Source organism: Scatophagus argus, chromosome 15 (assembly GCF_020382885.2).
Source record: "Scatophagus argus isolate fScaArg1 chromosome 15, fScaArg1.pri, whole genome shotgun sequence".
NCBI classification, from domain to species: Eukaryota; Metazoa; Chordata; class Actinopteri; family Scatophagidae; genus Scatophagus; species Scatophagus argus.
The window spans coordinates 19,151,158-19,209,958 of NC_058507.1; the positions used below are offsets into that span (position 1 = coordinate 19,151,158).

The following is a 58,801-nucleotide window of genomic DNA, read 5'->3' on the forward strand; positions in this document are numbered from 1 at the left end:
TTAAGGTCAGTGTTGATTCTTGTAAACCGCTGCTCCAAAATACATGAACATGCTCACCTGAAGACGCTTTGCAGGCAGTGATTGTTGTTTTCCAAATAGACTAGCCTGTGAAAAGTCTGTTCTTTGCGTCGCTTCCTGCACATCAAGAATCCAACATGAATTAAAAGATCAGCTTTTCAGCCAAACTACATTTGACATGACTGTCTTGGCATAGTTACTGCTTCCTTACACAATAAAATATTTGCTATTGTAGTCACCTTTCAAATTAAATCCTATCAATTTATTGATGGCTATTTTACAGCGGCAGAACATATTAACATATGTTATTAGGTAATTTGAAGGCAACTGAAAATGTTTTTGTTATGTGCTGACTCCACACACTGATGGTTTCAGTTCATGTACTTGACCTGTTAGAACTGCTGCTCCTGGATCAGTTCACATGTCACATCATGGGAATGGAAAATCTACCATCAGTTCAAGTCACGTCAAAGCATTTTGTGACAGAAACGTTCAATGAAAGACATTCAAGGAAGAGAAAATGATATTGAACTGTTGCTGAGCTTCCCATTTAAGTGATGAAACTGTTGGCTGTAGCCTTCACCAGCTTTGTCTTTGTCAGCATAATGTAAATGTCCCTTAAAAACGCAGCCTCAAACAAACTTTCCACTGAAGAGTCTGATGCTTTTCCTATACGAAGCTGGTGCTCTTTTCACAAGTTAATCAGTTTAATGTGCTGTGACGTGAACATCTGACCTGCTGTGTGAAAAACACACCAGCCCTCTCTGTCTCCTTCATATTCCTCAACTTTCTTCGTTGTTCATGCTGTCATGCTCTAAATGTGTATTTTAAATGCTTTAACAGTAACTGTGTCGTTCAAGAGGGGATCAGAGAAGCATGATGCAAGCTGCCACCGTGGACAGCTTTGTGTTGTCTAAGCTTCATCTTTACAGAAATAACCTCAGTCCTGCCTGATCAATAACACATTCCCAATCACTTCTTAGTAGCTCTTACTAGCTTTTATGTCCTGTAACTTGTCTTTCATGCAATTATCATGCATTATCCTAACCTCTGAGACACCACAGTGCAGCTGTGCCAGCAGCACAGTGACACTGTTTAATCATTTTAAAATGTCAGAAGAGAGTAATATGATTGTGTTTGTGGACCAGCGCCCTGCAGACATCAATAGCTGAAATCCGAGCATGGGCACTTTCTTCGAAATCAAACACTGCGTTGCTGGGATCTCTCAGCCTCCTCAGGCTGAGTCAGGTGGTTGGCACCAAGACATTGTGTAATTTAATCGGATCAAATGAATTTGCCTGGTTTGCAAAGACAGCTGAGAGCATTTCATAGACTGAACTATGCATTAGTCTGTAAGTTTATCTAATTACTAATCATTGCACTGAGGACATATCCTATGATACACACAAACTAACGGCAAAAGAACTGAAGCCAAACTATACACTACACACTCCTCTGAACCACATTGTGTGCATGTAAGCACATGGACTAACCTGGACGTTCAGATTTCCCAGGTCTCTCTGCCTTTTCCTGTCACTATCATGTGTGCTTGGATTAAATCGATTTCTACCCTGAGATCTGATTACAGCTCGGATGTGAAATAAAGACACACTTGTGCAGATTTGTCATTGGTCCTTTTCTTTTTTCAGGTGACCCTTCAGCCAGAGCGTAGTCGCTTTTTCCCCTCCACTCCAAGAACAGCATTTGGAGAACATGCCCTTCACCTGAACACAACGTACTTTACTCATCGTGAGTGAAAGGGGGCATGTGCTGAGTAAGCAGAACAGCTGATAACCCCACAAGGGTAATTAAAGGGAAATTGATTTCAGTCTTGTGAAGCCAGTGTGAAACTAGCAAAGCAGTAAAAGGCAGTGAGGCATATTGAAGATTAAACATGGGGATATTGAGACATGGCTGATGGCCAGTAAACTGCTGTGCAGGTGTTACTCTGGTGCTGGAGCAAGAAACTAAGGCTGCAAAGATTATTCTTAGATGCTATGCTCTCAGAAAACGAGACAGTCTGATGTGGTTTGAAGTTATGTGATGGATGAAGACATTCTTAATGCTTTCAGAAGGAAGGAAGGTCCAGGCTGTTTATCAGAAGATAACTGTGTGTTACCGAGAAGGAAAGCTGGTTAGACAGACACTGACTACTCACAACACTGACAAGTCATAGAAGAGTTTACCTAAACCTCTTTGGAGTCTGTACAAATGAAAAATGAAGGTTAACAATGGAATGTTTATGAGATCACTGATTAAACACTCACAATGTGGTGATAGTCTTTCAGTAAATTTCAGATTGCAATAGACAAAAATACACTTCTGCAAGCATATACGGTATTTTGAATTTAATTAAATTCACAGTGTATTTCCAGACATACATTTAATGTGACAGTGGGGCAGTATGCTCAAATAATGTGTGAGGTAGAAATGATAGGTTTGGAAAACTAGTGTTGTAGAGGAATTGTTTTAGCTCATTAGTTCATTCATACATATGACAAATCTGTGAGCAAACACGTGGCTCCACCGTGGCTTCTCAAACTAAGCTATTGTTAATATCCTCAGTAACAGGACGCAGACGTAGAGTGGCCCTCCTGAAGGCATAGCCAGTGGTGCATATGTGTGTGTGTGTGTGTGTGTGTGTGTGTGAATGGTTATCACTCCTGATGAGTGTACAAATGTGTGTGAATGCTGCCATTATGTAAAGCACTGTGCTAAGACTAGTATGCAGTCCATTTAGTATTATTTACCATTAACAACATTGATTTCCCTACTCTGACAAGTCAAAGTGTCTGCTTTGAAAAAGGCACATTAAGTCATGCCAGAAAGAAGCAAGTAGAATGTCTTAATGTGTGCTAAAAGTTTAATAGGAAAATAAGACTTTGTCCACCTGAAACCAAATGAAAACTGAAATAAGAAAACAGTGCAGCATCATTGTAGACTACTGGTATGTGGTGTTTCTCTGAATTACATTTTATTTACTTTGAGTATTTCTACTTTTCATGCTTCAAGTACATTTTGCTATTACTTATATACTTTCACTGAAGAAAGGAGTGCAGTACTACTTTTACTCACACAATGGATCTGAATATGTGGGGATGGTAAAGGACTGGTCAAGTTGACATTATGAGGCAGCAAGAATTGTGATGATATTTAGTTAAAGGCATAAACAAAGAATATTCCCACCACCCAGCTCAAAACATGGAAGGTTTTGGAACAACATAGCAAATGTTTCATTTCCAGCTGCAAGGCTCTTCAAGGTTTATATGAATATATATATAAACCACCTGGATGTCCTTCACATGACCACAAAGATTGCTGACTTGTATAAAGGCCTATTTTATCTTGCAATTCTGTGACATCTGACAGCTGCAAAATACCATGAATACTGTATGTATCAGCTGCTACTGAGAACAGTCTGACTAAAGATCACTGCCTCACCACAGACAATACTGTGGAGGCCATGATTTTAATTAAAGCCTGACGCTTTTAAAAGTTTCTGCTGTCCTCAGTATTGGCATTCTTTAAAGGGCAACTCGGATATTTGGTGGGTTTTTATTGATCGGCACATTCTTATCTGTGGAAGAGATAACTGATAAACACACACACAGATATTGCTGATGGAGATAACTGTGGCAAAAAGGAGAACATTAAAACACAGCACGATTAAGTGCTTGCTTGCACACAGATTCAATGCAAATGTTAAATATAACCTGTAAACAGCTGAATGGAAGATATACGGTGTATTCTCCTCCATTAAAAGTCTCGTCACTTATTGTGGGATGAATTGTGAACTCAGCACATTGTGGGGATTTTTATTGAGTTTGACTGTTGTTGACCAAGGCACATTGATTAAGAACTCATCACACTGATGACCAAACAAACAGTAAGATGCCTCTCATCGGATTAAGCATTTAAAGCTTTTTGACACAAAATGCAACAGAGACACAAGAACAAGACACGTGGACTGCATCAGCATGGGAGGAATGGAGGAAAGCTTAGATTAAGGATGTGGATAAATGATGGACAAAGCTGCACCATATCTTGTAGTTCTAAAAACTTGCTATAAATGCAAGAATGAATGTGACTTACTGGTACGTCCTTATTGTCAAACTTTCATAATGCATTCACTGGCTTGAAAATGGGGTATTACTTGTGCTGTTTTGGCCATACTATAACTGACGCCAATAAAGTTAGAGGAGCAGTTTGAGATTTTGGCAAATTATTCGCTTTATGCTAAAGTTAGATGAGAAGATTAATACCACTCTCACATCTATATGTTAACCACATGGCTGGGGGCAGCAGGTTAGCTTCATATAAAGACTAGGAACAAGGAACAAGGAAAACTGATTGTTGCCAGCTTGTCCAATAGCAGCTCTGCTTCGTCACGTCCCGCAGCATTTTATACAGATGCATGAGTTACCATTTAACACCCATGTGCAACGTGGAAAGACTTCCCGCCACAAAGCCTTTTTAACAAGTGGTTCACGTGAAAGAAAAGCACTTGGTTTAGTTTAGGTACAACATTACCTGGTTAGGAAAATAACAATGATGGTTACACACAGGACACAAACCTCAGCCTCCTGGGCGAAGGTTGTGTGTGTGTGTGAGAACCTTAACTTAATCCCAACCTCCATCCCTCTTTTTTGCTTTGCATACTATGTCGGGTTGAGCAGTTGCTCCGATAGTCTCATATTAACCTGGAAGGGTTTACACTTAAATTCTGATCCATCTCATCCAGATGCTAAAGAAAACCTTCTTTGTCTGGATGAGATACTGAGGGACATGACAAAACATTTGACTCCTGGGGAATGGGACTGGGATGGCTAGCCCACCCACATAACAACAGCAACAAAATCCACATTCCAGCATCTGAACAGATTCTACTCATCTGGACACCAATTTGCTATCTTACACAGGGTTATGAGCCAGACTAGCTATCTAGAGTTTCCCCTGGTTGCCTCGGTAACCAGTCCTGGCTAAGAATAGTCTGTGCTGATTGGCAGTTTTGTTACCTTTGGATAACCATGTGCTGCTGCCAGCTCCATAGTTAGCACACAGATGTGCGAGTGGTATCAGTCTTTTTATTTAGCTCTATGAGCGATAGCAAATAAGCAAATTTCCCAAAATGTTGAACTAATCCTCAAAACCATAAACATATTTGTAATATTTTATAGCTTCTCATCAGTTGTGATGTGTGTTTTGATATTACATCCTGCTTCTCTTAAGAAAACTCCTGTTCTTGCTGGAGTGAGTTCACTTATTGCTGTTTCTAAGATCTAGGCGTCTTTGCCTCTGATAGAACTTGGAGAATTTATTGAAGATGTTAGTAATGGGCAGAGCCACAATCAAAAGCCCACAGATAATACACAGTGTCCCTATTATCTTCCCAGTAAGCGTAACAGGAAAGGTGTCCCCGTAACCCACTGTAGTCATGCTAATGGTGGCCCACCACCAGCCTACAGGTATTGTCTGCAGCATTGACTCTTGAGATTCTCTTTCTACAAAGTAAATGAGAGCAGAAAACATAGAAATGCCTACAGACAAGAAAAGCACAAGCTGGCCTACTTCATGGGAGCTGTGTTGCAGAGTAGCACCAAGAGAGCGTAGACCTGCTGAGTGGCGAGCCAGTTTTAGGATGCGAAACACCCGCATCAACCTCAAGATCTGCACCACTTTGCCAATATTCTCCAGGTCTGTGTTCTCACCTTCATCCAATACATCACAGGCCATTGTGACATAGAAGGGCATAACTGACAAAAAATCAATAATATTGAGGGGGTTATACAAGAACTTCCTGGCTGATGGTGCTACAGCCAAACGAAGAATAAATTCTGTGGAGAAATACAAAACACAGAAGTTCTCAAAGAAAGTCAGCGCTGGGTTTTCAATCTCCTTCTCATTGAGGTCCACTTGGTGGAAGTCCGGCATGCTGTGGATGCACATGGCAACAATAGAGACAATGACCACACTTAGAGATGCTACAGCCATCATTTTGGCCAAAATGGAGTAACCTGGATTCTCAAGTCGAATCCAAATATTCCTGCGGACATCTGCACACCAGGAACCTTCAAACAATTCTATGTCATCCTCCAAAGCTGACAGGTCCTCAACAGATGAGTCTGTGCTGTTGAGTTGCAGGTCATCGCTCCTCTGATCCCAACAACTACCTTCAGCAAGCATGGTCAGCTCATGGAATTTGTTGCTACAGCAGAAGTCTAGGTAGCGCTCCTTAATGCCCCAGTACTCAATCTCTTGAACAAAAGAGACTACACACAACCCGTCCACCAGATGGATTTTGCCTGTGAGGTAAAAGTTGAGAACATAGCAGAAAAAAAGTGGACTGCGATCAAAATAGAACTCCATTTCAGAAGGACTGAAGTCATCGCAGAGCTCCAGTATCGCTTCTTTGGAGCTGCAACACAGAAGCCGACCCAGACGTGTCTGCGGGAATCGTTTCAGAACGTTGTGCTCCATTCGTTGTTTGAAACCACCAACATTGACATTGATAAAGTAATCATCTGGGCTCGGGTGATGAAAAATCTGTCCATACACCATGATGGAGAAACTGCTAGGGGCTGTTCAGTTGTCTTTGCTGAAAATCTCAGAGGCTTTGCTGCCTGCACACAAAGACGCTGAAATTAGTACACTTCACCTTTTCTTGTATGTCATTTGATCACACTGAAGTGCATTACATCAGAGCTGTCAAGTATTATGTTGCATCTGGGTTTCTGTGACACCCTTTAATGCAAAGGTTAAATGACAGCATCACTCGCTGTGAAGTTTTTTTTTTTAATTCACAATGAAGACATAAGATGTTTCCATCAGGTTTAGGGAGTGTATAGTTCATCTTAAATTTGTATTTGTGGCTTATGTTACGCTTTACACATCATAACAATAGGCTTACTCTACACTTTTCTTTTGCAGAAAAATTAAAATTGCAGCAGAAATGAATACTAACAATAACAACTGGCTCATTAAACTGGTGGTTCAGAGAATAAAACTACAGTTGATGCAGTGATGATAACGTATTTTTTGATCAACAGATCTCTGTAAAAGCAAGTGTGACCAACATTTTACAAACCCTGTTTTGAGCAGTCGATATTCATGGGTGTCTCTCCGGCATGTAACTGTGAAGCGAGCAGCACCGTCTTACTTGTATTGTGTTACACTCTAGCGTTTCAAATTGCAGAGAAATGGCAAACCCAAGGTCAGATTTGACACGTTCTTACAACAATAAAAGTTGTCAGTGTTTTTTTTTGTTTTTTTTTTTAAAAAAACAACAAAAAAACATTGCGAGACATTAATGTAGAAAACTTAAGTGAAATAAAACAGACTTTGTGCAACAATTACAAGGACATTGAGAATCTTGCGTCAGCAGCAGCAAAAACATAACATTCACGTATCTCTTCATAGAGTCTGCTCCTCAGAGAGTGGAGGAAATTAAAAGTAGCGTACCTGGCCATGTGTTCCGGCGGCGCAGACGTGCCGGCGCTGGGTTACTGTGCTCGGTCCGGAGTGGAAACTGCCGTGTACAGTGTATTGCAGTGGTGTGGTGTTTCTGAGAGCAACGCAGGGCGGAACGCGGCTTCGGGCCCCCACCCCACCCCCACTGACAGGCTGTTAGATACAACACATTTAAACTTTTATGTGTGTCAGGGTGTCCAGGGTACTCCAGTTCGTGTGCCACATTTATGACTGTAAATATTTAATGCTTCTTTAAGACGAGTACACACATTAAATAGGCTATAAGTTGCTTTGTGTTTTCATCTTTTGGGGAATATGGGACATTTGGATTTGATTTGTTGATAACTATAATAACAAAGTAAAATTAATTCAATATTCAGTGAACACAGCAGAGGGTGATATAAGGTATAATAAATATAAAATAACTTTAATAAATAAATAACTTAAAATACTAAAATAATGATGTGATTTTTGCTGGATTCTGTACGCAACAAGCATGTTCTTTAAACATCCAGAGGATACAATTTGTAGGCTAGAGCATCTCTGTAGACCAGAATGCTTCATTTATAATGGAATATTGTGATACATTCTACACCTGCAGCTCCTGCGTGTGGATTTTACACATGGTCATAGTGCAGTTTTGATAATATTTTGATTAACTGTCCAACCCTAGTTGCAAAGACAAAAAATAGCATAAAACAGCCTGTAGTACAGTGTATGAACCCTTGCAAGTGGATCATTCCCACAAAGTTTGAGATTATACACCTGTAGTTGCTTGATGCAGAATTTGATGATGATAGCAGCAGAGGGAAGTTTAAAAGTGTTCAAGGAAGCGTGACAAGTTTTAGTGCTATTGTATGGCCAAGGAAAGCGGTGTGAAACTGTGTGGTTTGTGATGCGCCACATTGCAACCTGGCCACCTTAAGACAGCACCAAAAGATTCAGCATTGTTCAAAAACTCAGGAGCTGTTGGAGAACCAGACATCCACATTAAATTATGCATTTATTTCATTCTGGACATGGAAATATAATTCAGATAATTCATATGAAAACCTAAAAACAGAATCAAGGCTGGTTATACAAAGTGTATAATATAACCAGATGATTCAAATGATTTATCAGCACAATTAAAGTGTCATGCTGCAATAGTACTGATCAAACAGTAATTCCTTATTTAAGAGTTAAAAAATCATAATGACCCAGCCAATACTAAAAAAAAAAAAAAAAAAAAAATTAGCCCATGTAAGACAATTAAGACAAATCAAGCTGAGCTGACGCATGAAAACACTACTAGTACTATAAACGTCATGAATATCACTTCTTACAGCAATGCATACTAAATCACAGAGAATATCCTTCACACATAAATTGAAAACGTTTATCCAATGTTTGTAATGCTGTAGTCTACCCACTTATGCCTTTTACTGACAGCAGATGGCAGGAGAAGATTTTTGCCAGAGACAAGAGCAACTCCAATACAGACTTCAGCGGTGGAGCCATGAGAACATGCTTTCATATTGAATTTCCTGGTGCTGTTTCCTGTAACCATGAGTGTTGTCTGAATTACTTACCATGCAGTCAATGTTGATGATCGAGATTATTTATATTATTTGAATTAAGGCAAACATTTTTGTCTTGATGCAGCAATGTAAAATTCCATCCTGTCGCATGTCAAGAGTTAAAGCACAATAGAAGCAGTGTGTCCGTGTGAACTGTGCCCTCAGTATATACCACACAGAGAGCACAGAGCGTACCCCACTTAAAGAGCTATTTCATCTGGTTGAACGCACCTAAGAGTTCCAGCATAGATTCTCATTTGTAAAGCCTGATTTCCAGACGATGTAAACATGGTGTGGGTACTGATTGTCAGTTTCCAACTGGAGTAGTTGCTGATAATGGTTTGAAAGACTGTCCTTTAGGGAACAGTGTTTTCACCGTCATGTACAGTGGGACGAAGAATGCAGCACAACATTAAAAAGGTCAGAAAATAAAATCCAATCGATACATTTTAAATTGTTGTATTTAATGTGATGGTTTATTCACGGCTTACTTCCATATATAAAAATAGTTTACAAAGTAGTTATATTTATTCATGTATTTTACAACGTCAAAGATAAAAGAAATCCATTTAACTAAATTATTAAAGACATATAAATTGAAGTTAACTGAACATGTATTTTGCTATGTTTTGCCTCTTGATAGCACATATGACAGTTTCAGTTGCGGTGCTTGTTCTGTTAGCGTCTTTATAGCTGCCTATTTAAGTACCAAACGCAAAAAGCAAAATTGGTTCAAGAAATGTTGAAACCAAGTGCACCCGTTTCCACAGGTAAATACTACATGTTCCAGATATATGTGGGCTAAAGTACATTACGCTGATTTGAAATGTGGCTTTTCCTCCAAAAATGAAGTTTTCTTAAGAAACTGAGCTTCATGCTACAGAACTGTGACACAGCGGGCAGAAGTTATATTTGCGGATCTCATTCTCAAGAGCACAGTGTTTACACGCACTGCACATCCAGAACTGGTACTCCTGGATCGGTAGACCTGTCACAATGCAGGTGGGTAATTTTCCTTCCGCTCTAAAAGGAAAGAGACAGAATTAGTAAGTCAGAGAATACTGTGATGTAATAGTTTGCATTTTAGGGATGAAAGCGTACCCCACATGTCCATAGTCCTTGTCTATATAGCTCTGTTTGGCACACCTGACACAAACTGTGGAGTTGCTGTATACAAATCGTCCAAATATCCATTTTAAGGTTAAAAGAAAAAAAAATACATTTCTACACTTCTGTTTTGACAGCAAGTAACAAGTACTGATCATTTTAAATTTTGCTGTAAAAATGAACTGCTTGAGTATTTTCTGTGTTTTGCTGGAAACTTTTAAAGAACTTTTTTTTTAATAAGTTAAAAAGAAAAAGAACAAAAACAGTTTACAGATCATATTTCACAACAGAAAAGCACAAAGAATACTGGTTTGTATTTCAACACTAGTTTTTGAAGTCAGTTTTACGCAAACTCACCCCTCTGATGATCCGTCCAGCTCCAGCGGGCGGCTGTCCTTTGGGGTGTGCTTGGTGAAGATCTCCAGGGCCAGATCCTCATAAAGCTGCCTCTGCTCTGGGCCCAGACTGTCTAAGGACTCCAGCTTGATGAAAGCCTGTGAGCATGTGCCGAAGGCCCGATTGGCTGTGGCACAAATGGCGAGCAGAGAGTAGATCTCCACCACTGGGATGACGTCCTCATACTCACGCAGGTGAAGGGCTTTAAAAAAACAGAAGGAAATAGTGAAGAGTTAGGCCTCCACTCTGTTTGGCTGTAATGATTATAGGAAACTAACAGCATATGAATGTTTTCTGAGGTAATTCCCTTCCATGGTTGAGCTGAACAGTTTGCATTCAGCTCAGATGTTATCAAGTGTGGTGTAAACCATGACAAAATGTGTGTCTGTTGGCCTCACACGCGAGATAAAGTCAGTTTTGCATAGGTTGTGTTTTTAATGGTTGAGTAGAAATAAACTATGCAAACACTGAGTCAAAACACTGCTTACAGTAAACTCTCTGAAGATCAACATGAGTTCATTGTCTCAGAAATGGAAGTGACGTTGGATTAAATTTAAGCAACGTCTAATATTCTCCTAAAAGGCTTGATAATGATACTGAGCTTTGCAATAGTGAACTGCAGAAGCTCAGTCCATTTTGATTGAAATTTATGGGACTGCTAGGAGACATGATGACCACAGTAATTAAAAAGGAAACACAGTTTTTAAAGTTAAGCATTGTATGTGCCATGTACAATATTGTGGGAGTGGAACAGAAGTCTGAGTAATGATGCTTTAACTGAAACATCCTCAGCTTTAAGCTCATCCACATTCTTTCTCTACTTTTACTAGTTTGTATATCTAGTAAGGAGATTGACATAATGATTCGGTATTGTCCTACCTGTTCACACACAAATTATACTAAGGTATCTAATATAATTTCATAAACAGAACATCAGAAAAAATTCTACTTAAAGAAAGTGTGCAGAGACAACCTGGGTAATTTCGACTTCAGTTTTCCAAATAAATATGGAAAACATGAAAATAACCTAATAAGTAGCAGTCCAAAAAGAGGAAAGGCACAATACTAAATAACAACAGTTCATAAACTGAATGCCTGCCTGCAGTGAAGTGTGTGTGTGATTTAGAACCTGTGCGCAAGGCGTTCTCCATGTAGCCTTCATATAGCTGCCTCTGAGCGAGCAGAAAGAAGTGATACGCCTCGGCTCCACGCCATGGGTTGTCCACAATACGATTATCTAGAGAGGTTGCGTCTTCCTCGAGCAGCCCGGCAAGTGCAAATGTTGCCTGATTACAGCAAATGTAGCATCAGCACAGCATAATGTTAAGTATCTGACCCTTTATGGTATAAATACTGTATGTAGAAAGCATAGTGTAACATATTACCTCAGACTTCTTCCCTTTGGCTTTGCTCTGCTGTGACGTCTTCACCTGCTCGTGGTAATTCTCAACAAGACGGGCTGCCAGCACATAGAGCTTCTTCACCCGCAGCGGTCGGGTTCTTTTCTCCGCCTCTTCATCTGCTATCTGTAACAGGACACAATAATATATATATTTATAAATTAGCTTCGTCATTTCCTAGTATCTTAGCTATTCCACAACATAAAAAATGGCCTGCAATGAGAAGGTCCCAGGTGTGATTCAACTTTATTCATATTATTATTCCTGATCTATTTATTTGAATGTAGAAGCCAAATATTTTTTTTTTAATGAAGTTACTCAAAAGAAATGAGCATGAAATGTAAACCTACCTTAAACATGAGTTTGGCTGCATCAAGAAAATGGTGCGCTTTCCGATAAAGTTCAACCGCCTCTAGAGTTTTGTTCTTCTCAAGCAGATGTGAAGCATATTTGGAAAGGAGAGATTTAATCTCCTTCATGTTGTGGGTCCTGGTGAGTTCCACGGCTTTGTTCCACTGTAAAAAAAAAAAAAAACAACAACTTTCTTTGAAAAGCAAAATTACAGCATTACTATGTCAGATTCATGTGACAGATACCATAACTACAAATGTAACCATCCATTTTCTATACCGCTTATCCGTCAGGGTCGCGGGGGAGCTGGAGCCTATCCCAGCTGACTACGGGCGAGAGGCGGGGTTCACCCTGGACTGGTCGCCAGTCAGTCGCAGGGCCAACACACAAAGACAAACAACCACACACTCTCACACTCACACCTAGGGGCAATTTAGAGTAGCCAATTAACCTAATGTGCATGTTTTTGGTATTGTGGGAGGAAGCCGGAGTACCCGGAGAAAACCCACGCAGGCACAGGGAGAACATGTAAACTCCACATAGAAGGGCCCAGACCGGGATTCGAACCTGGAACCCTCTTGCTATGAGGCGACAGTGCTAACCACTGCACCACCGTGCCGCCCAGAAATGTAACCTTTACTTAAATTAAGCCTTTCTGAAAAAACCCATAGCTGCATATTTTCCTTACAGTCAAAGCACAGCAGTTAGATAGCATGAAAAGCCACTGTATTTTTAAAATACTCCAGGGATGAGCCAACAGGGAGGTTAAGAGGAAACAGTCAAAGTGAGAGCCTGTTCATTTCATTGTCGAAAACACAGCATTAACGCAGCAGGATGAGCTGCTGAGAAGGGAGGAAGCTGGGACTGATAACAACTTGTCCTTTGGAATTAACACAGGGTCAATTACAGCACAAATTTAACATCAAACTAAAGTCAGCTGTGGCCTTTTGTGTATCAAGTACACCAGCTGCAGCTTATATTACTTGAAAAGTTTTTCTTTTTTTCAGTCCAAGCCTGAACAAAGAACTGTTAAAGCAACTCTTGAGCTAAATGTTAAAATCAGCACTGAAAGAGTGTAGTTTGAGAGCAGCATTCACACTCAAGAGCTAAATATCACTCAGGAAGAAGATGTGAGTGGGAGGACGGCGTGTGCCACAGTGTCTGCTGTGGTCCAAAGCAGTCAAACTTTGTATGTCTTCAAAGTGTCACTCAGAAACTGGCGGCACAGGCTCTCTGTCTGTCTCTCACCTGGTTCAGATGGACACAAGTGTCGACAGCAGCTTTGGGCTGGTTGCACTTCAAGTAGGCGTTCACAGCCTGTTCACACATACCCACAGTGGCAAACATCTGTCCAATCTCCTGCAATGTAGAGATGGGGAATGGGAATTCGCATAGAGGATAAACACTAGACTTGGTTTTATTTATAGGTACAGGATGACTGATGTCTGAAACGCCAACATTAAGGCCAAGGAGAATGTGTAAGAGTTCTTTTTGGTTAAACCAGAACACATGGCTCACCGGTAAAAGTTTATGATTCTCCGGCAACACAGTAGTCAGCCTTTCAAGGCCATCATAGTCCTCTAACATGTAGTAGCATTCTGCCAGCCTCTCCTGGTTACGACCTTGAAGATAGTACTGCACTGCATTAACCCTTGGGGGGAAAAAAGAACATTTAAGTTTAATACCTATTGTTTTCTTTGGTCTTAAAGGATGGGTTCACCTGTTTTCATACCTGTCTTGGAACAACTGTTACAGGCCCATAGATGCATTGACAAAGTTATTGGCAGTTGCGCTAATTCATGCTGTTCACACTGACTGTGATGAGGTCCTGTCCAAATGCTATATCATTTTAAGAGATGGGGAACAAAACCCACAGTTCTGTATAAAAATACATTCCAAAGCTGGAGCTGGAGCTAATATGAGATCTCAGCACGAGAAGTTAATCAAATCAGATGTATCACAATGCAGAACTGTTGCTTCTGAAATATTCACACTGTATTGCATATTATGAATAAACTTAATATAGTGTGGGTATACATTGCTTGTATACCGAAGACACACATACACTGAACAAGCAGAGAAAGAAAGGGTAAACAAGTTTCAGCAAGTTTCAATACCACTTCTGTCTGTCAGCAAAATAGTCTCCAACTGCATTGTATGCCTGTTCCAGCAGAGCATCATCACAGTCGCCAGAGCCAGTTTTGAGCAGCTGGAGCACCCTGAACCAGTCTCCCAGCTTGATCCTAAGGCTGATGGCAAGATCCCTAAAAGGAAATAAAACATCCCCTGGTAATCCCGCCTGACAAACAGGTGGCACGAGTTTACACACACATTAAAAAACACAGACTGAGCAAAAGCAAAGGCAAACAAGGCCCAAATCGAACAGTGGAGGTTTTTATGTCACCATTAAATATGTCCCAACAAATATGGATAAATATACCTGCGATCCATATCCAGGTACATCCGCTCAGCTTCCTCAAAGCTGCCGAAGTAAGCTGCCACCTCTGCCTGCTTCATGGGCTCGCTCTGCAGGTTGCCCAGGCGCTTGACAAACTCAATGCCCTGGTAGTCTTTGCAGCGGACGAAGGCCTTTTCAGCCATCTTCAGATCCAGTTTCTGGAGGGCTGCCTCAGCCAGCAGACGCCTGACAGGTTCATAACAAAGAGAGGGGTGAGATAGCTACTATCACCAGAGGGGTTGCATGCCATGATGTCCATGCATAAATCCCAGTGGAATCCTGGTGGAATCTTAGATCACATACATGTAATTTTCTATCATACATATTTTCTATCTTTGTAGGGCCTTACAAATCAGAATATGATGCTCTTTGAACTTGTGTTGACTAAAATGCAAGGTCATGGCAGATGGCCACCCACATTGAGTCGGGGTCTGCTCCGAGGTTTCTGATTTTTAAAAGAAAGTTTTTCCTCGCCACTGTCACCAAGTGCTTGCTCATGGGGATTTTGTTGGGTCTCTCTAAAAATCAAATTAAAGAGTTTCGTGTAAAACCTGCTCAAACTGGAAAATGTCATGAGACAACTTTTGTTGTGATTTGACACTAAATAAATAAATTGAATTGAACTGAAATGAATTAAAAGCTAGGAAAGTGTTTGTGCCATCAGTGATGTTAGAGTGAGCTGGAAACATAACTCCTTGGAGAGCTGTCTGATAAAGACATGACCATATCTCGTAAAGCACAGCTATAACCCTTCATACTGACGGATAACATCCTGCAGTTGTTTTCAATATAGATAATAAGTAGAGTAGAGGTTACTTGCCACATTTGAAATGATAACTACATCAAATGTGTGCAAATACTATCCTATGACTAAGACTGGAACTGGCTCCTATAGGAAGGGCCTTTATTTCATATTGCCAGATTTTGAGGGATGCTGCAAGAACTGACACATCAGCCAGAGAACACACATAAGCTAGAGCAATCACACTGCTACTTCAGAAGACTTTCCATAAATCTCTCATACTCTGTTATGCTCCTCCCACATCAGCACACAGTAGTATGTATAGTGGTGACAAAACCAGAGTCTTAAATTCTTGACTCACCGGTCAAGTTGACTGGTAGATAAAGAAATCCACCGGCCAAGCAACAGCAAAACTGTTGGGCCTGACTAGTATTTATTTATTAAGAAATGTTGCAATAAAGCAACTTCAAAATGATCACAGATGTACATGGGCATCTTTTGTATAAGAATACTGCTCACAACAATTTTATTCAATTATTATAGAATTTAAAAAATCTGCTTGTAGAAATTAATCCAGTATTGTTCGGATTTTAGGAAAGGAAGGAAGGAAAATAAAAAAGAAATCAAAATTTTCTTGTTTGAAGTTGCGGGAAACAAGGCACTTGACACCAAAAAGCAGTAAAAACTTCTTTTCATTTACTTCATTTACCAGTGTGTTGGATAGTCAAAGGAGAAATGCATCCACATTTGGCATTTGGCAGACATTCATTTCAGATTCTGCTCACAATAAAGTTCAAATGTCTTTTTTTCTTTTTGTAAAACACAAGGAATTTAGAAAAATTGCTTTAAAGAATCGAATGCTGAATTGTACTTGTATCATTGCATAGAAATAATGATTCAATAAGAAAAGCTGCCCGAGAAGAGATGTTTTTGTTTCATCCAACAAACAAACACTGGCAGAAAAAGAAATGGATAGCCTGAGTATGAGAAGAGATGGACAACGTGGCTACAGAAAAACAAATTCCACTAACATAACCTTAAAGGACACGACAGATCAGTGCCAAAAAATGAGAAAAAAACAACTCAACTCTTTTGATCAGATCTTCCAAACTTGTACTACAAATCAAAAAACCTAACTTAGACTTATTGCCTTATTTTTGTAGTGGAGCAACAACCAGTGTAAGCAGCATTTTGACTCTGACTTTGAGCATTTCCTGACTTTCCTGACCTGCACCTGCAGCACGTGTGCCTTTACACACCCGCACAACTGAAATACAGCACTTAAACTTAAACCCTGAATTCAATTATCTATACACGACTAGACCTATGTTACACATTGAACTGAGTTGTGTAGTTACAGTATCCCAAATGTTTCCAACAACATTTAAACCCAGATATAACTGGAGTTTTGTTCAAGCTAACAGTGTGTTTCATTTGGTTCCTTGATGCTGTAACTTTCAGGAGAGTCAAACAGTGAAGAAGGAAATTAGTGAACATGGCCTAAACCTAATGTGAATAAGACATTGAATATTACCTCCTCCACGAACATTTCTGACTGGGTCACATCAGACTGATTTTGATCTGCAGTGGTAGTTGTTAACAAAGACGACAACAACTCCCATAACCCCACACTACTTAAGTTTTTTGTTTTATTTTGACTGAGAGGCCCTGCATTGCAAAAATTACTGTAAATGACTGTAAAGGGGGCAGCCGTGGCCTAGAGATTGGAGAAGCGGCTTGGGTTGCTGGTTCGCTTCCCCCACCGGACGGGCTGGAAAAATTTGAGTGTGGTGGAGTGGTAATGTCCCCACCCTCCTTAGCCGGCCCTTGAGCAAGGCACTTAACCCCCAATATATGCTCCCTGGGCGCTTGGTGCAGCCCACTGCTCCTGTGTGTTTCACTGCATGTTGCATGTGTGTGTGTTTCAACCAGTGATGGGTTAAATGCAGAGAAGTAATTTCCCAGCTTTGGATTAATAAAGTAACTCAGAGCCATGTTTTATGCTGGATCAAAAGTAGAGATCAAAATTTTACATTTACCAGAGTCTTGGGTGAGGATTGTCTTCAATGAACAACGAGGCATCGTCAATCCCCACTTTTTCAATCAATGCACGACTGTCTCTCAGAGAGCGGATTTCAAAGTTGATGAGGTTGTCTTTGTTAGGCCTTTCGGGATCCTGTTGAGCAATATTCCATAATTGAGTGTTTAGTTAAATCAACAGATACAAACTACATTTTGAAGTACTTTCGAGGTATAATAAAGTTCTAGTTATGAGAAAAGCTTCTTCTTCCATCTGCTTTAGGATACTTTAGATACAAAATAAACCCAGCAGTTTGATCTATAAAGTAAGTATGATGAATAAGCATACGTGGTCATGATTGTGTCAGAATTTCTCAGCTTCTCAATGGCATTTTCTTTTACCTTCATGATTTCATCAAGCAGGACAGATTTGATTTCCAGGTCTTCAAAGTTGCAAATGTATCCAGACGTCTGGATTGGTTCCTGTTTTTTAACACACATTATTACTTGATGTTTATTTAGCAACAATAAGACAACGCAGCTTACCATCATACAAACACCTTAAAACTCACCTCTGGGTCTAGGTTCCTGAAGACGTACATCCTGGTCTTCTCCATCATGGCAAATAGATCGGGATTGTCATTTGCCCACTTCATGTCCCAAACATCCTTACGCTCAAACTTGGATGGATCTCCTGCAGACGACTGATTTCCTGTGAGGTCGTCTGTGGAGGCACGGACTTCCAGGTCCAACAAAGTCAGCACTCCAGCGATGTCGATTATGGCCAGACGACTAAGGAAAAGAATCATTACATTTCAGGTGGCAGCACTGCAAATGCAAACTTAAAAAAAATTAAACAGCTTTTAAATATGACAGACTGAGTTTGAGCTGGTTAACAACAGCAACGACTTTAATCATAACATCATTGATGCTTGCCTGGAATTGCAGTTCAGTGACAGATAGTAGGCTCTGTTGTTCAAAGTATATTTCTGGGTGAGAACAACATTTGGAAGGGTGTATCTATGGATAGTGCCAGACTCACGACCCTGTAAGCACACAGATACCCAAACGCTCAGTCTTTAATTTACACGGTGTATTTCATTTTATTGCATGGTTAAAATTTGTATAATAAAAACAGGCACAGATGTACATACCACTATTAGGGTCTTATCGGTTGCTGTAATACAGCAAATGGGATCTCGAGTTGCCTGAACAAGAGCAAAAATATAAAGATGAACTGTTACAATTCATTCTGTTTATCTGTGGAACAAAATGATTCTATATTCTCATTAATTTTATTCCTTTGAGAAATAATAGCGTATTAGAAATAAAATTATTATTAGCGCTAGTTTAATGCTTATTTATTCAATTTTATACAGGAAGTTTAACATTTCAGAGGTTTCAGTGAACTGAACCCTGTGAAAAAAGGCTGCACTTACAGGGGTGGAGAGATAAAATTCTAATTTAACATCTTACTTTTAAATTATGCAGTATTAAAGTGGCTCAGAAGTGTCTTTGTAGAAAGTTCATTTTTGATATTGCACTGTAAGGTGGATGTTACGAAGCTTGTGCAACTTGAGAGGTAAAACATCTCTTACCGTGAAGGCTTTTGCAAAATCTGGACCACTGTCATTGGCTCCAGACGGAGTGCTGTCAATGTGGTAGACCCTAGAAAGGTAGGAAGTGAGAACAAATGAGAACGAGCCAGAGACAGCCAGACTGACAAACAGCTGTTCTTTCCACTGACGTGAACTGTGATCCAGGTGCTATGGGAGCCCTGGCAGAACATTAGGTCATGCTCAGCCTGTCTGGAACCTCAGCGGCATTTGATTCAAATGAATGAATCCTTTTCACAACACTGGCAGTACCAACACCCTACACTGACAGTGAGCCAGTGATTCCAAGGTTTCTTCCACTGACTCACACAACCGCTTTGTGGTTATCTTGCCTCCCTGTAACTTTCCATGATCTGCTTGATGTGTACTGTAAGTTCTAACGTGGGTGTTCTATTCTGTCCCCACCCACTACCTGGCTTTGTTAACTACAGTCCTTATGATTTCCAGTCAAGATGTGGCTCCATTACACTGTAAATGATATGCCAGTGTCTGAAGCAAACACTCACCTCTCTCTTCCCTCCTTCTTAGTTCTTGTCACTTGGTTGATCTCCAAAGCAGTTAATTTTTTTGCCACTCTGTACTGCCACAAGTAGAAAGCCTCTTTGGATGCAGCAATCACATGAGTCTTGGTCATGGTGACAAACAGCGGATCTGACCAAGCGTAAAAGTAACAAACTTAATTACAAAGATGAACGTCAGTGTAGAGTGTATGTAATGTTTTGTCAGTTTGGAACAACTTAGTCAATTTACAACACAACACAACGTGTGTGTGTGTGTGTGTGTGCGCATTGACATTCTGGCATTACATTACAATGTGTGTATGTATGTATATGTATGTGTGTGTGTGTGTGTGTGTGTGTGTGCGTGTGTTGACATTCTGGCATTACATTATAAACACATACAACCGTGCGTTACCAGTGTCACCAACTCAAAGGATTTCTGAGTTTTTTGTTTGTTCTTGTTGATCTCAGATCATAGAATTTGAGCACGTACACGTTAATAGTACTCAGGTATTTAATTTTTATTTGGTTGGTGAAAAGTTACATAAATACCATAACTATAAAAAATTATATTGAAAACACTGGCAAATTAATGTTTTTAATGTCTGAAATTTTGAACAAAAAACAATTAGGTGCATTATTTTTTTCTGTGTGGATGAATACAATGAAATAACAGTGTGTTCGCAATCAGAATAGTCTGGCAAAAAAGGTCTCATAAGGCCATAAGAGAGCTCCAAAAGGCATTCACTGGAACTCACTCTCTAATTATTTACCAAGATGGGATTTCTGGATCGCATTCGAGGCACTGAGATTTTAAAGTGTCTAAGTTTGAACTTCTCAGCAAACATTCAGCCCTGTCAAACAGAGACAAAATGCTGAATTTATTTATTTATTTATTATAATTTATGAAATATGAAGACACCCAGCGCTCGCAGTCTATTTGCTATAGGATGCTGTGGGTCTATGAAACATGCAACTACTAAATGTTTAGTAGATGGTAGAATGTAAGAAAATTAGTTTTAAGGACGAGCTTACTAGTGGCCTTGCAAGATTAATATTTCTCACTTGACCGTATGAGCTTACCAATGTCAATGTATTTTGAGTCCAGAGGAGTCCCAATGGAGTTGCACAGAATCAGGACATACTGAAAAACACACAACAATATAACATTAGTCTACAGGTCAATTTATGATTCTTTAGCAGAACAGACAGACCTCATTTTGAGTTTGTGGTTTTAATTTGTATATTACCCTTGCATGAGTCCCAGACTCTAACTCAGCATCCTCCTGGGTGGCAATGAATTGGAAAAACAGCAGGCAAGACAGCAAATAAACATTTGTGATTCCTACTATTAAAGTTCACTGTATATCCTCCATTCTAAGAGTTAGAACAGATCATTCAAAAGAAATGATTAAGCTTGTCTGTGAGTCATACAGCATGTAACTATCAAGTCAACCTGCAGTGTTTTATAAATTATAACAAGTTTTGTTCTTTTTTGTACCCTTTCACTGTTGTCATGTTAGGACATATAATGTAGAGGTGTCTGTACCTGAGGCTGGGTGTCATCTGCCTTGCTGGCAAGGATGCAGAAGTCCCCTGAGGTAGTGACAGACATCAAGCTCTTGACATATTTGACAAACTTCTCGTTGTTTTTGGTGTCCCAGAACACCACGCAGTACTCCTGGCGCTCTGGCTTTGTGTAGGCATAGACCACTGTGCTGCAACAGTAGCCCCACTGTTAAGAGATTAAAAAAAAAACAGCTGGTGAGATTCACCATGGCTAGTGTTGCAAACATAATCATGCTAGATTAAATATGGTTTTTAGCTTGTGGACAAGTGTCTTCAAGAATTGTTTCTTCTGTAAAGACTTCAAGTAAAAGCAAACAACAAAGCCACAAGTGCTGGCATTTACCTTGTAGTCTGGTCTTATGTTGGCAAAGTAGATGTAAGAGTCCACAGCCAGGCCAATACGCAGCCCTCCTCCCTCCCAGGCAACTCCTGTCATCTGCTTCCCAGGAACCTTTAGAGTTCTCAAATGCTGTTTAAACACAGAGAAGATGTGTAAAAAATAAAATTCATCCTGTCTTGGAGTGCAAAGCACATAACATATTGTATTCTTCTCAGTCCTTTATATATAAGTTATTCTGCTGTTTGTTCCCATACATGATACGCACAGGAAAAATGCATGGTAGTGCACTGCTTATGCCTGATCTTCATACATGAAACTTTGTGTAAGTAAGAAGACAAAATTTTCACCCTAACCTCTCCGAATGGTGTGTAGAACTGCACAACATTGAATTCTTTCTCCAGATTTGAGGCTCTCAGAGAGCCCGCCACTGCCAGAACACTGCCACAATGATTCCACTGGATACTGACCACATTCATCAGGGTGTCAATACACACAGGATCTAATAAACAATGACGACAGCATAGCTAATCATTGCTGGTAAACATTTCATTCACATGTGAGCAGAATAATATACGGCATTTTTTTCCTTACTTTCATCATTCTCGTAACGCATGATCTGGCATCTTCCATTGTCAAAACAGATAGCAAGGCATGGACAGTCTGGTTCGATGTAACCCCCAGTTCCCGCGTACCAATGGATACCAGCTATACTGACAGCTCCAGTAGCATTGGTGAGACAGCTGATGGTCATTTTCATCTGAAACATAACAGAGACCATAAAAAAATCAACATGTGCTAAGAAACTGCAAGCCTATGATAGGATTTAATAAGCCTGAAAGAAAGGCAGAATCACTTTCAGGCATATGAAACCAGACATATGAAACCACGATCTCTGAGTCACCAAAGTCTTACAGTAAAGGGCATTAGAAAATCTAGTTATTTCTGGATGATTAACAAGACAATATCCCACCATAAAAAGCTTTAAAGAGGTTCCCTCACCTATGAAAATACCAAATGTATGTTAACACTTCTTCCACAGACTGAATTCAGTACTGAGATTAACCGACATTTCTATTTAATTTAAGCTTATAAACTCACTATGAAGTTTCCTTGATTGTCATAGATTTGTACTTCCCCGTTGGCCATGCCAAAGAGAAGGATCTTGCTGTCAGGAGACCATGCCACATGAGCAAGCTGATTTCCCTTTAGCTCCTTTCCCCAAATGCGATTTCCTAAACAAACAAATAAAGGGGGGCATTTATCCCACAGTACATATTTGTAATTATTTCCTTAGTATACGAACAAGCATGGAGGCTTAGTGATTTTATGTTTATCTGGCTGTGATTTATTGCTGTTTATTTGATTTTTAGCAGTTACAATATTTTACCATCTACAGATCCAACAATGACCGCTCCATCTTCATACACAATGCAGATTTTCTGACCGTCAGCATTCCAACTCATGCTCCTCACCACCGATTTGTTCCGGTTGTTGATCATCTCCTCATACCATGCACCTTTGGAAGAGGCGAAGCCAAACAGCTATAAAAGCCAAATCTATTACATATTTATACATACATATATATATATATATATTAGCTTTTACCTTTGTACAGCATCCATACAATGATGAGTCCATTCTGATCACTGGTCGTCAGCTTTTCATACTGTTCATTCCATGTGACTACTTGTACTGCGCCTGCAAGTGTTGTAAACATTAGATGTCAGGTAATGTTCCTATGACTCCACATCCTCACAGGACTGTGTCTTTCATTTTGTGGACACTGTTTCTAACACAGAATGATAAAAACATAGTTGGCAAATATCGAATATAACTTACCACTGTGTCCTTCTAGAGTCTGGTTCATCGACAAATTACTGGGTGCTGCAAGACCTTTAAGTTTGGCATCGTCTGTTGACAAAGCAGTAAAAGAGATCAGTTTCAGGACTGCAACAGTTTTTCTTATTTCTTTCACTTTACCAGTGGTGGGCTTATTTGTTTGTTTAACAATATAATGACATAAAAGTGACTCTGTCCAACAGATGAAGTGGACTGGGTGGTACCATTTGTACGGCCTTGTGTGACTGGACACTGAGGTACCAAAACACAGACAAAAACTCATGAAGTTTCAGAACATTTCTTACACAATGTGTAAGAGGCATCGTTTCAAAAATCCTGAAATCTCATTCACATGGGCATTACATAACAACTTTAACTGTTGCAGATAAACTTTAATACTCTGAAGCAAAGTAACAGCAGTAAATAAATACACAGCCAGCCAGCCAGCATCAGAGTATGGTTAAACAACAATGGACAACTTTTACAGATGTGTGTGATTTGATCTTGGGCTACACTGTATTTGTACATTAATATCAATATTATTAAAATTATCATTATTATTATTATTATAATAATTATTATTATTATCAGTATTATTATTAGTTGTAGTAGTAGTAGTATGCCATTTAAATGTTTAAAATCAAGTCATACCAGTCTTAGAAACTAAATTGCAGATTTAGGGGCAGCTAGAAATAGCCTGAACTTATGAGAGCTTACCAGGACTGGGCAGGCTGTTAGCTCCATCCCTTGAACTTACCTGTCTGAGTTTCAAGCTTTAGAACTCTAAGAAGACCATCGTCTCCTCCGCAGGCAATGAAGCCTTGATCTTTGTTCCAGGAGACACATTTTAAATGGATATTGTTGGGTATGGCAATCTATAAAACATGGAAAGCCACACTGTTAAAGCCCTATGTGGTGACTGACTTGTTGATTTGTGGTTATATAGATAAAGATGACAGAGCATAAGAGGGCCTTAGGCACTCACCTTCTTGCTGAGGTAGATAAACATGGTGGTGGTGACAACGTTACACACCTCTGTCAGTCCGAAATGAATTCCTTACAGTGCAGATAAACGAGTTTATGCGAGAAGACATTAACTAAAGCGAATTCGCAAACTAAACTAATAAAGTCAGCTAATTTTCCCAACCTAACTAGCTACATGCGGCCTCAAGCTCGTAAAGGTAACGTTAGCCTGTACCGTTAGCTTTGCTAGTTTCCTGCGTAAAACGACACTGTTGCCCAGTACCAAAGACGCTTAACATTAAAAGCAGACTGATAAATTAAAAGACCGAATTAGATTATACCGAATAACGTTAGCAAATGTTTTGAGAAAAGTGTCAAACTCTTAGTTGCTTTACAGTCTCCTGTACTTAGAGGATGTGGCTTCCTTTGGTCTCCCGTGGTAACCGTAAACCGGAAGAGTTGTGTTTGGGGTCTTTGTGGTAATTGTAGTTTTTCTCGTTCGCGCTTCGATAGCATCATTTCTTTGTAGATTCGACCTGTATGTTTTGGACCCCCAACAAAATGGGCCGTTAATTTGGTTTGTATTTGGGAGTTTCTGAGGAAAAGCTAACATTGCTTTATTTGGCTTTAGTTGTCTTGCATTTATTTTGAGCCTAGGCTAGCCTGTAACAATGTAGAAGGTCCATTAAATAAATAAACACTATGGGAAAAGCCTAGTAAAGCAGCAGTACAGCACATACAATGTACGGTATGTTAATGCAATTTTGAATTTAAGCTGGATGCAAAACAATAAAAAGCCAGATGGATTTGTTGGATTTGAGATACTAAAAGTCCACATCATACCTGTATAAATGTTAAAAGTGGTTTGCAAACTAATTGTAAAAACACACAATACAAGATATATATTAGATCCATTGTTTCAGAATATTTATTTTCCAAGTGCAAATTTACTCCCCATAGAAAACATACAGGCTAGTTATTTTCTGTCACAAAAGCACCATAGTATGTCATGCAGAACTGTCAGTTAATACAAAGACTCTATATAACACAAATTTCACTTTGTTCTATGTTTGCTCCATGGCAATAACAAGTAGAAAATACAGTACATGTTTGTATTGTATGATTAAAATACTGTACAGCAAAATATTTTAACTGAATGCAAACATTAGGGGGATCCTATCTTAAAATCTTGTTTTAAAAGTTAGTGCATTTAAAAGAGTCTTTAATGGCCAGGATTTGGTTCAAGATTTGCCAAGTGTACAAAGTACTGAAGCTGTCCAATCACCCTTGAACTCCAGACACACTTTTCCCTCTCCTGGAAGCAATTACACCTGTCTGTTACAACCAAAACAGTAATTACCAATCAATGTTATGCAATAAAGTCACTGAAATACCTCAGGTATTTCAAAGGAAAGGATTTTGGTAATTCACTGTGATGTAACAGTGCTGTGAGCCAATTGGACCAGGCTTTATTTTGGTCTTTTCTCTGTGCAACAGTGCTGCAAATGGGAGGGTAACAACAATGCTCCTGTTGTACAAGTGATTAGTTTTGTTATAGTTATGGATGGAGTCTTTGTGTTCTTCCAAGAACACAAGGACAGTGACCAGGGAATGCCCTGTGAGCAGAAAATATATGACAAAAACATTCATTACAAAAGCAAAACTTTAAACTACTTAATTTTTTTTCATTTATATATTTTTAGAAGCTGAAGTCTTAACTGACTGGCTTACACTCTCAGGAGGACACCTAACATTTTTAACAAATATACAGGTATGTAAACATTTATACCAATTATACCTGACTTTACTTTACGAAGTAATAAGAGACACTGATATGAATGCAAATTGCAGGTTTATAATACAAAACAGTACACTGTATGAGAACTCAATACCATGCACACCTTTACCAAATCAAATGCATTTCCAGTGAGACAAGAAAAGATTTTGAGGATTATGGATGACATTGGTTGGTCGGAAAATTGGATACACTGTTAGTCCTGATCATGTCCTTTGACATCTTCATCTTAATACTGCTTTTGGTCCTCAATCAGGTTCACTTTGTCAGAAAGTTCATCAAGTGAACAAACAGTCAAGGAATAAAAGTGTGGTTGTAATGTTTAACAGTTCTTCATGACACAGGGGGAAAAATGTACTAGTACAAATCAATAGATGATACATACATATTCAGCTTAGTTTTAGAAGACATTTTAGAGGCATAGAATTTAAAGTGGACATTTGTCTTATGTAATCACAACTTAAAATCTTATATCAAAATCAAACCTCTATGCCTTCCAAGCAAAAAGGATATGTTTTCTGCTCAGCTCCTGAATGATTGACTGTACTTTCTTCTGGAACACAATTTGAGCTTCACACATGCAGGCATCTTGAGTTATTTCACTTCTCATTTCCTCTGAAAGAATGAGAAAAAAACACAGAGAAAGTCAGAGCATGTAATGGTGTGAAATGGTGTTTCAACATGTTTAGTGCAGCATCTTTGTGGTACTTGTTTATAGTACACGTACAAATACATTTGGCTACTTGGTAGGCAAATAAACAACACAGCCAATTTTATGTTTCTCTTTGTGGATGGACAGCCAATATCTTTTGGAAACTCCCAAGAGCAGGTGTTGATGTTCAGTATAAGAACATTTTGGAGCTGACAAAATCAGACAAAAGTTAGGTGAGAGGAGAGAGATCAGGTACAATCACGAGTTATCTTTTGTGAGTGAGATTAGAAAATATGTTAAAAACATCACTTCAGCGAATTCATCACAATACCAATTCACTGAACAAGATGCAATCAGAATGGACAACAGTCAAATCAGTTACAAATGTTTTTGAGTCCTTTGAGACCAAACTACTCAGTGGCCCCACACCACACTTCCATTGCCTGAGCAGTCTCTCATTCCTTAAGCCAGCAGTGCAGCACATGTTTATGTCCTATAAATGGTGTTGTGAATGGATGGACCAGCAGAAGTATTGCTGGTCGCCGGACACAGTGTCTTTGGTTGCAGACTTCTCCACAACTAAAGGATGTAAAAAGACAGATGTGAAAGGTGCGATAACTATTAATATCAAAGTACATGCATTGCAACCCTAAATTTATAGACACAGACAAAGCTCTCTATCAGTGCCATGGGTTTGACCAAACTCTGACTTGCAGCAGTGAAATTTACATCTTTTAGAAGATAGAGAGCTTTTTCTTCTCTCTGAAGGCTGACTACTACTATTTAAAAGTTGTCAGCAACTTGTGTAGGTTCACAAGGTTACAGTCTTGTGGTCAAAGAATTTGGTCGACAAATCAAAAAAACATCATCATCTTCATTATTTATTCACTTCACAAAACATCATCCTTGTTCATACAAGCTACATCCTTAGGGTTCTTCACTGACATGTCACTATGCCTCAACATGGACACACATTTACGTTTCTTTTGATTCTTTTGATAAGTTCTTTTGAAATTTTTTGAAAGTGAAGACAACATGGAATACGTTGAAAAATGATCAATCTTGAACTTTTCAGTAACGTTAAAATAAAGTGTTTCAGATTTAGCACAAATTATTGAACCAAGGCTACAGCAATGAAGTGTTAAATGTGGACAGAACTATGAATTAATTCTTAGTCCTTTGTTCTTTGTTATTGGTGTGATGACAAAGAAACATACAATAGATCCTGTAGGGACGCAACCCTAACCTAACACAAGTATAGTTTGAAACAAAGGGGACCTACTTTCCAGTTAATGGAAACGCTAACTCTTACCTGTATAGGGTAGGTATAGAGTCAGGTGAAATGTGTAAATCATGGCACAATGTAGGGACCTGGCTATCAGAGCAAGGATGTCTAGGTGAAAAAGGCATTCTTTGCTGCTACAGTGTTGAAAGCCTTCAAAAGAAGGAGGACTTTAGAGTTTCTCTCATGGCGTGCTGTCATGTACCAAGCCTGGTACAGCCAGTGGTGAAGCCATACCACCACCTATGTCTCAGGCAAAGCAGTTTAGCCATTTGAACTAGTAAGATCCAAGATAAATTTCTTGTGTCTGGCATTGCCAGAATATGAAGCAAGCATATTCCACTGTTCAGACTGATATCTTCAGCATGGAAGCTTTAATATCCTGTACTCTAGGCTGTCTGGACTTTCCCTGCTGGAGGATTGTGAATGGAGGTGACATCCAGGTATTCTTAACTTCTAAGATTACTTTGTGAAAGAAAAGTGAATGCAGAGTGAAGTCACTGTTTATTGTCACACCAGCTTCCATAGTAAAGGTTAAGCTTATCCTGATTTGCAGACCACATAAATGCAAATTTCAGTACTGCTCTGCATAATAAAATGGCCAAACCTATAGACCCTTTATAGAGCAAAGCCTGAGTGAGGTATTACCTGACATAGAGGAAATACTGTATATGCTGGATTGTGGATTATTACTATGGGAAAACAGGTAGGATTTAGAAAACTGCTATCTCACCTTAAGTCATCTTGCATTATATAGAATGGTTTGCGAATGGCTCTTGTGAAGTCAAGCACATGATGCAATCCATCTCTGTGAAAGCTTCTTGAATTATCATAGAGAAAGGATATTCAAGGGGTCCATGGCCAGCTATTGACACTTGGTTGCTCAAAGTTCCTTTGAGGACTCATGAAAATCATATCCATGTCCTTTAAGTCATATCCTTTAAGTAAGTTAGTGTCAATCTGGCAAGCTCAACAATAGTTGTAAAAGACAGATCAGATGGCAATATTGTAATTCAAATTAAGAACAATGTCTTGATAATGTCAATATACAGACATCATTGTGTATGTTGAAAAAGGTGCAGATCCTTACGTGAGCAGGTTTTCTGGTCTGCATTCAACACATATCCCACTCGACACTTGCAGCTGTATGAGTCACCTTTGTTGACACAAATATGCTGACAGTCATGTCCCTGAGCACATGCATCTGAGCCTGGAGAGAGAGCGAGACAATGCAAGTCCCTAAGCAGAATTCTCTTTGGAGCTACTGCGGCATGAGACGAAAGATCTTGGGGTACTGCACCAATGCTAACTTGAAAGGAAAAACTTTCTTACCTGAGCATGTTTTCTGATCAATATTCAACATGTATCCTACTCGACACTTGCAGATGTAGGAATTCCCACTGTTGACACAGATGTGCTGGCAGTCGTGTCCCTGGGCGCATGCATCCAAACCAGAACCTGAAAAGAAATCTCCCACCTCAGTGACTTAGTATTATGTATTATAAACAATCACTTGGCTTTTTGCAGTCACAACTGCATGCTGAAATAAATCAGGTGCTTACGTGAGCATGTTTTCTGGTCTGCATTCAATACATATCCCACATGACATTTGCAGATATATGAGCCATCACTGTTGACACAAATGTGCTGGCAATCATGTCCCTGGACACATACATCCGATCCTGAAAAGAAACACTTCAACATCTAACTCATTTGAACACCATCAGTCAAGAAGTTCCTGACCTGCTGAGAATTTCCCAATTTTTCTCTCAACAGTTCATGAAATCTATGGTCATGTACTCCACTTCTCTTAGTGCATCAGTCTGAGCTTGTTCACAATGAGCTGAATGATTCTAAAACCATAATCTATCCCACAAGAGGACTGAATGTGAACAGAGTTACCCTTTACCCCTTTATAGTCTCTTTCACTGCAGAAAATAACATAGTGAGATTCTAGAGAGATCTAATACACCATACCAATAAAGACACATCATATCCTTTAGAAAAGTCCAGGTTCTTACGTGAGCATGTTTTCTGGTCTGCATTTAAGACATATCCAGTTTGACATTTGCAGACAAACGAATCGTCAGTGCTGACACAAATATGTTGGCAGTCATGTCCCTGGGCACATACATCTGTACCTGAGAAGAAACACTTCCACATCTGACAAGCTCAATGTACGTACATCAAAGAGCTCTTAGTAAGTAATAGAACTTGTGTTGGGTCATTATGGACAAGCACTTAAAAACTGAGGCTAACCTGAGACACTAAAAAAGTTCTTACGTGAGCATGTTTTCTCATCTGCATTCAAGATATATCCCACTCTACATCTGCAGATGTATGAGTCATCACTGTTTACACAAATGTGTTGGCAATCATGTCCAAGGGCACAGGGATCAGCACCTGAAAACAGACAAGTCCATTTGTGATATGACATCTAATGATACCTTTCAAGCAGGCTGTGGCTGGCCATTGTTCCCTTAGCAGTTGATGGTACTGTCTGTCGCCTACTGAATTATTCAGGCTGGGACACAGCACCATGCACATCTCATGTATAGATAAAATTCAAGTGCTTACGCGAGCATGTTTTCTGGTCTGCATTCAACACGTATCCCTCATGACACATGCAAAGGTGAGATTCGCCATTTTTGACACAAATGTGCTGGCAGTCATGTCCCTGGCCACATACATCCAAACCTGAAAAGAGACACTTCCATCGCCATCATCCACAACTCACACAGTCCAAGACCAACAGATAATTAGTCTTTGGGCTCTTGTGGAAGAACAGTAATTAAAAGATCTCTGGGCATTTATCTTGTGTCTTACTCTGCCTCATTGAAGCACCTACATGGTGAAGACAAGCGCCCAGGTGTCTGAACCCTTGTTTTGAACTGGGGCTCATCAAATAACCGGGGCATATAAAGGCAACTAATACAAGCCAATCACAGAACAGAAGGGTGGGACTAGGCAAACACTCTTAGGGACAAAAAAAGTTGATGTGCAATCATGCATGCAATGAATTTTTGTGAAGCCAGGGGTTGAGTGAGCTAGGTGTATATAGCAGTATGACTGTTCTCACATGGGTGCAAACAGACACTTGGTCTTTTCAACATCCTCTATAAAACTGCGTTTGTAGCACAAAAAAAATTTAAAATGTAGGTTCTTACGTGAGCATGTTTTCTGGTCAGCATTCAACACATATCCCTCATGACACATGCAAAGGTAAGAATTGCCATTTTTGATGCAAATATGGTGACAGCCATGTCCTTGGGCACATGCATTTGAACCTGAGAAGAGACACCTCCACAGCTAAAATCCACAATTAACTTCAGTGGCGAAGCTTATAATGGGCCAAAACTGATTGACGGTCTTACGTGAACACGTTTTCTGGTCTGCATTCAACACGTATCCCTCATGACACATGCAAAGGTGAGAATCCCCACTTTTGACACAAATATGCTGGCAGTCATGTCCTCGGTCACATGTATCCAAACCTGAAAAGAGAAACTTCAACAGCTAACACTTACACCATCAAGATAGACCAAAAAACTATTCTCTTGTCTGATGCTTTAGCCATTTTTCCTGCTTAGCACATATATTTAGATGTTTTCATTAATCAGTGACACTGCCCTAAGACATGTGTATCATAAGGTCCAAGTTCTTATGTGAACATGTTTTTAGGTCTGCATTTAATTTATATCCTATTCGACACTTGCAGATGTATGAGTCGTCATTGCGTTGATGATTGCATGAAAGTGCTGGCAATCATGTCCATGGGCACATAAATCGGAACCTGATAACAGACATTTCCACATGTAACTGCAAGCTTTTTACATCAGTCGAGGAGAGCCCAGACTGTTGGCATCTCTGAGTGGCCATCATTCCTCTTACTATCGATGCTGACACATGCTCCATTCCTCTTTCTGTATCATTCAGGTCTCTGACTCAGGCTGAGCTCAATTTGTGAAAGTGCTAAGAGCACAGTGTCACAGCAGGCATGAAGAAAATCTCTACAAAGCACCTCAACAATTCTAGGTCACTCACACTTCCAGTTTTTATGCATAAACACCCACAAGTTCACATTATAATGTGCCTATCCAACAGGAAAATCTGGTGGTTTTTGTATTTAACCAAGCACTAAAGTAATGAGACACTGCTCTAAGGTATGCATATCAAATCTCATAAGACATGTTTTGTTTTCACTCCAAACTGACTAAAAGGCTAAAGTGCTTTCTACATGAGCATGTTTTCTAGTCAGCATTCAACACATATCCTGAATGACACTTGCGGATGTAAGAATCATCAGTGTTAAAACAAATATGCTGGCAGTCATGTCCCTGGACATATATTTCTAAACTGAATAAAACAGTACTACATGTGACTGACTGCAGCTGAACACAACAACCATTTGTGGTACACTACTCAGGGCAACCTCATAACATCAGTGATTCACACTAAACTGAGCATTCACTTCCCACTTTTCAGAATAACCCGAATCCAAGTAACAACCCCTTTACTTAAAGCAGAATCCAGTTTAGAGATGCCTTAAAGCGTCATTGCTATGGTGGCTCCAAGAAATCTTTCCAATACCAAAAGATTGAGAAAATCTCAACTTTTCTGCTGTGACACAAAATGATGTCACTAACTAACAAGACAATGTGTTTTGACCAATTTTTTCCATCAAAAAACATACCTAGGTCATGTCTTTGGACACATGCATCCAAATCTGATAAAGCATCTAAGTCTAACTACATAAGTCAGGAGGCCGTGAGACACATCACTCTTCCAGGCCTCCAGGCCTCCTGGAATCTAACTCACCACCCCTGGCCAACTAGGGTTCGACCCAGTCTGTCCCAAGACCCAATAGCACATTCTGGTAGTTTGCGCTAATTTACTGGCATAACCTTTCACATAACACTAGTGATTTTCACTCTTCACACATGCAGTTAGTGTCTATGCCATGCTGGTATAGATTTACCTTAATATTGATCACTAGTCCCACGACCCCATGCAGGAAATGTTCCTGAACATTTTGGGAGGAGACTGCACATGTGAAAGTGGCTCCAGACTGTCCCAGTCTTTTCTACATCTGCTCATCTTTCAAGTCTTGCCCTGTCCTAATGATTTATGACAACCAGCAATTCATAAGCTCAAAAGCTAAAAATAAAATCTGTTGAGAAAATATATGATCTTATCTGAGCAGTTTTTCTGGTCCATTCAATAGTCGCCACTGTTGATACAAATGTGCTGGCAGAAGTGTTTTGTATTGTATCGTGTAGTGTAGTCTGTGTATTTGGATTTGAGTTATGACTTTAAAAAATGAGGCGAGTGTTTGATGTGAATAGCAGCAGTTCAAAGTGAACCTTCAGTTCATAAGCTTCGTTTCATCAGGAATTAGCACTACTGCACTGCCAACTCCTGACCATGTTCCTTTCCTCTTGTTTTTAGAAATCTAGAACTTGTCCCTTTCACCTAATGGAGAATCTTCATCTCCGTCTGTGACTGCACCACCAATCCTCCTGCTGCCCTATGAGGAGGCTCTCCTCAGGTTGAGGATTTTGAAGACCTACTGAGTGGAAGTCATTACTTTAAGAATTTGTGCTCCTCATCAGCGCAGGCCTTCATCAGGCCTTCGTCCTGCTCATTTAATTTGTGCTGAATAGTCACTGTCCTAATCTATTTATGGCAACCCAAAACATGAGTAACAAGAGATGGTATGCAGTGTCCCCAAAGCAAAAAGATTCTTCACATGGATGTCCAAGGTTTAATCAGTTATTACATTGAATATTTTAGCTCTCATTAGAGGCTTTTTCCCTTCCAGTCCCAAATCATCAGAATATAACTACAACCATTTGAAGCAGTGGTTTTCAGATAGTGAACCGTACAAACACAAATAAGATTTTGCAACACCGAGACACTGGACAAGGACATGAAAAAGATAAATATTCTTACGTGAGCATGTTTTCTTGTCCGGATTCAAGACGTAGCCCGTGCGACACTTGCAGTCATATGAGTTGCCATTGTTGACACAAATATGCTGGCAATTGTGTCCCTGAGCACATGCATCCAAACCTAAAAAAGAAACGCTTCAATGTCTGATTGGCTTAAACATAGTGAAATCAGTGATTGTGTGTTACACACATGTGTTAGTAAGTATGGATGTAAGTATGTATTAATTGTGCAGTTTTGTAATTCTACAGAGCCACACGCAGATTAGTTTGCTTTATCTCTGTGCTTCAACAAAAGCAATGTTATAGTGAATTCATTCAAATCAAGGACACAACAAATATTTTGCTGGCTCCTGAATTTGAGACACTTAACATGTAAGGGATTCAAATTAATATATAAGTGAATAACAATCCATCTTAATTTTCTAGCAGAATATTCCAGACCATGCAAACACAAAACCCGCACTTAGCAACAATCATTGCATGTCTTGACATTATTGTTATGGATGGACAGAAGTTGGTCTCAGTGAAACACAGAGGTTTGATGAACTCCTTAGTTTCAAGCTGTCATTCAAAAACAAGCTGTTAAATTTGCATTACTGTAAGGCACAGTGAGTGATAAGTTCATAACCAGGAAGAAAACTGCTAGAATAGCATAGCTCACTTTAGCAGTTACCTTGCCAGTTTAGGTGGCACCAAAATTTTAAAAATGCAGTCCAAAGGTAAAAATTTCAAATCCATTTTCACTTGTGGACAGTTACTCAAAAGTATTGAGCCAACAAGAGGTCATTGTCAGACATTTTTTTAAAGAAACACTTTTGCTTTACCTCACAATAAGTTTACATTGATGATGATGTACTGTTTATCCCCTTCAGTAATATCAACTATTCATTTTCCCATGTCACTTTATTATAATTAGCATACTTAAATAAAAGGTAACGTTTATGCAGAATATTCATTATATATGATGAAGTTTTCTCAAAAATTTGTTGCACTGACATTACAGCCAGATTTAGCACAAGTTAATGTACTTTTTGCCTTGCAAAATGAGTGGCAGTTAATGTTCTGTCAGAGATTGCAAAAGCCAAAACTGTGGACCTGGGCAGCTTAGCACGTCTTCAGGTAACTGAGCAGGACACAAGGCATGAGGCACAAGATGCGGCTCAGGGTGCAAAGAGCAGCGTGCTTCCTGTGAAAAGTAAGGGCAGCATCATATTAGGTTTCAGCCATTTTAAAGTGTTCAAGGTTGCAGAATTTGTTCAGAATTGGCAGATCAACCACCGAGGTTTGTCTTCTTCTTTTAGTTGGTTAGTACGTGACTTACTGTAAAGGTTTCATTTTAAGCACACTGAATTGTTATCACCATCTACATGATAACAGTTAGTGAACACCTTTTTACAGGTAATCCAAACACAAAAAATGCAGTAAATTAGCGGTTACTTTCCCTTGTTTTCGGAACCAAAGAAGAGGACCAGTGACTTTAGAATGGAGATTCCCTCTATGGTGCTGCCCATATGATCACAGGTGAAATTTAAAGGAAAAATCTGACATACCGTGGGTTCCTTTACCATCTTTTTCATTACTAATTCCATTACCGTCTTTTCTGCCATCTAGTCCTAGTCCATAATCATCAATTCCGCCATCTAATGGACTATCCGCACTCCCATCATTATCATCCTTACCACACAAGGTTTCCCTAAATTTGGAAGTGAGCTTCTCTATGACACCATAGGTCTCCACATAGAAGACATGGTCATCATGTGGAGGGCTGGCCATGAGACGGAGGGACATCATATCAGCTCTGTCTACTCCCACTGCGTAGATCTCGATCCCAGATGCCCGAGCTGCTGCTGATACTTCCTCTACCTTATCCTGGGGTCTCCCATCTGTCACTATGATGGCTACTTTGACAATGTTCCTGGAGCTAGCACGGGCTCCTGCCTCTGCGGTGAAAGCTTTCTCCATGGCAGTCTTGATGGCCATGCCCGTCATGGTGCCTGAAGCGAGGGGCTCAACACGGGCCAGTGCCTGCTTCAGTGCAGATTTGTCAAAATGGGTGTTCAACAGAAACTCAATCTGCACTGTGCTGGCATAATTGACGAGGCCAACCCGTGTGGCGTCTGAGCCGATCTCCAAGCTGTCCACCATGTCTTGCAGGAACTCCTTGGCCTTCTCAAATTCAGCAGGGCGTACGCTGCGAGAGCTGTCTATGATGAAGACAAGGTCTATAGGACGATTTCTGCAGTTGGACCTTCTTGCTGTAAAATAAAAGATGTTTTGAATGAATTAAAAGTGTATTTTTCATTGTTTTGGGATTGAGGATCCAGCACTACAACTCTCAGAACTTGTGAGAATGAAAATCTCCTAGTCTTCTCACATAGCATGCATTCTCATCCCTACAAACATACACACACACATTCACTAAAGCACACAAACCTTAAACCATAGTCTGATCAGTTGGTTGATTTATTATTGGATATTTGTAAATAAATTGAGAGGCAACAAAGCTGTACCAGATGCAGTGATGAGTGCTAAAACTTTAAACAAATATGTTAGAGGACTATAGTGGCTTTTAATTTTAAATATGTTGGACAGTTTCAAATTTGACAGAAAATTCTGTTGGGAGTTTAATGAGAACGGGTTAGTTATGGTTAAGTACCTGCAACAGCACTGATGGATGCAGGAGAGCCTCTCGAGACTCGAGCAGGCTGCCAAGATGCAAATGGTGCAGCTTTGTGCTGCAGCTGTGAGAGCGGCTGGCTTGTCTTTGGCAGCTGGTGATGGGAGGGCTGATAGCGATAAAACCCAGAATTAGTGCCACCAGCTTTTCCAAAGGCAGAGGGGAAAGCATTAGAGTAAGGGCTACTTTGGTTTAACTCAGGCTAAATTAGATGAAACTTGACAGGCATGCATAGGTGATTATTAGTCAACATTTTTCAGTGTGAGTGTTACAAAAGGGAGAAGTGTATGCACTGCATGCTGTTATGGCTGTTTTATATCTATCTATATCTACATCTATCTATCTGCCTATCCCAGAAAGTTGTATAACAACACTTGCACCATCTGTATAAAATCTTCTTAATCAAAGCAAAAAATTGCAGCCAGAAATCAACATGTCCTTGCATGTCGTTTACGATTACAAAAATGAAAGATTTGTATGAACAAATGTAATGTTTCATTATTGCTTACATTGGGGTATAGACGTTTCTTTCCATTTTTTTATTGTCTTACATAATGACATCAAAGCATTCATATTTTTCTTGAGTGTCAGAGTGCATTAGAGAGTTAGTGCGCTCAGCCACAGCACGCACAGCACGCACAGCACGCACAACAGGTGGATGGATATTGTCAGCATACGGGACACATAACATCTAGACCTATGAACCAACCTCCACTGTCACTGCCCCGTCTCTCCTGCGTCAGGTAGTTGTTGGCACCCTGCTGCTGCTGGAAGCCTCGGGGTGCGTAAACACCCAGCTGGACCGCTTCAACAGTTTCAGCCCTTGGTTCTTCATCAGAGGTTTGTTCAATAGTTGCGATGTCTCCAAAGCGCTGATAGACCCGCGGAGGGACTTGAGAGGACACTCTTGGGATTAAAGGACTAATTGAATGAATCTTCCGGCTGTGTGACCCTAACTGCGGGAAAGTTCCCAGAGTTCCCGATGCCAAGATGCAGATGAGACAGAGCAGTCCCCACGCCGATGGAGTCATGATGCCTGCGCGCAGTTGTTGTCCGTCTGCCCTTCGGGCCAATACCACGGCGGACTATTTATATGATCTCGGCCACGGGTCACAAGGCGTGGGGAACAAGAGGCCCAATCCAGAGACATTTGGAGGAAGTGAAGGAAGGAGGGCACAAGCGAACAAGAACTGCAGCAGGATTTACTTTTCATTATGTTTGAAGTGTTTGACATTCTGAAGTTAAATTCTCCATCATTTTTATCATTACATTGTATAATAAACTTTATTTAACTTGAGTGTTTCCATTTTATGTTACTTTATACTTCTACTCTACAACATTTGTTTGATTGTCTCTTTAAAAATCAAGATTTTCATTTCAAATAGTTTTAGCTTATTAAATATGTGTGGAGTTATAAATTAAACCAAAAATAGTGTAGTAATAGTGCATAAAGGAGCAAAAATAAGCTCCATCTCAACCAGATAAAACATTAAAATGCCATTTACTCCTTAATGGATTGATGATAATAATCCAGTAATATTCTGACAGTACGTTTGCTGCTGAAACATTTGTCCCTCTACTGTTTTAACATTATGACTGCAGGACTTTTACTCATAGTGAAGTATTTTTATAGTGTGGGGTTACTATTACTTAGGTAAAGGAGTGTTTTTTCCTGAGAATATATTCATGTGGCATACATGTAGTGTCTTTTCAGGACTTTCAGGACAGCTTTATTTGCGTTGAGTGTAACTCCAAATGTCCATCTACAGCACCCCACACACTTATTTGTGTTTTGTGATACATTTAACAATTCTGACCCCTGCTGACATAATAAGCAATAACCACACAAAAGTCTGACAGTTGATTCTCGAGAATCCAAACTTAATGTCCTATTTGTTCTGGAGCTTTTCACTTTATTGTACTGTCTTCATCACCAGATGGACTTTGCTCATTTGTCATTGAATTGTAGATGTTTTGATTTTCTCAGTTTCTCACTTAAAGCACTTTTCGGTCTTCTTGTACGATAATGACTTGAAGCCCTGAATTGATTTGCAAAATGTAGTAGATCTATGCTATTATCTGCATATTCTCTAACAACTGTAACTTAACAAATGGTGTGTGAATTAAAATTTTCTCTTTCAAGTTTCAAGATATTTTTTTCAGTATACAGTAGTCTACAATGTAGCATGCTGCCCTCTCATGGACTGCATTGCTCAATGCCACAGTATTTAATATTTCTTTCATTTCAGTCACTGTCACAGACCCAAACAATTACACAGATCAAAAATTCCTGCCTCATCTTAAGACAGGAGATCACACTAATAATGAATTATTACTTTGAATGAATCACCTTGTATGAGCAATTTGAAACACCTTGTAATTTTCAATATTTTGAAAATAGCAAATGCTTTGCATCAGCTTACAGGATTCATCAGACAATGCAAATGATCGCGTGTGACTTCCCACAAAGTAACATTATATGAGAGCCGTTGTCCAGGAACCAGTTCACATTTTAGAGAGAGGAACGAATGCATACACACATGTGTTAACTACTGCTTAACCACGATGTTCTTGTTATTATTTGTCAGTATTGTGAGTTTATTTAGTCCTTGTTCAGGAGAGGATCGTCCTCTTCATGCATATGCTCCTGGGGACATCATCATCGGAGGACTTTTCCCTGTTCACAGGCAAACCAATAGAAGCCCAACACATGGACCACTCTCCTGTAGTGCGTAAGTATAGCCTAATAGAAATAAATCAGGTAACACAACCCAAATGTACTTGAATCATTTTGGAAATGTCATCTGTTCTCCATCAATTTATGAAGGTATGATATCCGAGCATTCCTACACACTCAAGTGATGATATACGCCATCAGAGAAGTAAACCAACGCACACCAAGGGTTCTACCCAACTTCACCATAGGATATGACATCTATGACACTTGTGGAGATGTCAGCTTTGCCATCAGAGCAACACTCCAGTTGCTGTTGGACCAGTCAGACAACCAGGGATGTTTAGGACCTTCAGAATTTCCATCTGCTTTGCCTGAACCCAAAACAAAGGTGGTGATTGGTGAAAGGTACTCTGAGGTATCAATAGCTGTGGCACGAGTTGTTGCTCTGTCATCAGTTGCCCAGGTTTGTCTTCCCTGTACTTGATGCCTTATCATTAACTACAGTTCAAAATGCAAAGATGATTAATGCTTTGCATATTTTGGTGCCAATGGTGAGATTATGACATATTGTGGAAAATATAATGCAATAGTGGTAATAATGAATGTAATTTTTTGTCTTGATTTTAATGCATCATTGTTACAGACTTCAGAATAATTTCAACATGATTTGATATCTGTTTGTTACAGATTAGCTATGCTTCAACTAGTCAGCAGCTCAGCAGGAAGTTGAAGTTCCCCACTTTTCTGAGAACAATATCTAGTGATGAACATCAGACAAAGGCCATTGCTGAGCTGGTGAAGAAGTTTAATTGGAAAATAGTGGCCATTGTAGGAAGTGATGATGAGTACGGGAAGTATGGCAGTGATCAACTTGTGAGCATCTTCAGCAAAATGAAGGACCTCTGCATTGAATTCATTGACATCCTTCCTGGTTACTTTTCTCAGAACAATACCGAAACCCATATGAGGCTGACTGAGCTGGTGAGCAATATCAACAAATCCTCTGCTGAGGCCATCATCATGTTCACCAAGGACACCAATGTTGATGTCATCATGGAAGCAGCTATTAAGCACAACCTAAACCGAACTTGGATTGCAAGTGATTCATGGTCCACCTCTTCAAAGGTCTCTGCACTGCCAGGCATTGAGAAGGCCGGGAAGGTTTTCGGATTCATTTCTAAGAGAAATGAGGTGCCTAATTTTAAGGACTATGTCACCTCAATGTTCAATGGAACCACTAATGCTTTACTTGAACATTACCTGGAACATTATCCACCTTGTCTTAATCAGTCTGATCAGATCAGAGAAAGAACCTGCTCACTTGGAAACAGCCAGCTGGAGTCCCAGCATTGCCTAGATATAAGGTGCTTGGCCGATTTTATTGACCAAGATGAATCATACAATATCTACTTAGCAGTTCAAGTGATTGTTGAGGGTCTCAGAAATTTGCTACAGTGTGACAACCACCAGTGTAACCATAATGGCAAATTTTCATCCTCAGAGGTACGGTAAAGTTATTTTGCTGACATGTTTATCATTGTTAATATGTCTTTAAAGCAATAGTTTGGAAATTCTGGAGAAATGCTTAGTCACTTGCTAGGTACCTCATATGTGTCTGTTAGCTTAGCTTAGCTTAGCATAAAGGCTGGAAACAGGGAATGACTGACACTCTCTGAAGTTGAAAAAATGCCTTCCTGCACCTCTAAAGCTGACTAATTAACACATCATAACACATCTGTTAAATCCATACAAAGGCCATAGTCTTTCTGTCAGTGACTTCCTGTTAATGTTCTGTCTTGGCCAAAAATAGCACATAACTCCACTACCGACCCCTGACTGCTAGTGATAGCTTTGTAGGTATTGGACAATTAAAAAAATGTATCAATTTTGCATCAATAGAGTTTTGTTTATGTTTGACTTCACAGCTTCTTGTGGAAATCAAGAAGGTCAACCTCACTGTGAACACCACACATATATTCTTTAACCCCTTTGGAGACCCCACTTTAGGATATGATATTGTCTATTGGAACATGACTGAATCCATACAGCACACACTAATAACAACCATCGGAGAATACTGGCCAGATGGAGAAATCCGCATTCCACTTGACCTTGTTACAAATGAGGACAATGCGTCAGTAAGTTCAAATTTTAATCACTTATTTATTACCTCAAATAAGTAGCAAATACCAAGTGATACTGACTCTATTTTATCTTTCAAAGGTAACTGTTTACAATTGTTCTAAAACATGTAAACCAGGGCAGGAGTTGAAAAAGCAAAGGAAACAGTGCTGCAGTGATTGTGTTCCATGTGCAGATGGAGAGTTTTCTGCTGGAAATGGTAAGTCTTTAATTATTAATATCATGCAAGAAGATGCGGTCTGCAGACAACCCAACACAGTCCTTCCCATGATGCAGAAAGCTTTTAGGATGCCTGTATTGTTTTAATTTGTTTCTACTTTTTTTCTCCTGCATTTTCTGTAATGCACGTTTTATTTTTTATATTATCAATTCTAAATAATTATTTCAAAAATTTTGCCTGTCTTGTTTTCGCAAATGTTCATTAAATGTCCAGTGTATAGGATTTAGTGCCATCTAGTGGTGAAGTTGCGGATTGCAACCAAATGAAAAGCACTTACCTTAGCCTTACCTTACCCAAGCCGTACCCTCTGCTTGGATGCAGGAATGTGAAAGGCCCTCTCTAGAACCAGTGTTTAATTTGTTTATTCTGTGTTGGTGTAGAAACATGGTAGAAGATGACCCACTCTCCCTATGTAGATATAAAAGGCTCATTCTAAGGTAACGACTGAACAACAATTTCTAGTTTGAGATGATTATATACAAACAAAAACATGATTCTGAACATTATACTTCTTTCCTGCTTGTCCCCTGAATCCTACACACTGGACCTTTAATTTGCAAATATAATACTTAAAGTGTCATACTGCTGGACTGTGAGGGTGATCAGATGCTGTGGCTTTGTACTTCTCCTTTTTTTGTGACAAAAGGTTCTCCATGCAAGTATTTCTCACTGAATCATGATCATGATGAATTTGCAAAATATATTTTTAGGTTTTTTTGCAGTTAAATTTGATTTGCATTTCTTTGTTTACTCCTACAGGTGAGGAGTGTAAACGCTGCATTTTCGAGATGTATTCATCTCCGCGGAGGGATCAGTGTTTGAACAAAACTATCGAATTCCTACACTGGTCAGATCCCTTCATTATCATTTTGAGTTGCCTGAACATCTTTGGGATAATTATTACCATTGTGTTTGCTATTTTGTTCACAGTTTATCGTACCACTCCCATTGTGAAGGCTGTTGGTGGTTACCTTTGTCTCTTGGAGCTTTTTTCCTTGCTGATCTGCTTCTGCCTTACCTTTACTTTCACAGGATTGCCCAACAAAGCTTCATGCATGGCGGGCCTGCCTATCTTCGGCATAGCCTTTTCCCTCTGCATCTCTTGCATTCTGGCCAATCTGATCCAAATCTTAGTGGGCTTCAACTTTGAAACTAAAATAGGGTCCTCAATAAAGAAGCTTAATAAACCAGTGGCTGTGGTGACCATCATCTCTGGGATCCAGCTGGGCCTGTGTGTGTCATGGATGAGTTTGTACCCCCCAGCTGTCAATACAACAATATTAAGTAGAACCATCATGTGGGAGTGTGACAAGGGCTCCACTTGGTTTTTTATAGCCATGCTATGCTACAATGCTTTCTTGGCGCTCAGTTGTTTCCTGTTTGCATTCAAAGGTAAACAGCTCCCAGATTTGTATAAAAATGCAAGGTTAATCACCACCAGTATGTTTCTCTTTTTGATCATTTGGATACTCTTCATCCCAATTTATATCAATTTGACTGGGAAGTACAAACGAGCCATTGAAAGTGCAGCCATTCTCATATCTAGCTACAGCATCCTCGGCTGTCACTTGGCCCCAAAGTTTTACATTATGGTGTTCAAGAAAGAAATTAATAATGAGAACACCATTACTGAGTATATTAGGAAGCATTATGAGCAAAAGAACATGGCTGTGGTGAAATCATAACCACTGCGCCTTTCTCTTGCTACTTTAACATGTGTGCTTGTGCCCACAACAAGCCTAAAGCCAACCTTGTTAAACATTTTAAAGCAGAAGTTTGAGGTTTTGGGAAATGCGTGTACTATACTATGCAACTTGTCTCTGTTGTGCAAGACTTTTTTTTAAAAAAAATTATTTGTATACAATCCTGAAACTCTAAAGATGGTCTTATTAAATGTGTTATCTTTACTGCTGTTACTGTCACTGCTGATAAATCAAAAGAGCTTAAGATAATTTAGGATCTTTACTGTGTTTTCTATTATGCACCATTGTTATCTTGGCTTTATTTGCATGCAACACATTTCTCCTTTCAACTGTCAGTTTAAATACGTTGTAAAAAAGAGGAAACAACATGCCAAACTGCGAAAAACACATTCTAGTGTGTATTCAAGTGTTTAGCTGTATATGGGTTTCTTTGACATAATTGTAAATAGCTTATATTGACTTTTTTTGTATCATTTATATATTTTTGATTTTATTTTCTTTCAGAGAGGAGTCAGGCACACGGATCACAGACATTACTGATTATTTTGCTGATTATTTCTTGCTGCTGTAAACTTTATTACTTCATTTTGTTTGATTACATTTATTTATTTTATTATTTAGAGATGATTCCCTGTGAAGTGCTGTATACTGCAAATAAATAAACTTCTTTCTTTGTAAATATTGCAATATTGCTGCAACATTTGCCCAGGTACATACAATGAATTTGCTCCAAAACATAAACAAAAAGAGCAATTTAAAGGGTTTGAAGATAAATCTGTGCAGCCTTAACCTTTCAACTAAAAACATTACCAGAAAGCTATAGCATCTACATAATAACTCTGCACTGCAAAGAAGCAGTTACTGTTACAGATGTTGCTATTCCTAAAATGTAGCTTAGAAGCAGAAGTAGGTGTAGAGAATATAGAAGTACATATGAATATATGCATAGATCAACATTTGACTGTTGCTACAGGGTAGAGGGTCAGATATCCTAACTTAGTCTTAGAGTTAACTATGGTCTCTCTTTGGGATGAAGCATGTTATATAATCTAATTCTCGCATTGTGTAAAATCAGGACTTACTTGAGCAATGATGTATATTCCAGGAACAGATGTGTGTTTTTTTTTTATTTTTGAAATGGGTGCTTAATTCATGGTTGACTCTTCCCTGACATGCAAAATCACTTATATTGCTGTCTGAAGCATAGCTGAATCAGTGGAATGTCAGCAATGAATGTCACACTGTGGCAAAATCTGTGACACCGATTTGAACCAGTTCCATCTGCAAAGACCACATGGGACTCTTGAATCATTCTGTGAACAACTTTCTAAGGTGTAGTATCTGCCCTTTGTAAAAATGTGACAACATTAAAAACACACAGTATACATAATTTGGCTCTGCACCTAATGTTTTATTTATTAAAAAAATACAAAACTTCAAAAATTTTCCATAGGAAAGCATTATGAATTTGCAATCCCGTCTCTTTCATATCCATTTCAAATGTGGTTATACACAGTTTCATATTAATATCATGAATGGTCTTCTTGCCTTCTCTATAGGTTACAAAAAAAATAATGTGTGTGTATTATATCTATCTATATATAGAGAGAAAGAGATATATAGATAGATATATCTAGATAGATAGATGTGTAGGAGAAGAGGAGAGGTGCAGTCTGCTTCTTGAGTCCCTGTGTTTTAAGTGTTAATCTTGAAGATCTGTTTTTGGTGGCACCTGTAGGATCTGGTGACCAAGACAAATGCATGGGTAGCTCTCCGGTGCATGTATCTATAATGCTGTTGGACAAGTGGTTTCAAATGCTGCAGCCATAATCAGCACAGAGACACACTATAGTGTTTTGGCACGCAGAATGTGCTGCATGTGTGGATTTCCTCTGAGTTTCTGTGTAACTGTATATTCAAAGAAACATACAGAACACAAAAACGCTGTATTGCTATATTATGAACACTGGTTAGAAAAAGAAAAATCTTGAGGACTAACACTTAACAGGTTCTGTACAGAAGTGGAGATCATGGAAAATATAAATATTAACATAGCAGCCATTTTTTGAGGATTTAAATCACCCTCCAACCACCTCTTTGCGAGTTACTAGCTAGGAAGCGACTTCAGCTGTTAACAGGGCTTTGAAGGGTCAACAATTCAATAATAAACTATGTCTAACTTGGAAACAATCCGTCATACTCTTAATGACATTAGTAAAAGCACTGGTTAACCTCCATCTCTTTGATTACTGCTACAGTTTCAAATTCCCCTACAAGTTCCCCTTCCCCCATTCCTTCCAGTTCAGTAGATCGGTTCTTTGCGAATTACAGTACTTCTTACGGTCTTTTCCCCAAATTAGGGCAATAAAACTGTAGCAACAAGTTCAGAGTTGCCCTGCCACACTACCTGGAACACACAGAGACACTCAGAGTGTGATTCAGCCTCATATCAGTAAGGGTTGATCCCCAGCTTCCATACAGAACGCAGATTTGTGCAAACATGTCCCTCTCATTCTCCTGTCAAGTAACTGGCCTTGAATTTTCATATACATTTGGGAGAAATGATGTGGGGGAATGAAATGAAATAAAATAAAATAAAAAAAACAGTCCCCCCTTAAATAATTAAACAGAGGAAGCTAAAACATTGCTGTAATGTATGTGATGTACAGTTTGCTTAAACCACATGGGCCTGGCAGGGCTTAGTGGGCATCTCCAAGCTGCTCTCTCGGCCACAGCAGGCTGGCACTTCAAACAAACAAGACTCCTCCGCAGGAGCTGGCAGGCCCTGGGAACAGATCTGCTGCACACATTGCCTGTAGAAGACAATGCAGATAAGAGTTAAAAACGACAAACTTTCCAAGAAGTGAGCCGATACAGACTACCACTTTAAGGTTTTGCAACATCTACTCACCAGGCAGGGCGGGATATGACATAGTGTATGTCAGGTCTTTGGAAACCATTAAAGGTGGAGGAGGCGGCCACGGTGTAGGCACCCATGTTCTCAAAGACCAGCCAGTCACCCACTTGAAGGTCAGGCAGGTCACACTGCTCAACAATGCGATCAAGGCCATCACATGTTGGACCCCAGATACTGCAAGGGTACATGACCTCATCTGGCTTTGGCTTCTATTAGTATAAAGAGGAGAGGACATACATACAGGGATAGGTTTCATTTCTAGGACCAATTTATATAAAATTTGTTGCCATTGAAATAGTTGAGTTTCACTTACCTTGTGTAGCGTTGGCAGACAGTGAGCATGGTCATAAAGTATACAGTTGAAGGATCCGTACACTCCATCGTTGACATAGTACATCAGTGTCCTATCATTGGTCCCTTCGTCTTCCTCTGTGAAGTCAGCAAAATCATTTACTACCGAGAAAGATTACAAGTCTATTTTCAGAATATTAGTTTTCAATTTATTTTATATAAACACAATACTGTTACCATCAGAGGCTGAGCCTGACTCCTCATCCATGATGACCTTCTTGGCAATGATGTTGACAACCAGTGTGTAAGCAGAGGCCACATAAAAGCGTCCTGGCTCAGCAATGATCTTAATACCAGTGTCAGCAGGAAAATACTTGTCCAGTGCTGGGTTGATTACTGCTGTGATCTAGTAAGGAAAAGGAAGAAAAGGAAGTGCCCCAAGGTTAAAAAAGAAAAAAAAAAAAAGTGTCCTGTGCTAGTACTACTAATGTTGCAGCTAAAAGTACAAAAACTGTTGTGTTATGCTATGAAGCACCACATAAAAAAAAAAATAAATAAAAATGCAAGAGACCTCTTCAAACTGAAGTTCAGCATCATCTGAACCAGGGAAACCACCTCCAATGTCCAACAGGTCCATGTTGAAGCCCAGCTCATCCTACAGGTCACAAAATTAAGAATAATTTTAATGTTGCACGAAAACCCACATAATCCCACATGCAATTTTCACATGCAATTCTATCACAACTTACCCCCATATCAAAGACACAGCGGGCATCAGCAATAGCCTGAGTGTAGGTCTCAGGATCAGTGCAGCCACTGCCAACATGGAAGCTGACGCCAATCACATCCAACCCCAAATCTTTAGCCCGCTCCAGAAGACCCCGACAAGCTTTGAGTGGGGCCCCAAATTTCACACTAAGACGGCACACTGCTTTGGAGTCATCTGTGGCAATACGTAGCACCAGCCTAAGCACAAATCAGAAATGGGGTTAGTGAAAAGGACGACAAAAAAAAGTACAGAAGGCTGATAAATAAAACACCACTAAAGCCTTTATTCTGGGGAAAGTAAAATATCTCACTTGGCATTGTCATGACAGCGGGCCACCTTCATGAGTTCCACCTCGCTATCAAAGGTCATCATTTGGACCCCATGGGCAGAAGCATACTTGATCTGAGAAACTTGCTTGCAGGGATTGGCATAGATGATTCTGCTTGGATCCACTCCCAGAGACTGAACCAGCTGAATCTCAGTCTAGAGGGACACAATTCCAACAGTCAGCAAATAAAGTGCTAATTTAACAACCCCCAACACAGAAACTGCCAGCTAATCATCAACAGAGCTTTGCATTGTGTTATTCTAAGAACATCTTGTGCTATGGAAGTTTTCCCCAACACACACCTTGCTTGCACAGTCGAAGCCGGTTCCCAGAGACGCCAGTGTCATAACTACAGCGCGGCTGTCATTACATTTGACGGCATAGAAAGGAGTGACACGAGGCAGGCCCCTCACCCAGCGCATGTGCTTCTTTAGCACATCTCCCAGGTCACAGACATAGAAGGCATCCCTGTCATCCTGTTATAGAGCAGACGGATAAAGGAATATATGCATATAACAAAAGCAGTCTTTTACAAAAACAAATTTTTACATGATATGATGCTAAAAACAAGGACACTTACAGTCATGGATGACTCATTTATCTTCTGCTCAACAATATCTCGGGCAGAGAAACCCTCCTCCAGGAAGGAGAATTCAAACTCTGTGGGAGTGGCAGTGTTCATGGTCACAAGAAGTCCTTTTGATTGGTCACTAGCAAACTGGAAGAGGGAGAGGAAGGCATATTATGAGGACAATGTCCTTTTAGTTCTTGATTAGTAAAGACAGTTTTATTCCCCGGAAATGGGAAAGTCTTGAACAGTGCATGTGTGAGTAATTCTCAAAAGCAGAAGTAAAAAGCAATCGTTACAGATTTATCTGCATGGTAATGCGGTGTTGAATCAAGTTGCAAACAACAGTCCATGAGACACTTACTTGAATATGATAGAGATGGAATTTAGTGCTTCTGTTGCTCAGGTGCAGAGAAGCCAAGGTGGTTCACCAGTGAGGTTAAATCCCTTCAAATAAGACTCGAGGCCGGGGCCTGCTGAGGAGCCAGTGTGCGTTTTCCTAGAGTGAGGATTCTGTGAAGAAGAGCAGTTAAGAGTATTTTAACATAAAGATTCATTTTCAGAGGGAGAAGGATAAGCCAGGAAAGAAGTTTGAGATCTGTCTATGGACTGAACTCTAGTTGGTTTAAAACTCAAGATTAAATCAAGTAGCCAACATTTACAATATAAATCTCTTAAGATAAATGAATTTTATACTTAGAAATGTAACACAAAGTTTGGGATTATTCTCTTAAAATCACTATGATACACTACAAACGTATAAGACTTGAAGCATGCGTAAAACACTCCTTCAGTCCATAGTCTTCATAGCGCCCCATTTTATAACTACGGCATGACGACTTGACACCATCTGCACAGAATATGGCATTGAACAGAAATTTGAGCCCCGCCTAGTCCAGACTTTATCCAATCACAAAGGAAATCCGCTTTTTTTTTGTACAAGAATGACATGTAAATGAACCAATGAGTGACTAACAAATGACGCACACATCCATATGCCGGTTCCGTTTAGAGCTCTTCATGCCATGAGGCAACTTAACATTCAAGTAGACGTGGATCACCGCAGATTATACAGCTAATTCAAAAACTTGTTCCGCGTCACATCAAATAACCGAAGTCTATGGCCCTGGAAAGTTACTGTTGCACCCAGACGTTAAGCGGAGAAGTTTTAATATAAATACGACTATCTGTATTTATAGCGATTTATAGCTAACCAACACGCCGACACGCCGGCCACGTAGTAACATTAGGTAACACTCCTGAGCGATTCAGTTTATAATGAAACCGACGTTACGGATACGGTTAAACAGCATGAATATCTTACTCTAGTAAGTCGCTATTAATTGTCCTTTAAAGGCGCCATAACCGAATCAGACAGCTAACGCTGATTAACAAGCCCTTAATTTAAAGTGTGATGTTCTTCACAAAACGACATCAAAAAGTCCTCACTTACCTTAAAAAGCATTTACAAAGAGTTTGTCCATTAGACCCGGATGCGGGGATTAAAAAAAAAAGCAGTTCGCTTCGCGCTGAAGTCTGCTGCTGTGGCTGACGCCTCTCGACGACTAGACTGAAGTGGAAGCCGGTAAGGGACACGAGAGTATTTATAGAGAGCTCGTTACTATGACAACGTATCCAGCTGAAACCGGCCTCCCATCCACGTATGAACCGGTTCAGTCTTGTCACCTCATCCACATGGTAGGAAAAACGGTCAGGGACTGGTAGACAACTACCACACACAAGATTACGAAAAGTAACGCTACCAGTCCAAACCGGCTTCCTATGTACGCGAGAAAAGAAACAAACAAAAAACAAAAACAGTTATTCATTTATTTAAACTAGTTACTAGTTGTCTCGCGTGAATTTATCCCCCCATCATGAAAAAACGTGAAAAATCTATTTCAATATGTATTTTCTCTTCCAGATATTCAAAATCCGACGAAAAACTACATGTAGATTTGAACCTCTGAAGTATTTTGATGTGAATTTTAACTTTTCTCTGTTTTTATTTTTGTTGACTTCCAAGCATTCAAACAAAATGCTGAAAAAGCCTATCTTTGTTGTGTTCCTAACCAGATTTCTACCATGAAAAGAATTTGTCCACAGGCATGCTCACTGAAACAGACTAATCAGTCTGCCTTGTCCAGACTGTGTAGGGATTTAAAGAAACCTGTTACAATAAACATTAGAAGTTCAAATGAACTATTCTTAGAATTGATCAAATGTTTCAATCTACTTTCAAGCAAAAAATGACACACAGTCTCTGGTCACAGTTTCACAAATGTGATGATTTGGTCTTTTTCTTTGTCATATAGGAAATTCAGTATCTTTGGAGTTTGGACTTGTTCTGATAAAATAAGCACTAATGGCGAATTTTGATTCGATTGACAGAATGATGAATTGAGAAAATGGTTCTTAGATTAATCAAGTATGAAAATAATCATCAGTTGCAGCTCACACAAGCATAAATCTACCTGAAATCACGATGATGCTGTTCGGATACAGGTAATCATGGGGACAGGTTCCCCACGGTCAGCTGTGACGGAAGAAACCTGTACCGGGTTTGTGTTAAACCCCAGAGATGCTCACTCACGCCAGCAGACTTCAAAAGTCTGCTGGCTCTGACTGACAGCACGGTCTCAGTAATGTGAACTGGCTTGACGGCAGTCTGCTCAGTCTCACCCTGAGGTCCTGACCTGGCTGATGAGATTAAAGGAGATCATGAGATGACTCAGAGGTGGCAAGGTGTTAGCGCAGCCAAGACTGTTGCAACAGCTCTGTAAAGAGATAAGTGTTATATTTTATCCCACCTGTGACTTTGTTCTCAATTTGTGTAACAAACTCTGCCAAAAAATTGCAAAATAAATAATTGTGTGTTGGATTTATAGAAAGTCTCTCATCATTTTTCTACTTCAGAAAAATGCATTTCCACCCAGACCCTTTTAATTCCCATTTAACCAGACATTTCCCCTTTACTGTACAGTCTAATCAGTCCAAAGGTTGCTTTCATAGACGTTTGGTTCACAAGCAGACATTACCAAATGGAGGAAATGAAAAATTTGGTTAGTGTGACCCAACAGCGCATGTGGAAATGTTTCTCAGGCAACAGTTCCAGAACAATTACAGGAAAGTTTGGGGTTCTTGAGGACCACATATCCGTGGGCTTAACTTAATATCTTTTCCAGGTCTTGAGGCCACAATTAAGATGGCATTTTACTCTTTGCACAACAGGGTTTCCATTCACATTTTATGCAGGGTTTCTGACTGAAGTATTTTTTCCAAGTCATTTAATTACCAGAAAGTTAAAAGCTTAGCTTTTTCTGAAATGGTCCAAAAGTTAAAAGTGAGGTTAAACTTGCATAATGACATAATCTGCAATTTCATACATTGCCATTTTAGGCATCACATCCTATGCAAAACCATGTCTGTCAGGCAGGAAGTAGGCCAACACTTGAGGGCTGATTCATTTTCAACAGATGTTTATCTGCTTGTTGAAAAATCACAAGATCACAAAACACAGTGTGTAACACAACACATCCAAGTTAGATTGATTGACTCTTCGCTCCGGTCATTTCCTTTCTTCCCTGTTTTTGTGTCTCTTCCACCAAATGTCTGCATTTCTATCCTCTTTTTCACCCCTCTCCTTCCCCACCTCTTGTAATGTCTATCGCTCGCTCTGTGTCGAGTTTCTGTTATCACTACTGTGGACCATTGTGGCCTAACCCCCACATTTCCAAGGCCTCACAAAAGACAAGGAGAAATGATTGTTATGGCCAGGACACAATATACAGTGCAGTCTTTTGGCCTTGGTGACTGTGCGTCATGTGTACCATTGCATCTGGCGTTCTAAGTTTCTTTACTTCCTACACAAAGAGGTGTCCCTATCAGTTTTACTTTTTCATCATTGTGTGGTCCTGTACTGTCTAGCTCGGTGTGAAAAATACTTCTTGTGACAGTACGCAAATAAAACATACCACAACTTTCCTTGGCATTTCTCAAGATAATTAACTGCGCTTGAACTCATTTGTACCAAGATGAATAAAGCTGACGTTTAAAACAAATAACACCAATTAAGTGAGATCTTCTACATAATGTGTCCCAACAGCAAAGATCAGCTTGTGATATTATGGGTATAAATTTAGAGCCCTTTTTGCATAACATTAGTTATCTGCTCTAGTGTCTGGTCTGAGTTGGAAAAAAGTTAGAAATTTAGTCAGACCTGATTATTTCCTAAATTTGACTGACTTGCCAGGTCATGCAATATATGCTGGTAGGTGTGTTCAGAATGCATTTGTATATTCTTAAGATAATTAACTTTGTATGAAGTGCTACTCCAGTACATTGTGCACTGTCTTGTTATTTGTTCTGCTGATGTAACAACTTCATTTCAATAAAGTCTTATCTTATCTTATCTTATAAGCATGTGCACTATATACAGAAGTATTGGGACACTTAACTATTATTAATGATTATACCAACAGGGACTTTAATGATATCAAATTCTAAATACATATACAGTTTTGCAGCAATAACAGCTTTCAGTCTTCTGGGAAGACTTTCCACAAGATTTTTCAGTATTGCTGTGGGAATTTTGCCCATTCATGCAGTAGAGCATTTGTGAGTTCAGGCACCGATGTTAAAGTGCACTGATACTGGCTCACAATCTCCATTCCAGTTCATCCCAAAGGTGTTGGATGGGGTTGCGATCAGGGCTCTGTCTTTATGGAGCTTTGCTTTGTGCACTGGGGCACAGTCATGCTGGAATAGAAAAGGACCTTCCCCAAACTGTTGCCACAAAGTTGGAAGCAAAGTATTGACCAAAAATCTTGGTACGCCGAAGCATTAAGATTTTCCTTCATAGGACATTAACCCTAGAACACTAACGTTAAAATTAGTAACACCATCACTAACGTTGGGTATATTTTACCCGATATAATAGCTCGGATAAAATACAGTTTATCACACCAGCGTTCATCATGCCATATAGGACACACAGTGGCCACCTCTTGGTTTTTCTTTCACAGCTGTACTGAGCACACATTTGGTCGAAAGTATCAACACATCCCTTCATTTGGTTGCAAAATTCGATCACTTCAAAATTGTGTGGGTGAAAATCACCCGACATTAGTGTTCTAGGGTTAATGGCCTAGCCCAACCTCTGTCCCAGTACTTGTGTCTATATAGTGTATGAGTAATATTTGGTCTGTATTGTATTTGCTCACTCAAATTACTTGTACACTTCTTGTACCTGTATTTGTATGAATACACTAAAAACAAATAGACAGGCAGACAGACAGGCACACACACACAGACACACACCGATATCCTGGGTGTTCACCAAAACTTAATGGAACACCTTGAAACTACTTTAAATTGCTTTGTTATATAGGTTATAACTTGTGTTTCTTTCCTACAAAATGAAGTAGAAGAAGAGTGAAAGGAGACAAAATGATCAATGTATTGTTTCATTTTAGTATGTAACACCTATGATAACTACACATGTCACAATTGCATAATTGCCTATGCACAATCCCAATAGGACACTGTGGTCTAGCAGGTTTTTTTTATGCTTCACACCCTGTAATTCCTTGGCACAGGGTGCATATCTTTGAATTGTGAGAGGCTGACTGTCCCCCCTTCCATCTGAACATCTTTTGAGGAGGATAAGAAGCTATGCAGTAGTTCACATGAAAAATGACAGGGTTAAATGTTGAAGAATACATAATTGTAGAAGAATTTAGTTTCCTTATTTCCCACCTGATGACTCATTGGTTTAGATGGCTAAAGGTGGAATTTTGAAGATATTTTATTTGTGTATTTAGTCACACATTGGTTCTCTTTCACACAATATTTTGGTTAAACACATTTTAAATGTTAGAGAACTATGATTTTAATACTTAATATCTGTTAATTATCATTTGAAAGTGAGTGCTTCCTATTAAAAGGTGCCTCTATAGTTTCACAGTAATACCTGACCTTTGCGGTTTCACATAGTCACTCTGCTTAGTCATGTTAACAACAAAGGCAGCTGATTTGTTAAGTTAAACTGACTCATTCATTCAAGTAGCTACAAAGCTGTGAGGTCACAAGTCAAGGATTGGAGGTGTTTAGACTTCATAAGAGGTTAAAACCCACAAAGACTTGACCTCAATATACCTGAGCATTTTTGACTGGCCCAGACAGCTACGAGACCGGAAATCTTATCATTTCTCTGAGCAGATGGCACTCATGGTGTGCCTTTACTTCTTTGACTCTGATCCATTTGTCATTTTAGATTAGTCACAGTCATTCGGATTGAGCTAACCCACAAAAGCATATGATACACAGACATCTTAATCAACTTTTAAAGCTCTGATGACAGATTCTACATATTCAGCTGGGTACTTAGAACCATTGGGCCACAGAGTCACTGAAACATGACTAGCCAGTCAAAGAAATGGTACATTGCTGCAAATTGCATTGCAATCCCTGAATTTAGATACAAACCTGATATTAGTTTTGCTACGTCAAAGCAGCTTGGCACAAAAGGAACGGGGGATGCAACACGCCAAAGACATCCCACAGAGAGAGAGAGGAGGTAAATGTCAAGAGTACAAAAATACACAGACAATGGGTAGCTTGTAATTTAGATTATACTGTAGTGTCTGACATGTTACCGCAATAACTTAAAAAAAGTAAATTGAAGGTTTGTTCTTCAAGCCTCTGCTGACCAAACTCATTCATAGTCAGTTCATTCACAAGGCTGATGTCATATAATTCCTGTCTTCTTGACATCTTGTCCAGGTAATCTGTTACTAGATGCACATCCTCATTCTCTATATTACACAAACATACATAAACTGCAGAGTGAAATCTCAATAATATTTTAAAAGGTACTGGTTAAAGAATACCATCTTTATTGCACTGTTCTAAAGCCTAGTCCTGATCAAAACGCCACAACGTTTCATGGCTCCTACGCGTGTTGCCACAGGGTCAATGGCTTCCACCCAGAACCACCAAAGATTGTTCCACTTGCTACAAAAACATTAAAAGCCACGTATATGACACATGAATCTGGACACACTAGGTGTGGCTCTATGCATGCATTGTAAGTCTGTCAGTTATTCAGTCCACCAATTTGGTCCAGACTGAAATATCTCACCAACTTTTAAATGGATAGTTAAGAATCATGATCATGAGGTTGATTATAAATACTTCCTTGATAGTGAAATGTTTTAACACCTGCTAGATGCAATAACATGAAATCTTCTATCGCCATTATGGATCCAGTGGCTTTTTCTCTAGCGCTGTCTTGAGGTTGATATCTTTGTTTTTTGGTGAAAGGTACCAGCAATGGCTTATCACAGTTTGAACAAACAAAAATGTGCCCCTTTGTCCAATACTCACAAAACTGCTGATATTATCAGCCTCTGCTGTGTGGTACTAACATGCTAGCATGCTGCCAATGCTTCTACTTAAGGACCCTGGTACCATGCATGTTGGCTCACAGTCCCAGCCTCACTGCTAACTGGAACATTTGAGCAGAGACAAATGTTATAGCAACATGGATGATCCGTCTCCACCATTTACAAATAAAAATAGTTTGGTTGCAATAGAAGAAGATCAAACTTCATTGCATTCTTGTCCGTGCAGAGTGAACTGATTTTGGGACTCCTTGCTGCATAAATATTTTTGAAGTTACTGTAACTTGATTGGGTGGTTTTAGTATCGCTATATCGAGACAAATATGTAACAAACTTACTGTTAAAATGTCATGGTGATAACAGTGAGATATCATACAGCTCCAGGGTGTTTTGTATCATTGTGTGCCTTAAATCCTAAGGTCAGAAATTTCCAACATCCTTATGATGTTGAATGTACAGGCCCTTGTAATTCTCAAACTATTTTTTACACAGTCAAAGAGCAGAGATAATACAATATTAACCCTAAAACCTATTTTCACTGCCTATTTACAATGCCTTTCAACCTGTCTCAGATTTCACATTTATTTTGTGTTGTATTTTCTGGTGCAGTGCTGCAGCTAACACATCTTGGTCATATCTTCAACAAGAATTTTTTATTTGTTTTGTGCCTTTGTAGATACACCTGTCTGCAAGGCCGGAACAAACACTTGTGGGAACCAAATCTTGAAAACTTATTTCCTGTGATATAGCCTGCGTAACCTCATGTGACATGATGGTTTTCCCCTTTAAAAAAAATTCAAAGCGATCAAATAAAGAGACAGGAGTCTGCAGTGTTTGACATTGTGTGTACCTACCCACAGCAGACGAGCAGAAACTTCTGCTGGGGTAGGAATACACCTCTTGGACAAACCACATGCAGAACTGCAATACACTGTAATCCTATACTGCAGTAATAATAATGATAATTTGTTAAGTTTTGTAATGACTGTGGTTACCTTTGCAAATGATTACTTCAGAAGGCAGTGTGTGGTTGCTTGTTGTAGCATTAGGCTTATATATACTTTTTTTTTACCAATATATTGGAGGAGACATTTTTAGCATATTTGAATACCAATATATATTATAGTTACTGCCTTGCCTGTCTGTCAGACATATGCAGGAGGACAGTGAAGAACAAGTGAGATGTGAAGAGTCAGTGTGAAATCACTCTACTCTAAGTTTTCAGAGTAACATCAAGAGGAATATTTAAATAGTAAACTTAATGAATTACATTCCTGAATATAACAAAAATGTTTAAGCATAATTCATTTGCATATTTAATTATGAGAATACTGTATAAGATTTAAAAAACAACTACAACTCCCCTCTACAACTGCCCCACTTGCCCACTTGTCAGCTCTGTCCCTGGAGTGATGAGAGGAGAGTTGTTTAATCTGCCCCTCTGCTGACTCATCATTACTTCTTCTTTCAAGGTTGAGTTGCCCAGAGTTGGTTTGCTCGGCAGCGTGGAGACCGAGGCAAAAAAGGAAAAAAAAGTGATCATATTTTCACTGGAAGATCTTTTATGCTTTCCAGTGTTGGCCAGGATCTCAGTGAACAAGCTGCATCAGCACATTTCACTCCTTTGATCCTTTTTGCGACAAAAGGCGCAGACCAAAGAGTGGGCTCGCCGCTTCACATTTTAGGTGTCATGGTTCGACCACTGACACAATTATATTTGTTCTACTAAACTTTGGATGAAAGGAGTAGAGGAAAAAGAGTGAACCACTCCATATATCACACCACTACACCACTGACAGAGGCATGCAGAGTTACCGCAAGTTGTATAAAATTAAAGGTGTCCTCAGATAACCTAATGAAGAGCTTGATGACCTCTGAGTATAAGCTGTTTCAGAGCTGAGCAGCTCCGTTTTTGGTGCTATGCAGACTTCCTCGTAATGGAAGGAGATGAACCTAGAGATGTGGCAGTGGCTATAGCTTGCAGACTCATTGAAAGAAGCACTTGGACAATTTTACAAACACATTCCTATTGTGTGGAGTGTAAACATGAGACACTTGTTGGAGAATGTACAAGATTACTTGACTAAACTGGTCAAAATTATCACTAGATTGCTAAACTGTTGTCTTGCTCTGTGTGGCTGTGTTTAGGCACAGCCACACAAAGCCATAGATTTCTGGGGCCCCCATATGTGTTTGTCCCCACCATTTGACACCGGACCATTACACCAATGAGGACTTTGGTGTAATGGCATTTGAAGTGGTATGGAGTTGGTCACTTCTGAGGAAACAAGGGAATGCAACCATGATGGAACCACAAAACATGTATCATGGTTTGATTGGGGTACAATAGACGATACCTATTTTTCCTTCTTTAGCTTGTAATTAAACCTGAAATATCCAATTTCCTAGTGCATCGGAGCTCTTATTTGCACAGACTGTGGCAAGCAACATGGTTGATGAAAACATGACTTCTTCAGGACAAAAATCTCATACCACTAGAGATATTGCAGGTCAACAGACTGTTTTGGCTATCCAATAGCACTTCCTTGCCTCTGTGGAAATTCAATTAAATTATTCTTTCTGCCAGCTTTGGTTGACCTCCTTCCTGTGGCCTGGTTGCCAGTTGTCATGGTGAAGCCAAAGTATCATAAAAGGAAAAGGGGGCAACTTGCCTGGAACCCAGATGGAAGAACTATACCAGATTACACATTGCTAGATGATGTTTACTTGTTCTACAGCAGGGCAGTGTCACTGGTGTCCCAACACAAAGGAAAAACTAGGCTGGAGCTTTGTCATCTGGCTTTAGTAACCTACCCTCTATTGATGGTAATCTCTCGACAAATACTTGGATGAAAAGCTTCCTGCTTGTCTTTGAAAGATTTAAAATTTGGTAAACCCTGACCCTAAGCCATTGGTTGTATGCAAAGTGAAGGGACAATAAAAGTCTCATATTAAAGGTTTAGTCCAACATTTGGGGGAAAACTACTTGGTTTTGTGGTAGGAAATTAGATGAGAACATTGATACCACCCTCAAGTCTGTACAGTAACTATGTAGCTGGAGCCAGCAGTCTTTAAGTTAGGT

At 39.5% G+C, this 58,801-nt stretch overlaps 5 protein-coding genes across 12 annotated transcripts; 1 reads left to right on the top strand and 4 right to left on the bottom strand.

Annotated features, from left to right (window-relative positions):
• Positions 1-4,364: 4,364 nt before the first annotated feature.
• LOC124072473 (potassium voltage-gated channel subfamily S member 3-like) lies at positions 4,365-7,693 on the bottom strand. Its single transcript, XM_046413928.1, has 2 exons — positions 7,477-7,693; positions 4,365-6,638 (listed from the first exon to the last, which is right to left on the bottom strand). Exon 2 carries the CDS (start codon positions 6,574-6,576, stop codon positions 5,275-5,277), a length of 1,302 nt encoding a protein of 433 aa, XP_046269884.1. The 5' UTR covers positions 6,577-6,638; positions 7,477-7,693; the 3' UTR covers positions 4,365-5,274.
• A 1,018-nt stretch (positions 7,694-8,711) lies between these two features.
• Positions 8,712-24,797, bottom strand: wdr35 (WD repeat domain 35). 3 transcript variants are annotated; one of them, XM_046413489.1, is made up of 29 exons: positions 24,599-24,797; positions 24,367-24,437; positions 24,139-24,256; positions 23,382-23,453; positions 23,148-23,240; positions 22,930-23,058; positions 22,641-22,774; positions 22,134-22,299; positions 21,896-22,041; positions 21,546-21,671; positions 21,183-21,368; positions 20,884-20,919; positions 20,717-20,777; positions 19,640-19,784; positions 19,116-19,185; positions 18,672-18,725; positions 18,454-18,563; positions 18,090-18,309; positions 17,920-18,000; positions 17,538-17,674; positions 14,739-14,942; positions 14,416-14,562; positions 13,817-13,949; positions 13,547-13,657; positions 12,298-12,462; positions 11,933-12,073; positions 11,677-11,833; positions 10,509-10,749; positions 8,712-10,067 (listed from the first exon to the last, which is right to left on the bottom strand). In XM_046413489.1, exons 2-29 carry the CDS (start codon positions 24,388-24,390, stop codon positions 9,917-9,919), a joined length of 3,558 nt encoding a protein of 1,185 aa, XP_046269445.1. In that variant the 5' UTR covers positions 24,391-24,437; positions 24,599-24,797; the 3' UTR covers positions 8,712-9,916. The 3 variants fall into 3 exon arrangements, with proteins under 3 accessions (XP_046269445.1, XP_046269444.1, XP_046269446.1); XM_046413488.1 differs by having other exon boundaries at positions 24,367-24,797; XM_046413490.1 differs by lacking the exon at positions 20,884-20,919 and having other exon boundaries at positions 24,367-24,797.
• Positions 24,798-25,249: 452 nt separating this feature from the next.
• Positions 25,250-37,822, bottom strand: LOC124072371 (matrilin-3-like). Of its 6 annotated transcripts, XR_006845486.1 has the most exons (12): positions 37,411-37,822; positions 35,575-36,279; positions 34,026-34,145; positions 30,651-30,770; positions 30,357-30,476; positions 30,095-30,214; positions 29,636-29,755; positions 29,406-29,531; positions 29,164-29,283; positions 28,807-28,881; positions 26,867-27,370; positions 26,653-26,754 (listed from the first exon to the last, which is right to left on the bottom strand). XR_006845486.1 is itself a non-coding variant. In XM_046413784.1 (11 exons), exons 1-11 carry the CDS (start codon positions 37,730-37,732, stop codon positions 26,369-26,371), a joined length of 1,899 nt encoding a protein of 632 aa, XP_046269740.1. In that variant the 5' UTR covers positions 37,733-37,822; the 3' UTR covers positions 25,250-26,368. The 6 variants fall into 6 exon arrangements, 5 of the variants coding, with proteins under 5 accessions (XP_046269740.1, XP_046269735.1, XP_046269737.1 ...); XM_046413784.1 differs by lacking the exons at positions 26,867-27,370; positions 28,807-28,881 and adding an exon at positions 25,250-26,421 and having other exon boundaries at positions 35,704-36,279; XM_046413779.1 differs by lacking the exons at positions 26,867-27,370; positions 28,807-28,881 and adding an exon at positions 25,250-26,421.
• A 1,380-nt stretch (positions 37,823-39,202) lies between these two features.
• LOC124071982 (G-protein coupled receptor family C group 6 member A-like) lies at positions 39,203-44,134 on the top strand. Its single transcript, XM_046413093.1, has 6 exons — positions 39,203-39,433; positions 39,529-39,841; positions 40,066-40,881; positions 41,304-41,516; positions 41,602-41,719; positions 42,500-44,134. Exons 1-6 carry the CDS (start codon positions 39,267-39,269, stop codon positions 43,423-43,425), a joined length of 2,553 nt encoding a protein of 850 aa, XP_046269049.1. The 5' UTR covers positions 39,203-39,266; the 3' UTR covers positions 43,426-44,134.
• A 699-nt stretch (positions 44,135-44,833) lies between these two features.
• Positions 44,834-49,920, bottom strand: odc1 (ornithine decarboxylase 1). Its single transcript, XM_046413094.1, has 11 exons — positions 49,770-49,920; positions 48,681-48,829; positions 48,329-48,466; positions 48,051-48,224; positions 47,731-47,903; positions 47,401-47,617; positions 47,223-47,306; positions 46,889-47,057; positions 46,674-46,789; positions 46,355-46,569; positions 44,834-46,256 (listed from the first exon to the last, which is right to left on the bottom strand). Exons 3-11 carry the CDS (start codon positions 48,428-48,430, stop codon positions 46,118-46,120), a joined length of 1,389 nt encoding a protein of 462 aa, XP_046269050.1. The 5' UTR covers positions 48,431-48,466; positions 48,681-48,829; positions 49,770-49,920; the 3' UTR covers positions 44,834-46,117.
• Positions 49,921-58,801: the final 8,881 nt, after the last annotated feature.

Bases quoted from the DNA above. Each gene is read 5' to 3' on its own strand.
- LOC124072473 (XM_046413928.1), bottom strand. From the start codon at position 6,576: ATGGTGTATGGACAGATTTTTCATCACCCGAGCCCAGATGATTACTTT.
- odc1 (XM_046413094.1), bottom strand. From the start codon at position 48,430: ATGAACACTGCCACTCCCACAGAGTTTGAATTCTCCTTCCTGGAGGAG. The intron at 47,618-47,730 runs GTGAGATATTTT...ATTTGTGCTTAG, and splicing joins CGCTGTCATGACAATGCCAA to GCTGGTGCTACGTATTGCCA. The intron at 46,570-46,673 runs GTAAGTGAAACT...TTATACTAATAG, and splicing joins GTCTGCCAACGCTACACAAG to AAGCCAAAGCCAGATGAGGT.
- LOC124071982 (XM_046413093.1), top strand. From the start codon at position 39,267: ATGTTCTTGTTATTATTTGTCAGTATTGTGAGTTTATTTAGTCCTTGT. The intron at 39,434-39,528 runs GTAAGTATAGCC...CAATTTATGAAG, and splicing joins GGACCACTCTCCTGTAGTGC to GTATGATATCCGAGCATTCC. The intron at 40,882-41,303 runs GTACGGTAAAGT...TTGACTTCACAG, and splicing joins GCAAATTTTCATCCTCAGAG to CTTCTTGTGGAAATCAAGAA.
- LOC124072371 (XM_046413779.1), bottom strand. From the start codon at position 37,732: ATGACTCCATCGGCGTGGGGACTGCTCTGTCTCATCTGCATCTTGGCA. The intron at 34,146-35,574 runs GTATGTCAGATT...TTTCTTTTTTAG, and splicing joins AGATGGTAAAGGAACCCACG to GTTTGGATGCATGTGCTCAG. The intron at 30,215-30,356 runs GTAAGAACTTTT...GTTTCTTCTCAG, and splicing joins AGATGAGAAAACATGCTCAC to GTACAGATGTATGTGCCCAG.
- wdr35 (XM_046413489.1), bottom strand. From the start codon at position 24,390: ATGTTTATCTACCTCAGCAAGAAG. The intron at 23,059-23,147 runs GTAAAAGCTAAT...CCTCTTCCAAAG, and splicing joins TGTATGGATGCTGTACAAAG to GTGCATGGTATGAGGAGATG. The intron at 19,785-20,716 runs GTAAGCTCATAC...ACGCTTGGTCAG, and splicing joins CTCAAAATACATTGACATTG to ATCCGCTGTTTGTCACCATG.